We start from the raw sequence: 72089 nt of genomic DNA on the forward strand, positions 1-72089 counted from the left end.
ATTTTCTCAAAGTTGAAGGTAAAAAGAAACAAAAATTAAGCTAGGATATTCTATTTTATTAGATAATATACCTTTGGTTGGTGATTCTGTATTCCCATACCTAAAAGGGACAAATACGGTGCAAAGAGAGCAATTGCTTATAACTAACGTGATTATAATTTTTAAAGACAAAAATTGATAGACAGTGGACCATACGCATTAACCCGACATGAGTGGCGTGGGAATGTTTCTTTGTTCGGCATCTGTTCAATCATAGCTAATTACCGGTATTTAATTTTGATAGTCTGATTGGGTTCAACTTTAATATTTTTAAGACCAAAACTATAGCCGAATCGAGTTGAGTATTAAACATTCAAATTGGGCTGTATATCATTCTCAGCTCGAATTTGTCTCGAGCTCGCTTATAATGTTTAAACCATATATGGAGCTTCTTAAAGGTTCAAGTAGGCCAATAACATTTTAGTTCAATAGGTGTTTTTTTGGTGTTTCTAACATAAATGTTCAGAGTTCAATTGTAATTCAACCTCTGTGAATGTGAAGATAGGAGGAGAGTCTAGTAAGTGGACTGAAGACATCAATGGATGATATCCCTGAGTCCCCAATTATCAAATTAAAAAGAAAGAAAAAAGGTTATAATTAACTTGAACTTGACTAGTGCAGCATGTTTCATTTGTTAAGTTTTCAAACTAAGCACAAGCTCAAATAAGCTTGATCTGCTAAAAAACTTTGTTCATGTAAAAAAATTATTAAAATTAAAGTAGAGGATAAAAGTTCCCATTAAAAATTGCCTCTAAAGAACACAAAATATTAAAAGTGATTAATTTTCACATAAATCATTGCTGATTTCACTTCGAAAATGTCATAGAGATTAACATTGGGATCGGCGTTAGGTCTAGACCATTACTTAAGGCCCCTCATTAAAAAAATACTACAAAATTGTGGCCAATAATTGGTTTCATTTGGAAAAAATTGACAAATTATTAAAAAAAATATAGGTGGGATGTGCACTCTCTCCCTAAACCCAAACAAGGTTCCCTAAATTATATGACAAAAGAAATTCAACCAATTTAAACCTTAAGATGTTTCTTTAAAAAAAAAAGTTCTAAGTGTGCTAAATCATCATTGTCGATTAATTTCCTAAAGTGGCTTAATCTTGGCTTAGTTAGATTCATCAAATTTGTTGAATTCATTTTTTCTTGGATAGGTTGAGACTATTGGGTGGTTATATTATTAAATGAAATTGTAATAGTGCTTTCAATAAAATTTATAAAATCTTACTTAAAATCAATTATGTCATAAGAAGATTAAGTTAATTAACCATATTATCAGTTGAGAATGAGATGTCAATAAAACCTAAATATAAATCTTAATTATTAATTTTTCATTTCAAGAAAGTAAGAATTTTTTTAAAATAAAAAACTATGACATAGAAAGTTAAATAAATATTATTTTAATATCTGAATATAAAAATTGCTCCATTTTTTTTTCAAGAGAAATTGCTCTACTTAAAGGTATTGCCTTATGTAGGGACTCAATTTGGATTTGACCTTGAATATGGATGGGTTTTCAGCCCAACAAGCCCAAACAATAAATTTATAGAGAGTGGGTTAAAGGTTAGACACTGGCCGTCGTTCATCAAGCATCAACTCTTTTTTATAAAAGAAAATACTTAGAGTTTGTTTACAACTGGGGGGATGCTCCTCGGCCTAAAAAAAAAAAAAAAAATGCTATATATAAGCATATAAGTTATTATAACAACTTATTTGCTTATAACAAATATATAATCAATTTGAATTGTTATCTTAGAAAAAAAAAAAATTTTGAATTGACTTGTATCGATTTGTAAAAGTTGTATTGAGTTGCCCTATAACACACTCAATTTTCCAGAATCAAACCAACTTGATAAGCAAGAATTTTTAGATGACGAGTGTCCATTTTACAACCTAGCCTTTTAATTTGCTTAGTTCCACTTTGGTAGTTTGGTCTCACCTTTTACCAAATAAATAAATAAACAAACTTATTTTATTTTTGACTCAGCTTTCAACAAATACACCTCCAGAAACTGTGGGATGCCAAACTCGCTTGAGGTTGCAGTGCAATTCATCACTATTCTCTGGAGATTATATATTCATTATTAACCTAAGCATAAGGTTCTTATGAAAGATACCTTGACAAAGATTCTGGAAATAATGAAAGAGTGGCAAGTCCTTTAAATTATGGGTGTATAGCGTTGAAACTTGATAATCATAGATAAGAAAATTCCATGACTACTGGGAATCTAGGTACGTTAAGAAAAATCTAGCGTAATACCTAGGATTTATTCATGGGATATTGAAACCTAAAAACCTCCATTGAATTTGCCATTCATGGCAGCTAATTAAATTGAGATCAAGCTAACCACATTGCTTAAGAGAGTGTGTTGTGTGTAGTATAACTTACCCCACCCTCCTTTAAAAGTTACCATGGCTTTTGAGTGGAGTTGTGGTGTATAGGCCTGTCCATGGGTCGGGTTTGTGCCCAACCCGAAACCGACCCGACCAAATCGAATGGCCAGAAATTCAACCCGCCGCCGACTGACATGGTTGATCGGATCGAGCAGATTAGACCTTTAATAGACAGCAGTTGGTTCAGTCAGAGTTGGAGATTTGAAAATCAGCCAAAATCCGACGATTTTACGATGAAATCGACGAAATTTTGGTGATATTTTCGCTAAATTAGTCGAAATCTCATCAGATTCGGTGAGATCTTGCCAAATCTAGTGAGATCTTGCCAAATTCGGTGAAGATTCCATGGATCTAGCTGAGATCTCGCTAGAAATGGCTGAGATCTTGCCAGATGTAAATAACTTCGCCGAGAAATGCTGAGATCTTGGTTTGGTTGAGTTTCTTCAGGTTTTGGAGAGAAAACCCGCCAGCCAACCGCCGGTTTTAGGTTCTGGAGGCCAAGACCAGCCACCAACCGCCGGAATAGTTGGGTCGGCCGGTTTCAAATCGGTCGCCAGTCGGGTCCTCCGGGTGGGTTAGGTCTCGAATGGGTCTGGACAGGCCTAGTGGTATGCCTTTGTGTTAAAACCCCTTTCCCTCTCCCTTGTGTGTGTGTGTTTGTTTCTCAAAAAAAAAAAATAAAAAAAAAAAAAAAAAAAAAAAAAAGCTAACCACAAGCCATAAATATAAAATTGAAATAAAGGCAGAATCATTTATGGATTTTCAACATTCTATTTCTAGCATTACCACCATTGTTGAACATCCTTCATGCTGAATTGAACCCTGAAATACTTCATGATAGCCAGTGGCTACAAATTGCTTTCATTGTGGAACGAAATCATATTTTTACTTATAGATACAATATGATTTAAAATTTATATTATTTGCTCCATAATTATTACTTTTCACCATTATATCAAAATGATAAAATAAGTTTTATATAATGTTTGGCGAGGTACTCATGTAGTTTCCACATATTTTGGCAATGTGAGGCAATCCCAAATCTGACTAAAAATACTATTTGCATTGCTGGATCGAAAAGCTCTTTGTAGGGATAAGGGCCCAAAATTGTATATTGTGTTTTAGGCCTTAGCCGAGGACGTTGATTGGTCCGAGGTCGAATAAACAATAATGAGAATGTTAAGTTCAAAATCCCATAAGTAAGATGCAAACGGAAAGACTGGGAAAGGTGGTCTGAGGAGAATTATCTCCTCGAATGAGCAAAGCACAGATCAAATATATATCCTATCATTCAAAGTGACCTTCCAGGATGTTCTACTGATAAGGACGTGTATTATGAACGTACAAGAGGGATGGAAGCTTAGAAATATCTAAGGAAAAGCTACTGCCACCACATTGAATGTTCTGCAGCTAACTTTCTGACCGTATTTATGTGGAGAAAACTCCTGAACAATGTTGTCTTAGCTATCCCAACTCACAGAGGGCCAGAAAGGGTGTCTGATGGGACAAGCTGTCATGACCTTAACCTGTACTTCAGAATTTAGAGCATGACTGGTATGTTAATATCAAGTTTACCTTAATACTAACACAAACCAACCTAAATTGAAGGTGCTTAACAAGAATTTGTTTCTTGAATTCTTGCTTATTTTTTTGCATGAAAACCATAATATACAAAAAATGATGAAAACCTTGAAATTTCATTTCCTTTGAACTTGGAAGATTATTACTTGGCTAAAACTTAAGGTATTCGTGTAAATATTACATAGTTAAATGTTTAGCAAAACAATTATTACAAACCTAACCCCAAAGACATACAACTGGGATTCAAAACAAACTAAGGTTCCGAATTACATCTAAGCTCAAGGATCAAGTACATCTTGATTCCTCCTATACAACAAAAGAGCTAAACTACTATACAAGAAAAAAAAACTAACTATACATTCTAACAGACGAGATTCACAGAATCCTTGTCACCTTTAATACTCTCGCTGCTTCCAGGAAGAATCTGTGCACTGAAATATAGTAGGGTGAGCTGTGAAACCCAGTAAGGTTTTAAGCTCCATGGTCCTTTAATAAGAATACATGTAAATTAAATATTTTATAGATATGCCAGCTTTGATAAAATAGTCTTCTTATTGTTCTTATTGTTCTTAAAATAACTTACAAGCTTTTAAATGAAAATACTTCATTTTCCTTTCATATAATAATAAAAGGACATAATAAGGAACGTAAACATAATTCAGTAATCTTATCTTTGAATAGACTATAAATATTTTATCATAACTTCTCATCAGACTTATAATACATATTAGTTAATCTAGTTGTAAGTCTGTTACAACTTTGGGAGGCTTCTAGCACAGAGTGCCAGGCATCCAGCATTCTCCACAATGCTAGGTAATTCCAAAATCATATCATAATACATATTTTCAACCATGGGGATAGGTTGACATCCTCCACAAGTTGGTCGTTACCAACAAGGGCGAGTACAGCAAAGCCAGTCCCACTTTTAATGGCCAAATCAAAATTTCCATGAAAATACCAGTACTATAACCCCTACTGGCTGAGTTCAAATTATAACAATGAAATAACTGAAAACTATATTTTTCTAATAAATTTGCTTTTACATAAATGTTTCACAACAGTATCATATCCACTTTATTCTTAAAAATTATGTTTGTGATCTATATAATAACATCAATATACTAAAATTATCATGTATATAAGATTGAACAACTCACGAACATATAGTTTACTTAAATCATGCTTATATGTAATATCTTTAATTAAAAGATTTTAATGCATAATAGTTTTCTAAACAATTTTTTTTTTTTATACTTATCAAACGCACATATCATATATCCCTTACCTGAAAAGCAAAAGACGCGAAAGATTTTACAAGAGGAGTTCAAGTGTTCGTGTTCTCGTTCTCGCCACCTAAATGAAAAACCAAAACTTATTACTGATAAACTCTTCCTAAGTATTTAAACTTATACCTCAATCACAACCTAACTCTCGTACTCAAGAAAATCCTTACTTCCCATCACACAAGGTTCCCCAAAGCACATAATACAATCATCAAACACATTATGTACCCAAACTATAGAAAAACCAAGGCATAAAATTTCATATGATCCAAACATACCAAAGGATGAGAATATTAAATTATAGCTCAAAAAATTCACCATAGCTTCAAAATTAAATCCACGAAGTTAGAGTTATCCTACATTATTTACTACTCATTTCAATAGCAAAAGTCCCATTTGGAAAATACGAATGGGCTGTCCACCCACATCCAAATGTCAGGATATTTTACAGAGCTACTCCCTGGTATGTCTAGTATATACCATAAAAATTTCGGAGTCAAATAATAAAACCATAATTTATTAAAAATCATATAAGACAACATGTTCAAATCTATCCTGACAGAATTTCATACAATTTAGAAATTAAACCATTATTTTTATACTCATCCAAATGCTGTGAGACCACTTCCATAATAGCAATGTGTGTCTTAGAATTCATAAAAACTACTCCTAATTTCCTAATTCACAGAATATGATTTTAATAAATATTTTTCTTGTTGTAAACCCCAAATCTGTCACAGTGACAGTTTCAGCACAAGTTCTTACAAAATTATCAACTAATAGCAATTAGCCTTCATTTCATTTGGGTATTTTTATACCTATATTATACATATTGAAATACCTTAATAAGCATCCAATAGACCACAATATCATCAAATTTTCAAATTACTAAAAGAGAATCACAAGTTCAGCTTCTATAATCAGAACAGAGGATAAAGAATTGAAATTCAAGCAAATCATTACACCGTTAATATACCCATACAGAAAATAAACATATATACTTACCCACAACTGAAGCTAAACTTTAGTAAGAGTTTGATTTCCTTCTTAGAGAGAGATATCTATGATTTTCGGTGAAAGAAAATGAAGGTTGTTGTGAGATGGGCTGCCGTGTAAGAGCAAAGGAAGAAGAAAGAAACAAGAACAAAGGAAAAAGAATAGAGAAAGAAGAAAAGGAGCTGTTGGACTTTCTAGTACAGCAAAAGAAGATAAGAAGAGTAGACTTTAGGGTGGGATACATGTAATGCTAAGAGAAAAAAGATCACAACCCACTTTTTCCAACTTTTGGCATTTATACTTTTCACCCCTTATAAGCTTATATTTTCTGGAAAGGCCCAAACAATAATATAACTTTGCATATATATATATATATATCCTTACCTTTATAAATTTCTATCCATAACATTAAAAGAGCATATATGTTTTATAATACCATAATATCAAAGCTTCATACACTTAAAAGTAATTAAGATGATAACAAGCATATAAACCTATAAAATTAATTATGCAATTAGGTTGGGGTGTTACACAAGCACTCAAGTAGTGATTTGGATGATCAACAAATGGATGGCCAAGATCATTAAAAGGGAGATATATAATATAAGAGACCTCTGGAGAAAGAGGGATCGAAAAATTAAGAAGAAAAACATTGTAGCAATCAGGAATCAAACTTGTAATCGAACTTTGAAAGAGATATATAGGAACCAATCTCCTCAGACATTGTCGAGGACATTTTTCCTTAGTGTAAATTTGTTATTTTAATTCTTTTGTCATCAAGATCTATTTTACTTGTTGTTTGATTCATTAAAACCCAGTTTTCCAACCCATTCTCTACAAATTCATTATTTTGGACTTTTTGGGCCTAAGTCCATCTACCTTTTGGGTTAGGAATTCAAATCAGATTCTTATAATTGGCACTGTCTGTGGGAAGATTACTTGGGTGATAGTGAGTGCAATAGTGAAGGATGGTAAGATCAAGTCCCCATCAGGAAGAGTCCATGGGGTCTTGACGACAAGATCATTTCCTTAATCTTGAACGCAGGAGAGATCGAGAGGGTAATGTGCACACCATGCATACAAGTAGAAGCCACTCTCGAGTTGGAACTCACATCTCTCATGAGCAGAATAATAGAACCATGCAGTTGGAGATTAACCACATAAAAAGGAAGTTGCGCTATGCACGGCGAAAGCGAACCCCTTCCAACTTTGACGTTTCCTCTGATGATGAAGAGGATGCTAGTTATAGACGAAAGTCAAGAAACCCCACCCAACGAGTCTTTCTCCTATGATGAGGAGCACCATCATAAACGTAGATATAAGAGCTCGCCTCGCAAAGGCCTGGGAAATGATGTTATGAGCAAGGCGTTGAACCAGATTTCCAGGTCGCCCTTCACGCGCAGGGTTGAAGGGGTAAGACTTCCTCGACGATTCAATAAGCCAATGTTCACAATTTATAATGGTCGAATAGATCCTGTGGAGCATGTGAGCCACTTCAATCAGAGACTGGCTGTCCATTCCAAGAACGAGGCCTTGATGTGCAAAGTGTTTCCATTCAGTCTGGGGCCTGTGGCAATGAGATGGTTCGATGGCTTAGGGGCGGGTTCCATAAATTCCTTCAAGGAGCTTACCTATGCATTTGGCTCTCGTTTTATTACTTGTAGCAGGGTTCCTCGGCCCTTGGATTCCCTACTGTCCTTATCCATGCGAGAAGGGGAGACCCTAAAAACATACTCGGATAGATATTGCGAGATATTTAATTAGATAGATGGTGACTTTGATGACGTGGCCATCAGTACTTTCAAGGCCGGCCTCCCAGCCGAGCATGGTTTAAGGAAGTCTTTAATTGGAAAACATGTCATCAGTGTACGCCAACTCATGAACCGAATTGATAAGTATAAGAGGGTTGAGGAAGACTAGTAGCAAGGGAAAGGAAAGGCTAAAATTATTCCTCGGGAAATGAGGGATTTTAGGTCGGATCGGTACAACAACAACCGACCTTTGAAAGACTTTGCTGGGTAGTTAGGATCTGCCAGTACTCAGGTGGTTAACGCAGTGTTCTAAGAACCGATGCACCAGGTTCAGGAGAAAATTAATAATGAGTCATTCTTCAAATGGCCAAATAAGATGGTAGGAAACCCTATGAGGTGCAATCAGAGCCTTTATTACCAATATCACCAAAACCAAGGACATACCACAGAGGATTGTAGAAACTTATGGGATCATCTGGACCAGCTGGTTCGAGAAGGAAGGTTGAAGCAGCTTTTGCATCATTCCAGTGGTCAAGGGGGCCAGTTAGGTTTAGAATCCCAAAAAGATGCTTCTTCAAGACCTCCTCTGGGCACGATAAATGTCATCTTCGCTGTTCTAGGGGGGACCAGGTCCTATCTCTCCAGAGTAATGTCTGTCACTCGGCTGTTCACCGAGGACTCCAATTCTGAACTAAAGAGGGCTAGAGTGAAGATCCAACCAGCGTTAAGCTTTTCGAATGAGGATAAGGTTGGAATCATACAGCCCCATGATGATGCGTTGGTGGTCACGCTTAGGATTGGAGGATATGACATGAAGAAGGTAATGGTGGATCAGGGCAGTGGTGTTGAGAGCATATACCTTGATTTGTATAAGGGGTTGAATTTGAGACCCGAGGATTTGACAGCCTACGATTCTCATTTGGTGAGTTTTGATGGGAAGGTTGTCATTTCGATGTATCAAATTAGACTACCCGTGCAGGCTGGCACAGAAGTTATGGAGGTGGACTTCATTGTGGTGGACGCTTATTCCCCCTATACGGCCATTGTAGCCAGACCCTAGCTTTATGCTCTAGGAGCCGTCTCTTCTACTCTGCACCAGAAGGTGAAATATCCATCACGGGGTCAGATTGAAGAGATTGTTGGGAGTCAATCTACAGCTAGGCAATGCTTGGTGGCTGCCATCTTACATCAACTCGAAGTTGAGTCTTCAGCCTCTACTGGGAAAGGCTTATAACAATCAAAAACTCTGGTGTTGCCTGTCAACAGACCAACCGAGGAGGCAAAATGTAAAGATTTGGAAAAAATTGTGGTAGGTGACGATCCGGAGATGTTTTTTCATGTTAGGGTTCTACTGCCTCCTTAAAAGAATGAGGAGCTGATAGAGTTTCTCAAAGGAAACGTTGATGTGTTCGCATGGAATGCTTACGAGGCTCTGGGGGTGGATTTGAGCTTCATCTGTCATCATCTGAATGTTAATCTATTTGTCACCCCCAAAGAGCAATTACCTCGACGCTCATCCAAGGAGCATTCTGATGCTATCAAAGATGAGGTGACAAAGCTTAAACAGGCTAAGGCCATTAAGGAGGTGTTTTACCCTGAGTGGCTAGCCAATACTATTGTGGTAAAGAAGAAAAATGGGAAGTGGCGAGTGTGCATAGACTTTACAGACTTGAATAAAGCCTGTCCAAAAGACCCTTCCCCATGCCTTGGATAGATTAATTGATAGATGCAACAGTGGGCTATCCTCAGATGAGTTTCTTAGATGTCTTTCAGGGATACCATCAGATACCACTGGCTTCGGATGATCAAGAGAAGATAGCTTTTGTCAACCCCACTAGAAACTACGACTACAAGGTGATGTCTTTCGGTCTAAAAAATGCGGGATCTATCTAATAGAGGATGATGACTAAGATGTTTGAGCCACAATTAGGAAAAAATACTGAGGTCTACATTGGTGTTGCATGTAGGAGACCTTGGGAGCATTTTTGAAGTTCTGAGGAAATAGAAGTTGCACCTTAACGCTTCTTAGTGCTTTTTCGGTGTAGGATCAGATACGTTTTTGCGCTATATGATCACTCATCATGGAATTGAAGTCAATCCCGACCAGATTAAAGCAATTAATAACCTACAACCACCTCAAAATCTCAAGGAAGTTTAGAAACTAACAGGAATGACTGCTGCCTTGAACCGATTCATTTCTCGGTCAGCTAATAGGTGCCGACCCTTCTTCCTGTTAATGAATAAATGGAAAGGATTTAAGTGGACTGAGGAGTATGCCTTGGCTTTTCAACAACTCAAGGAATACCTCTTTCGGCCACCTATCATGTCCAGTCCTGAGATGGACGAGGTCCTGTTTGCTTACATTGTCATGGCCCCTCATGCGATAAACTTGGTGTTGGCGCGAGTTGATAGTGGTGTACAAAGGCTAGTTTATTATGTGAGCAAGTTATTACATGAGGTCGAGGTCCGTTATCTGCCACTGGAGAAGGCAATTTTAGTGGTAGTACACGCTACACATAAGCTATCCCATTACTTCTAATCACACATAGTTGTTGTCTTAACCCAACTTCCGCTAAGATCTCTACTTTGGAGTGTTGATTACATGGGGAGGATTGCCAAGTAGGGCACGATCCTAGGAGCTTTTGATATCAAGTACATGCCTCGTACCTCTGTTAAGGGTTAGGTCCTTGTTGATTTGGTGGCCGAGTTTGCTGAACCCCCGTTGGAGAAAGAGGTAGAAACCCAGGGCATGGATGGGAAATTTGTTGGCGCAATCTCTCTGTAAGAACCTTCATTCTGGAAGGTATATGTTGATGGTGCAGCGAATCAAAGGGGATCCGGAGTGGGGCAAGTCTTAGTATCTCCTAAAAAAATCACCATTGAGAAATCATTAAGATTAGGCTTCTTGGCCACAAATAACGAAGCTGAATATGAGGTTCTACTGATGGGAATGGCCATGGTTCAAAGAATGGGCAAAATGGCAGTAGAGATGTTCTCAAACTCAAGATTAGTTGTTGGCCAAGTGAAAGGAGAGTTAGAAGCGAGAGATGAGAGAATGCAAGGGTACTTGAGTTAAGTTAGGAATTTCCAATCAGGGTTTGAATCTTTCAACCTATTGCATATCCTTAAAAGTGGAAACACGCATGTTGATTCCCTAGCCACACTTGCAACCTTCTCGGCATAGAACTTGCCTCAGGTCATTCTTGTTGAAGACTTGTACAAGCCTACAGAGGTGAAGAGAGAGGTGGTCCATGTTCACCAAGTTAGAGTAGGGCCTAGCTGGATGGACCCCATGGTACTATTCTTGAAGAAGGATATCCTACCCGATGAAAAATTAGAAGCTGACAAGGTACGTAGGAAGGCTCTTCGGTTCTAGCTATCCGAGGACTAAAAATTATACAAACGCTCATTTTCTTGGCCATACCTGCTATGCATACACCATGAGGTAACAGAATTACTCCTTGAGGAGTTACATGAAGGGATTTGTGGAAGTCACACCGGAGGTAGATCTTTGTCGCACAGAGCCATCATTCGGGGCTATTAATGGGCAAACATGCAAAAGGAAGCACAAGAATATGTAAAGAAGTGTGACCAATGCCAAAGATTTGCACCAAACATACACTAATCGAGAGGAGTCCTTAATCCTCTGTCCAGCCTTTGGCCATTCGCTCAATGGGGTTTGGAAATTATAGGCCCTTTCCCCAAGGCAGTAGGAAATAAGAGATACTTACTAGTCAGTACGGACTATTTCACTAAGTGGGTCGAGGCTAAACCCTTGATGAATATCAAGGATCTAGATGCCAAGAAATTTTTTTGGAAAAATATTGTCACTCGGTTTGGGGTCCCTCGTACCTTTATCTCAGATAATGGCTTTCAGTTTGATGGCAAAGCTTTCAGGAGATATTGTTGTGATCTTGGAATTATGAATAGATATTCCACCCCAGCTTATCCCCAAGGGAATGGACAAGCTGAAACTGTTAACTAGGTCATAGTAAACGGACTCAAGAAAAGGTTGAATGATGCAAAGGGAAAGTCGGTGGATGAACTATCACATGTCCTGTGGACTTATTGAACCACACCTCGCAAGTCAACAGGGGAGACCCCCTTTTCGATAACTTATGTAGCTGAGACTGTTATTCCTTTAGAGACTGGCTTCCCAATACTGAGAACAAGTTCTTTCAATCTGAGTGATAACAACAAATTACTAGAAAATGAGCTTACACTTGATTGAAGAAAGAAGAAAGAACGCCATGGTCCAATTAGCATATTACCAACATAAGCTCAAGTAAGGGTATGATGCCAATGTGAAGCAGAGACCATTAGTGACTGGTGACTTGCTGTTGAGAAAGGTTTTAGGTACTGCAAAGAACTCGGCATGGGGAAAACTAGGCCCCAACTGGGATGGGCCATATTGCATCATCTCGATGGCTGGTATAGGAGCATATTTTCTTGAAGACCTAGATGAACATGTGATACTACACCCTTGGAATGTAAACAACCTGAAAATGTACTATTATTAATAAAAGTTACCTTCGTCATATTCTCATTTGTTATGTAATACATTATCTTTTTAAGTATTAAACAGAACCTTAGACTTGCTTGGCTTTTCAGGCTACATGTTTTGGAAAAATTAATATTTAATGACATCTTTCTAAGTATTAAACAGAATCTTAATCATGTTTGGCTCATCGAACCACATTCTTTGAGAAAATTAATACTTAATGACATCTTTCTAAGTATTAAATAGAACCTTAGTTATGTTTGGCTCATTGGACCACATGCTTTGGGAAAATTAATACTTAATGACATCTTTCTAAGTATTAAACAAAACCTTAGTCATGTTTGGCTCCTCGGACCACATGCTTTGGGGAAATTAACACTCTGTGACCTCTTTCTAAGTATTAAACAGAACCTTAGATATGCTTGGCTCCTCAGACCACATGCTTTAGGGAAATTTATACTTAATGACATCTTTTTTCAGTGGTTAAACAAAATCTTAGTCATGTTTAGCTTCTCGGACTGCATGTTTTGGGAAAATTAACACTCTGTGACATATTTCTAAGTATTAAACATTAGACATGTCTAGCTCCTTAGAGCACGTGCTTTGGGAAAATTAGTACTTAGTGACATCTTTTTTTCAGTGATTAAACAGAATCCTAGTCATACTTGGCTCCTCGGACCATATGCTTTGGGTAAATTGACTTAACTTATTTATTTTCCTAAGTACCAGAATAGATCCCAAGTTACACGTGACTCCTCGTATCTATAGCTTTAAGTAAGTTAATGTTCTTAGATATTTATATAAGTGTTGAGCAGAATAAGGGTTGTCTGCTCTGTTTATTCTTTACAAGATATGTTATTCATCCCCATAAGATTCAATCTTCCTTGAAGAATGCCCAACTCTCAGTACAAGTATGTGATAATTCTCTTTATTGCTAGCACTTGTTCAATTTATTTGAATTAGCAATAATACAATACTATTAGCTTTTGTTAAAGTATGAGTAATAACAATTCACTATTGTTCGCAATCTTGGTTAATATTGATAAGAGAATAAAAGCTACAAGGAAAAAGAAAGATTCATGAAACAAAAGGTGAAGTCTTTTCATTGATCAAAAGGAGAGTCTATTACAAATAGTGGTGAAACACCACAACAAGAAGAAAAAAAAAAAACAAAAAACAAAAAATATACATGCAGAAAGATAAAAATAATAAAATAATAAAAAAAATCCTATAACTAGGTCTTTGCTTAGTGAGAGTCCTTCTTGGGATCAGCTGCCTTGGATTAGGAATCCCCAGCCTTGAACTTAGACTCTGCATCCTTAGCCTTGGAGACCACATCCCTAATCGTGAGATCGTCCTCGGAGTGTTTGGCCTTCATCAGTGGCTGAACGTCCTTATCCTTTCCAGCCCCTGTTGAGACTTCAACATCAGGAGAGGGCTTAGGTGATGGGGAGCTGCTCAGGAGGAGGGATAGGGTCAGCAACAAGAGGAGGGAGCATTGCTAAAACTTCTCGGATATCCTCCAGGAAGAAGATGTTCTCAGCCCTCCTCAGCTCGGAGTCAGCAGGGACTCCCGCCCAATTAAGCGCTTCTACCTACGTCTCGGCGCAGTAGTCCCTACACACTCCTGCCACCTCATCTGCCAACCGTGCCTCCATTTCTAGCACCCCACACTCATAAGATGCAGTCTCTGCGGCTTTAGAAGCTTTCCTAACCACCCGAGCTGCGTCCTTAGCTTTTTGCAACTCAACTTTGAGGTCCAAGACCAGCTGTCTCTGCGTGGCCAGTTCAATCTCAGTCATATGAAGCTGCTTGCGCTGGTCCTCGGCCTGGGTCTCTGTGCTCTTCAAAAAAGCTTCAGCACTCAGACGTGCCCTCTTCGAAGTGATCAGCTTGTTGGTCAGCTCGTTTGCTCTTACTTGAGGGCTCCTAGGGACTTCTCAACCTCAGCATGGGAGTGGGCCTCAGCCCTAGCCTCATTGTGAGCATCCCGGACCCACTCTTTGACCACAAAAACTTGCTGGGTGACCTGCATAAAAATCACGAAGGAATCCCATTTAAAAAAAAAAAAAAAGTGAAAGCCTATTCGCTTGAGGTTGCAGTGCAATTCATCACTATTCTCTGGAGATTATATATTCATTATTAACCTAAGCATAAGGTTCTTATGAAAGATACCTTGACAAAGATTCTGGAAATAATGAAAGAGTGGCAAGTCCTTTAAATTATGGGTGTATAGCGTTGAAACTTGATAATCATAGATAAGAAAATTCCATGACTACTGGGAATCTAGGTACGTTAAGAAAAATCTAGCGTAATACCTAGGATTTATTCATGGGATATTGAAACCTAAAAACCTCCATTGAATTTTCCATTCATGGCAGCTAATTAAATTGAGATCAAGCTAACCACATTGCTTAAGAGAGTGTGTTGTGTGTAGTATAACTTACCCCACCCTCCCTTAAAAGTTATCGTGGCTTTTGAGTGGAGTTGTGGTGTATAGGCCTGTCCATGGGTCGGGTTTGTGCCCAACCCAAAACCGACCCGACCAGATCGGATGGCCAGAAATTCAACCCGCCGCCGACTGACATGGTTGATCGGATCATGCAGATTAGACCTTTAATAAACAGCAGTCGGTTCAGTCGGAGTTGGAGATTTGAAAATCGGCCAAAATCCGACAATTTTACGATGAAATCGACGAAATTTTGGTGATATTTTCGCTGAATTAGTCGAAATCTCATCAGATTCGGTGAGATCTTGCCAAATCTAGTGAGATCTCGCCAAATTCGGTGAAGATTCCATGGATCTAGCTGAGATCTCGCTAGAAATGGCTGAGATCTTGTCGGATGTAAATAACTTCACCGAGAAATGCTGAGATCTTGGTTTGGTTGAGTTTCTTCAGGTTTTGGAGAGAAAACCCGCCAGCCAACTGCCGATTTCGGGTTCTGGAGGCCAAGAACAGCCGCCGACCGCCGGAATAGTTGGGTCGGCCGGTTTCGAATCGGTCGCCAGTCGGGTCCTCTAGGTGGGTTAGGTCTCGAATGGGTCTGGACAGGCCTAGTGGTATGCCTTTGTATTAGAACCCCTTTCCCTCTCCCTTGTGTGTGTGTGTTTGTTTCTCCAAAAAAAAAAAAAAAAAAAACTAACCACAAGCCATAAATATAAAATTGAAATAAAGGCAGAATCATTTATGGATTTTCAACATTCTATTTCTGGCATTACCACCATTGTTGAACATCCTTCATGCTAAATTGAACCCTGAAATACTTCATGATATCCAGTGGCTACAAATTGCTTTCATTGTGGAACGAAATCATATTTTTACTTATAGATACAATATGATTTAAAATTTATATTATTTGCTCCATAATTATTACTTTTCACCATCATATCAAAATGATAAAATAAGTTTTATATAATGTTTGGCGAGGTACTCATGTAGTTTCCACATATTTTGGCAATGTGAGGCAATCCCAAATCTGACTAAAAATACTATTTGCATTGCTGGATTGAAAAGCTCTTTGTAGGGATAAAGGCCCAAAATTGTATATTGTGTTTTAGGCCTTAGCCGAGAACGTTGATTGGTCCGAGGACGAATAAACAATAATGAGAATGTTAAGTTCAGAATCCCATAAGTAAGATGCAAACGAAAAGACTGGGAAAGTTGGTCTGAGGATAATTGAGCAAAGCACAGATCAAATATATATCCTATCATTCAAAGTGACCTTCCAGGATGTTCTACTGATAGGGACGTGTATTATGAACGTACAAGAGGGATGGAAGCTTAGAAATATCTAAGGAAAAGTTACTGCCACCACATTAAATGTTCTGCAGCTAACTTTCTGGCCGTATTTATGTGGAGAAAACTCCTAAACAATGTTGTCTTAGCTATCCCAACTCACAAAGGGCCAGAAAGGGTGTCCGATGGAACAAGCTGTCATGACCTAAACCTGTACTTCAGAATTTAGAGCATGACTGGTATGTTAATATCAAGTTTACCTTAATACTAANAAAAAAAATCCATTATCATTTTAGCCTTTAGAAGGATTTTAATTTAAGAAAAAAAAAAAAAAAAAAAAAAAAAAAAAAAAAAAAAAAAAAAAAAAAAAAAAAAAAAAAAAAAAAAAAAAAAAAAAAAAAAAAAAAAAAAAAAAAAAAAAAAAAAAAAAAAAAAAAAACTAACTATACATTCTAACAAACGAGATTCACAGAATCCTTGTCACCTTTAATACTCTCGCTGCTTCCAGGAAGAACCTGTACACTGAAATATAGTAGGGTGAGCTGCGAAGCCCAGTAAGGTTTTAAGCTCCATGGGCCTTTAATAAGAATACATGTAAATCAAATATTTTATAAATATGCCAGCTTTGATAAAATAGTCTTCCTATTATTCTTATTGTTCTTAAAATAAATTACAAGCTTTTAAATGAAAATACTTCATTTTCCTTTCATATAATAATAAAAAGATATAATAAGGAACGTAAACATAATTCAGTAATCTTATCTTTGAATAGACTGTAAATATTTTATCATAACTTCTCATCAGACTTATAATACATATTAGTTAATCCAGTTGTAAGTCTGTTACAACTTTGGGAGGCTTCTAGCACAGAGTGCCAGGCATTCAGCATTCCCCACAATGCTAGGTAATTCCAAAATCATATCATAATACATATTTTCAACCATGGGAGTAGGTTGACATCCTCCACAAGTTTGTCGTTACCAACAAGGGCGAGTACAGCAAAACCAGTCCCACTTTTAATGGCCAAATCAAAATTTCCATGAAAATACCAGTACTATAACCCCTATTGGCTGAGTTCAAATTATAACAATGGAATAACTGAAAACTATATTTTTCTGACAAATTTACTTTTACATAAATGTTTCACAACAGTATCATATCCACTTTATTCTTAAAAATTATGTTCGTGATCTATATAATAACATCAATATACTAAAATTATCATGTATATAAGATTGAACAACTCACGAACATATAGTTGACTTAAACCATGCTTATATGTAATATCTTTAATTAAAAGATTTTAATGCATAATAGTTTTCTAAACAATTTTTTTTTTTTTTTTTTTTATACTTATCAAACGCACATATCATATATCCCTTACCTGAAAACAAAAGACGCGAAAGATTGTACAAGAGGAGTTCAAGTGTTCGTGTTCTCGTTCTCGCCACCTAAATGAAAAACCAAAACTTATTACTGATAAACTCTTCCTAAGTATTTAAACTTATACCTCAATCACAACCTAACTCTCGAACTCAAGAAAATCCTTACTTCCCATCACACAAGGTTCCCCAAAGCACATAATACAATCATCAAACACATTATGTACCCAAACTATAGAAAAATCAAGGCATAATTTCATATGATCCAAACATACCAAAGGATGAGAATATCAAATTATAGCTCAAAAAATTCACCATAGCTTCAAAATTAAATCCACAAAGTTAGAGCTATCCTACATTATTTACTACTCATTTCAATAGCAAAAGTCCCATTTGTAAAATACGAATGGGCTGTCCGCCCACATCCAAATGTCAGGATATTTTACAGAGCTACTCCCTGGTATGTCTAGTATATACCATTAAAATTTCGGAGTCAAATAATAAAACTATAATTTATTAAAAATCATACAAGACAACGTATTCAAATCTATCCTGACAGAATTTCATACAATTTAGAAATTAAACCATTATTTTTATACTCATCCAAATGCTGTGAGACCACTTCCATAATAGCAATGTGTGTCTTAGAATTCATAAAAACTACTCCTAATATCCTAATTCACAGAATATGATTTTAATAAATATTTTTCTTGTTGTAAACCCCAAATCTGTCACAGTGACAGTTTCAGCACAAGTTCTTACAAAATTATCAACTAATAGCAATTAGCCTTCATTTCATTTGGGTATTTTTATACCTATACTATACATATTGAAATACCTTAATAAGCATCCAATAGACCACAATATCATCAAATTTTCAAATTACTAAAAGAGAATCACAAGTTCAGCTTCTACAATCAGAACAGAGGATAAAGAATTGAAATTCAAGCAAATCATTACACCGTTAATATACCCATACAGAAAATAAACATATATACTTACCCACAACTGAAGCTAAACTTTAGTAAGAGTTTGATTTCCTTCTTAGAGAGAGATATCTATGATTTTCGGTGAAAGAAAATGAAGGTTGTAGTGAGATGGGCTGCCGTGTAAGAGCAAAGGAAGAAGAAAGAAACAAGAACAAAGGAAAAAGAATAGAGAAAGAAGAAAAGGAGCTGCTGGACTTTCTAGTACGGCAAAAGAAGATAAGAAGAGTGGACTTTGGGGTGGGATACATGTAATGCTAAGAGAAAAAAGATCACAACCCACTTTTTCCAACTTTTGGCATTTATACTTTTCACCCTTTATAAGCTTATATTTTCTAGAAAGGCCCAAACAATAATATAACTTTGCATATATATATATATATACTTACCTTTATAAATTTCTATCCATAACATTAAAAGAGCATATATGTTTTATAATACCATAATATCAAAGCTTCATACACTTAAAAGTAATTAAGATGATAACAAGCATATAAACCCATAAAATTAATTATGCAATTAGGTTGGGGTGTTACACAAGCACTCAAGTAGTGATTTGAATGATCAACAAATGGAGGGCCAAGATCATTAAAAGGGAGATATATAATATAAGAGACCTCTAGAGAAAGAGGGATCGGAAAATTAAGAAGAAAAACATTGTAGCAATCAGGAATCAAACTTGTAATCGAACTTTGAAAGAGATATATAGGAACCAATCTCCTCAGACATTGTCGATGACATTTTTCCTTAGTGTAAATTTGTTATTTTAATTTTTTTGTCATCAAGATCTATTTTACTTGTTGTTTGATTCATTAAAACCAAGTTTTCCAACCCATTCTCTACAAATTCATTATTTTGCGCTTTTTGAGCCTAATTCCATCTACCTTTTGGGTTAGGAATTCAAATCAGATCCTTATAATTGGCACTATCTGTGGGAAGATTACTTGGGTGATAGTGAGTGCAATGGTGAAGGATGGTAAGATCAAGTCCCCATTGGGAAGAGTCCATGGGGTCTTGACGACAAGATCATTTCCTTAATCTTGAACGCAGGAGAGATCGAGAGGGTAATGTGCACACCATGCATACAAGTAGAAGCCACTCTTGAGTTGGAACTCACATCTCTCATGAGCAGAATAATAGAACCATGCAGTTGGAGATTGACCACATAAAAAGGAAGTTGCGCTATGCACGGCGAAAGCGAACCCCTTCCAACTTTGACGTTTCCTCCGATGATGAAGAGGATGCTAGTTATAGACGAAAGTCAAGAACCCCACCCAGCGAGTCTTTCTCCTATGATGAGGAGCACCATCATAAACGTAGGTATAAGAGCTCGCCTTGCAAAGGCCTGGGAAATGACGTTATGAGCAAGGCGTTGAACCAGATTTCCAGGTCGCCCTTTATGCGCAAGGTTGAAGGGGTAAGACTTCCTCGACGATTCAATAAGCCAACGTTCACAATCTATAATGGTCGAATAGATCCTGTGGAGCATGTGAGCCACTTCAATCAGAGATTGGCTGTCCATTCCAAGAAAGAGGCCTTGATGTGCAAAGTGTTTCCATCCAGTCTGGGGCCTGTGGCAATGAGATGGTTCGATGGCTTAGGGGTGGGTTCCATAAATTCCTTCAAGGAGCTTACCCATGCATTTGACTCTCGTTTTATTACTTGTAGCAGGGTTCCTCGGCCCTTGGATTCCCTACTGTCCTTATCCATGCGAGAAGGGGAGACCCTGAAAACATACTCGGATAGATATTGTGAGATATTCAATTAGATAGATGGTGACTTTGATGACGTGGCCATCAGTACTTTCAAGGCCGGCCTCCCAGCCGAGCACGGTTTAAGGAAGTCTTTAATTGGAAAACCTGTCATCAGTGTATGCCAACTTATAAACCGAATTGATAAGTATAAGAGGGTTGAGGAAGACTAGTAGCAAGGGAAAGGAAAGGCTAAAGTTATTCCTCAGGAAATGAGGGATTTTAGGTCGGATCGGTACAACAACAACCGACCTTTGAGGGACTTTGCTGGGCAGTTAGGATTTGCCAGTACTCAGGTGGTTAACGCAGTGTTCTAAGAACCGGTGCACCAGGTTCAGGAGAAAATTAATAATGAGTCATTCTTCAAATGGCCAAATAAGATGGTAGGAAACCCTATGAGGTGCAATCAGAGCCTTTATTACCAATATCACCAAGACCAAGGACATACCACAGAGGATTGTAGAAACTTATGGGATCATCTGGACTAGCTGGTTCGAGAGGGAAGGTTGAAGCAGCTTTTGCATCATTCCAGTGGTCAAGGGGGCCAGTTAGGTTTAGAATCCCGGAAAGATGCTTCTTCAAGACCTCCTCTGGGCACGATAAATGTCATCTTCGCTGTTCTAGGGGGGACCGGGTCCTATCTCTCCAGAGTAATGTCTGTCGCTCAGCTGTTCGCCGAGGACTCCAATTCTGAATCGAAGAGGGCTAGAGTGAAGATCCAACCAGCGTTAAGCTTTTTGAATGAGGATAAGGTTGGAATCATACAGCCCCACGATGATGCGTTGGTGGTCATGCTTAGGATTGGAGGATATGACATGAATAAGGTAATGGTGGATCAGGGCAGTGCTGTTGAGAGCATATACCTTGATTTGTATAAGGGGTTGAATTTGAGACCCGAGGATTTGACAGCCTACGATTCTCATTTGGTGAGTTTTGATGGAAAGGTTGTCATTTCGATGGGTCAAATTAGACTACCCGTGCAGGCTGGCACAGAAGTTATGGAGGTGGATTTCATTGTGGTGGACGCTTATTCCCCCTATACGGCCATTATAGCTAGACCCTAGCTTCATGCTCTAGGAGCCGTCTCTTCTACTCTGCACCAGAAGGTGAAATATCTGTCACGAGGTCAGATTGAAGAGATTGTTGGGAGTCAATCTACAGCTAGGCAATGCTTGGTGGTTGCCATCTTACATCAGCTCGAAGCTGAGTCTTCAGCCTCTACTGGGAAAGGCTTATAGCAATCAAAAACTCTGGTGTTGCCTGTCAACAGACCAACCAAGGAGGCAAAATGTAAAGATTTGGAAAAAATTGTGGTGGGTGACGATCCGGAGATGTTTTTTCATGTTGGGGTTCAACTGCCTCCTTAAAAGAATGAGGAGCGGATAGAGTTTCTCAAAGGAAACGTTGATGTGTTCGCATGGAATGCTTACAAGGCTCTGGGGGTGGATTTGAGCTTCATCTGTCATCATCTAAATGTTAATCTATCTGTCACCCCCAAAAAGCAATTACCTCGGCGCTCATCTAAGGAGCATTCTGATGCTATCAAAGATGAGGTGACAAAACTTAAACAGGCTAAGGCCATTAAGGAGGTGTTTTACCCTAAGTGGCTAGCCAATACTATTGTGGTAAAGAAGAAAAATGGGAAGTGGCGAGTGTGCATAGACTTTACAGACTTGAATAAAGCCTGTCCAAAAGACCCTTCCCCATGCCTCGAATAGACTAATTGATAGATGCAACAGTGGGCCATCCTCAGATGAGTTTCTTAGATGTCTTTCAGGGATACCATCAGATACCACTGGCCTCAAATGATCAAGAGAAGATAGCTTTTGTCAACCCCACTAGAAACTACGACTACAAGGTGATGCCTTTCGGTCTAAAAAATGCTGGATCTATCTAATAGAGGATGATGACTAAGATGTTTGAGCCACAATTAGGCAAAAATATTGAGGTCTACATTGGTGTTGCATGTAAGAGACCTTGAGAGCATTTTTGAAGTTCTAAGGAAATAGAAGTTGCACCTTAACGCTTCTAAGTGCTTTTTCGGTGTGGGATCAGATAAGTTTTTGGGCTATATGATCACTCATCATAGAATTGAAGTCAATCCCGACCAGATTAAAGCAATTAATAAGCTACAACCACCTCAAAATCTCAAGGAAGTTCAGAAACTAACAGGAATGACTGCTGCCTTGAACCAATTCATTTCTCAGTCAGCTAATAGGTGCCGACCCTTCTTCCTGTTGATGAATAAATGGAAATGATTTAAGTGGACTGAGGAGTGTGCCTTGGCTTTTCAACAACTCAAGGAATACCTCTTTCGGCCACCTATCATGTCCAGTCCTGAGATGGACGAGGTCCTGTTTACTTACATTATTATGGCCCCTCATGCGATAAACTTGGTGTTGGCGTGAGTTGATAGTGGTGTACAAAGGCTAGTTTATTATGTGAGCAAGTTATTACATGAGGTCGAGGTCCGTTATCTGCCACTGGAGAAGGCAATTTAAGTGGTAGTACACGCTACACATAAGCTATCCCATTACTTCTAATCACACACAGTTGTTGTCTTAACCCAACTTCCGCTAAGATCTCTACTTTGGAATGTTGATTAAACGGGGAGGATTACCAAGTAGGGCACGATCCTAGGAGCTTTTGATATCAAGTACATGCCTCGTACCTCTGTTAAGGGTTAGGTCCTTGTTGATTTGGTGGTCGAGTTTGTTGAACCCCCATTGGAGAAAGAGGTAGAAACCCAAGGCATGGATGGGAAATTTGTTGGCGCAATCTCTCTGTAAGAACCTTCATTCTGGAAGGTATATGTTGATGGTGCAGCGAATCAAAAGGGATCCGGAGTGGGGCAAGTCTTAGTATCTTCTAAAAAAATCACCATTGAGAAATCATTAAGATTGGGCTTCTTAGCCACAAATAACGAAGCTGAATATGAGGTTTTACTGATGGGAATGGCCATGGTTCAAAGAATGGGCAAAATGGCAGTAGAGATATTCTCGGACTCAAGATTAGTCATTGGCCAAGTGAAAGGAGAGTTAGAAGCGAGAGATGAGAGAATGCAAGGGTACTTGAGTTAAGTTAGGAATTTCCAATCAGGGTTTGAATCTTTCAACCTATTGCATATCCCTAAAATTTGAAACACACATGTTGATTCCCTAGCCATACTTGCAACCTTCTCGGTATAGAACTTGCCTCAGGTCATCCTTGTTGAGGACTTGTACAAGCCCACAGAGGTGAAGAGAGAGGTGGTCCATGTTCACAAGTTAGAGTAGGGCCTAGCTGGATGGACCCCATGGTACTATTCTTGAAGAAGGATATCCTACCCGATGAAAAATTAGAAGCTGACAAGGTACGTAGGAAGGCTCTTCGGTTCTAGCTATCCTAGGACTAAAAATTATACAAACGCTCATTTTCTTGGCCATACCTACTATGCATACACCCTGAGGTAACAGAATTACTCCTTGAGGAGTTACATGAAGGGATTTGTGGAAGTCACACCGGAGGCAGATCTTTGTCACACAGAGCCATCATTCGGGGCTATTAATGGGCAAACATACAAAAGGAAGCATAAAAATATGTAAAGAAGTGTGACCAATGCCAAAAATTTGCACCAAACATACACTAACCGGGAGGAGCCCTTAATCCTCTGTCCAGCCTTTGGCCATTCGCTCAGTGGGGTTTGGAAATTATAGGCCCTTTCCCCAAGGTAGTAGGAAATAAAAGATACTTGCTAGTCAGTACGGACTATTTCACTAAGTGGGTCGAGGCTAAACCCTTGGCGAATATCAGGGATCTAGATGCCAAGAAATTTGTTTGGAAAAATATTGTCACTCGGTTTGGGGTCCCTTGTACCTTTATTTCAGATAATGGCTTTCAGTTTGATGGCAAAGCTTTCAGGAGATATTGTTGTGATCTTGGAATTACGAATAGATATTCCACCCCAGCTTATCTCCAAGGGAATGGACAAGCTAAAACTGTTAACTAGGTCATAGTGAACGAACTCAAGAAGAGGTTGAATGATGCGAAGGGAAAGTCGGTGGATGAACTATCACATGTCCTGTGGACGTATTGAACCACACCTCGCAAGTCAACAGGGGAGACCCCCTTTTTGATAACTTATGTAGCTGAGACTGTTATTCCTTTAGAGACTGGCTTCCCAATACTGAGAACAAGTTCTTTCAATCCGAGTGATAACAACAAATTACTAGAAAATGAGCTTACACTTGATTGAAGAAAGAAGAAAGAATGCCATAGTCCAATTAGCATATTACCAACATAAGCTCAAGTAAGGGTATGATGTCAATGTGAAGCTAAGACCATTAGTGACTGATGACTTGCTGTTGAGAAAGGTTTTAGGTACTGCAAAGAACTTGGCATTGGGAAAACTAGGCCCCAACTGGGATGGGCCATATCGCATCACCTCGATGGCTGGTATAGGAGCATATTTTCTTGAAGACCTAGATGAACATGTGATACCACACCCTTGGAATGTAAACAACCTGAAAATGTACTATTATTAATAAAAGTTTCCTTCGTCATATTCTCATTTGTTATGTAATACATTATCTTTCTAAGTATTAAACAGAACCTTAGACATGCTTGGCTCTTCAAGCTACATGTTTTGGAAAGATTAATATTTAATGACATCTTTCTAAGTATTAAATAGAACCTTAGTTATGTTTGGCTCATTGGACCACATGCTTTGGGAAAATTAATACTTAATGACATCTTTCTAAGTATTAAACAAAATCTTAGTCATGTTTGGCTCCTCGGACCACATGCTTTGGGGAAATTAACATTCTGTAACCTCTTTCTAAGTATTAAACAGAACCTTAGACATGCTTTGGCTCCTCAAACCACATGCTTTAGGGAAATTAATACTTAATGACATCTCTTTTCAGTGGTTAAACAGAATCTTAGTCATGTTTGGCTTCTCGGACTGCATGTTTTGGGAAAATTAACACTCTGTGACATATTTCTAAGTATTAAACATTAGACATGTCTAGCTCCTTAGACCACGTGCTTTGGAAAAATTAATACTTAGTGACATCTTTTTTTCAGTGATTAAACAGAATCCTAGTCATACTTGGCTCCTCGGACCATATGCTTTGGGTAAATTAACTTAACTTATTTATTTTCCTAAGTACCAGAATAGATCCCAAGTTACACATGACTCCTCGTATCTATAGCTTTAAGTAAGTTAATGTTCTTAGATATTTATATAAGTGTTGAGCAGAATAAGGGTTGTCTGCTCTGTTTATTCTTTACAAGATATGTTATCCATCCCCATAAGATTCAATCTTCCTTGAAGAATGCCCAACTCTCAGTACAAGTATGTGATATGTAAGGTTGAATCTAATCAACCATTTAATTGGCTTTATTCCGTGACCAATTTGCTTGTAATTTAGCACTTAGCAACCCTGTATTTAGGTGGAAAAATTGTAAGGGTAGTGTGTGAGAAGATGTGAAGAAAAGCTCAAGAGTGTGCAAGAAAAATAGAGTCTCGCGGCTAGGGCTCGCGGGTGGATCGCGATTGGCAAGCCGCGAAAGGCAAGCACGTGAGAGGCACACTGGGAAGCTGAAGGGTCGCGCCAGCTGTCACGCTACAAGATAAAAGTTACAGTCTGGCCAGGCCGTTACATTGCGACTTGAATTTGTGACTTGGTCAAGCCGCGAGATCAAGCCGCCAACTTGCCCTGTTTGGCAAAAACTGACGTTTTGCATTCCCTTCTCACCCTACTATATATACACCCTTATACCAATCATATTGAGAGAGCTTACAGAGAGAATTTTGTAAGAGAAAACCCTAGAGAAAAACAAGATTGATTCATCTCCAATCTTCATCTAAAGAGACTCTACAAATTCCTCTACTCTCTTCCTCTCCATTGTCATACCCTTGAGAGGTCATTTACCAAACCCTTATCTCACCACACCCACGTCTGTGAGAAGGTCCATTTGGTGCTTTGGGAAGCAGTTTGGAAAGGAACCAATATACATTGGTTGATGCTATGGTCAAGTAGCGGAATCCGAGAAGCTAAAGAAGAAATAGGTTCGGCGTAACTTCGTTGGAGCAAGAAGCTTGGAGGGCTTAGGTACTTGGGTAGATTAGGCTTGGAAGGTCTTCTACTGTTCATGTATCCCAACTATATTCTTTAGTGGATTTTATTACCGCTTGGAGGGCGGCGGAGAGGTTTTACGCCGAAGACTTCGGTTTCCTCTTCGATAACACATCGTGTGTTGTCTGTGTGTTTGCATCTCTCTTTCCTTTATCTTTGCCTTATATTTACTGTTGTGGATGTGTTTATATTTGGCGTAGAATGCTTTATCAATTCCATTAAGCTTGTTATCATATTCCGCACATTAATTGTTTGATAGAAAGTTTGAATTGGTATTTTTGTTTCTGGGGGTCTAAACGTTCAAGGGTGTTTCATACCCATATTGAACTTTCAATTGGTATCAGAGCGGGTACACTTGTTGTGGTGTTAATACCTAAGTGTGATCCTTGACCCCTTGTTGAGATGGATAGGTCTCAATCTCTCACTGTTCCACCATTTTTCGATGGTAATAATTATGCTTTTTGAAAAGTCCGAATGAGAGCATTTTTATGCTCTATAGAAGATACCGTTTGGGATTCGGTTGAGATAGGTTGGACTAAACCAGAGGCTCCTAAGGCCATTTGGGATAAGGCTGCTCTTGCAGCAGCCAATGCTAATAGTAAAGCTTTAAATGCTATTTTCTGTGCTATGTCTCCTGATGAATTCCACAGGATATCTCACATGACTGTGGCCAAGGAAGCTTGGGAAATTTTAGAGACAACTTATGAGGGGACTAAGAAGGTGAAGGACACAAAGCTTCAAATGCTTACCACCAAATTTGAAGAATTTAAGATGGGTGAAGATGAATCATTTGATTCATTCAATGGGAAGCTCAACGAAATTGTCATTGCTAAACTCAATCTTGGTGAGAAGATTGAAGACACCAAGGTGGTGAGAAAAATCTTGAGGTCCTTGCCTGAATGTTTTAGAGCAAAAGTCACAGCCATAGAGGAGAGTAAAGACTTGGATGAGATCAAAATTCAAGAGCTGATTGGGTCTCTCCAAACATATGAACTGGGACTGCCTTCACACAAGACGAGTAAATCATTTGCTCTCAAAACCATCACCGAAAGAATGGATGATCCCTCCGAAGAAGATGGAGTGGAAAAGGAAGTGGTATATCTTGTAAAGAACTTCCGAAAATTTCTGAAGATGAAGGGCAGTGGGAAACCATTTAATAGAGGGAAATTCACATCTTCAAGAGGTGATAAGAAAGAGTTTACGAGGAAAGAAGGGAAGGAGTCTCAATCTCCTTCGGACATTGTGTGCTTTGAGTGCAACGGACATGGACACTTCAAAAAGGAATGTCCAAATTATTTGAAGACAAAAGGAAAGGTCTATGCCACTACTTTGAGTGACTTATACTCATCAAAATCTAACTCTAAAGAAAGCTGTGACGGAGAGGGAAATTACTCAGCATTCATAACCATTACACATGTGGGATCTTCAGATGATTTGAGTACTCTTGTGAATGAGCTGGGTGAATGTTCTGATAAGGAGTCCATTGGAATTGTTGAAGAATCAGAAGTGAAGAAGAAGAAGACGCATCCAGCCTTAAAAAGAATTACGCAATACTCCTTGAGAAATCAGGAGAGTATACAAAGGTGGCAAAGGCAGCCGTGAAGAAAATGAAGAGAGCTGAGAAAGATTTCAAAAGCCTGTTGGTTAGATATAAGGAGGCAAAGTGTGAGATTGAAGCACTTAATGGTGAGCTATCAGAAGTATACACGAAGGTGAGGTTTCTCGAGCAAGAGGTAGTACAAGTTCATGCCAAGGTAGATAGGGTCTCCTCCAGGAAGCTAGATGATGTTATTTCATCTCAAAGACATGCCTCAGATAAGTCCAGGTTGGGATATACCGGAGGGAGCAGCTCATCAGCCAAAGTCACCAAGGAAGTAAAGTTTGTGAAAAACAAAGAGACTGCTGTTGATAAGTCTACTCCAGAGATAGTTGAGGCTGAAAAGAAAATGAATGTGGCTAATCAACGGATGTTTAACAAGTCCCGAAACCAATCTGAAGTCAGATTTGGAGCTAGAGGAAGATCTCTCCCAAGACAGCAGCAGGGTCCTAGAACAAACTATATTTGTCACTATTGCGGATTGCAAGGACACACTAGACCAAACTGTCAAAAGCTAAGAGCAGACAACAATGCAAGTGTACCTCGGTCCCGAGGAAGAAGAAATGACTTGAGGGCCTGGGGTGGTGAGCAATCAAGAAGTCAAAACCGGGATTCCGGAATGACGGACGTGATGAAAATGATTGGCACCTTCACCACTTGCTTGGAGAGCTTCAACAAAAGGTTTGAAAGTCCTAACTCCAGCACCCGATCCATCAAGGATATCACCCCCAACGCACGTGACGTGTGGGTGACAAAGGGTACTCATGCATAAGCATTATAACATGTCCATGCATCAATTCTTCCTATGCTTTGTGGATATGTTTGATTTTTTGCGTTGTGTTTTTGAGTATTTGTTTACTTTGTGGTTTGATTGTGTTCAAAATATTTTTTTTCTCTTGTTTATGATCATTCTTCTATTGCTTTCGTGTCAAAAATCCAAAAACACATAAAAAGTTGAAAATCCAAAAAGTTTGATCACTTTGTTGAGTTTTGTCTCAAAGCTAGTTTAGCCGTGTACCTTTGTACCAATGGCTTTGTGCATTTAACGAGCTTAGCTTGTCTCTCATGCACTCATATCATTGTGGAAGAAATTCTAAAATCTATGTGATTGTTGTAAATAGATCTTCAACCTTGTCATGAATGACTAGTGAATGGTTTTGTTGATCTTGAGACATGCATAGACTCATGCCTATATATCTTCCCACTCTTTATTTTTATGCTTTTAAAGAGCCCTCTAAATGTAAATCTCAAAATGAAAAGAGATATAGAGCTGCAAAAGTCTGTCACACATACTAGTATTTGACTAGGAAAAAGGGAAAGCGACCAAAATAAAATGTATGAAAGATGCCCAAAAAGCCAAAGGCTAACTCATTAATTGAAATATCAAAAATTTCAGGCATCTATCTCTCAATGAAAGTTTCTTTGCTCAAAATTAGCAAATGATATGTGTATATGGAGCCAAATGAAAAGCTTCAAAGAGTTGTTATCAAGTTCTTGTGGGAGGTCATATATGCATGCTTCTATAATTGAGATAGGTCACATAATCTAGTGCTAGTTGTGTATGCCTTGATTGAATTGATCTTGAAGCTTCACATTGGACTAAGAACTATCTCACTTGTGATATCCACACACATCACACAAGCCTATGTTCAATGAATGCCATATTCATTTGTGTGATTGTACTTGATTAAATGTGTTTTCACATGCTCAATCTTTGTGGGTCAAACACAAAAAGATTTTTGAGTTTTTGTTTTGTTTTTGGAAAGTACTTTGCTTTTACAAAATTGTGAAATTTTTTTTAAAAACAGTGTTGCCCTGTTTTGGTGACTAAGTCGCGAGTCAGCACAGTCGCTAGCCCCAGTCGCGAGCTTAGTCAGAGATTTTCGCGACTTACTAGCGAGTCAATACTCTAGTCACGAAAAAGACTTAGAAAATTTTTGAAAAATTTGAGTATTGCTCTTTTCGCGGCTCATTTTGGCGGCTTGTTCTCGGGTGGAAGGTACAGAGATTTGTGGATTTGCATGACTTGAGGGATACATTCATTCCACAATGCTTTGAAGGAAGAGACTGGGAGAAACTTCTGGGTGACTTACCTTTAGTGTGTGAACCTCTTATCAGAGAATTCTATGCCAATGCTGTGATAAGGGAGGAAGAGTTGAGTTGTTGGGTGAGGAAAAAGGAGTTTACCTTAGATACTCATGACATTGATAAGGTTTTGGGACTGGAGGGCTTAGAAGATTATGAATTTACAAACTACAAGGACAGAATGGTCTCTCTAGAAACTGTCCAGAAAAAAATTTGTGGAGTTTTAGAAAGGAGATGTCTTAACACTTCTGACTTTCCCAAAGACATGAGGTGTTTAACAACAATTATGATGTACAATTTGTACCCTATAAGGAAGATGACTACATTAACAAATGCCAGAGCCATCTTTCTTATGGATCTTAAGGAAAACACTTTTATTGACATCAGTTTCCACATTTTTGACACTATAGTGGATAAAACCAAAACCACCTTGGGGCCCAAGCTGGTGTTTCCAAGCCTTCTCATGAGAATTTTCAAAGAAAAGGGGGTGGTAATCCCACAAGATATTAGTCCCATGCCTCCTCTATCTGCCATCAACAAATTTACTCTAGTACGGATCCAGAGTCGTCTTCCAGGTGAAAAAGAAGAGGGTGTCCATGAAGAAGGTGATCCTATAGAGACTGAAGCAGAAGGGGCAGGACCAGTTTCCACACCTAGAGTAAGAGTCAAAAGGAGCAGACCTTCTACCTCATCACTTGTTCCTCCTGATACCCTTCAGATCATTCTGGAGAGACTTGATACAATCCGCGATGTTCAGAATCAACAGACAGAGAGGATGACAGCAATGCAGGACCAGCTAGATGTACTCTCTGCCAAGTTTGACAGCATTCATACCAGCCAGGATCACTGACCCTTTGGCCATTCCGGTCAAAAAGAGGGAGAACTTTTGGGGCTGCTCTTGAAGGGGAGTGCTCTGTTTGAGGGGAAGTTCAATTATGTGTCTTCTTTAAGTGTGATACATTTTTTATGGTCTGTGGTTTTTAGTTTGTTTTAAATATGTGTGCTTTAAGTTTGATACACTTGTGAATCTTTGGTGTTTACTTATATAGTATGATGTTATTCAGCCTTTAGCATTGTTTGTTTGTGATTTGTACCCATTGATGCTTTTGTAAGCTTTGAGGGTTGATTTCTTGTTCTTATGCATTGATTTTAGGCTTGTATGGTTTGTGCCGTGTATTTGCAAAAACTTTGCATATGTAGCCTTTGTGCTTTGTGTTTTGGTACTTGTTAATGCTTTGCATTACCTTAAGTACAACACTCTTGTGCCCTTGTAGGATTGTTCCTAGATGCATATATGTTTGTATGCATTGGTTGAGTGTTGGACTTGCAAATGATATTCTTCAATTGAGTTTATCATTTTTGCATGTCCGGATGTTCATTCCTTGTGTGAATGAACATAGTAATCACTTTTGCTTAGTGATTACTGGTATTGATCTTGCCATGAATTATTGCTTTTATGCCTATGTTCATTTTTGCTTGATCATGCTTATTTTACTCCATATGCATATTAAGTTTTCTGCATACAATGATATTGCTATGTTATTGTGTTTTAGGAGTTACTTATTCATATGTTCAAGAGCTTTACAGAATCTAGAGTTAGGTGTAAGTGAGTTTTCCAACTGTTCCCAACTCACGTTTAAGTCTAGAGTCTGTTGTAGGGTTTTGTCACGGAATAGCCAAAGGGGGAGATTGTAAGGTTAAATCTAATCAACCATTTAATTGGCTTTATTCCGTGACCAATTTGCTTGTAATTTAGTACTTAGCAACCATGTATTTAGGTGGAAAAATTGTAAGGGTAGTGTGTGAGAAGATGTGAAGAAAAGCTCAAGAGTGTGCAAGAAAAACAGAGTCTTGCGGCTAGGGCTCGCGGGTGGATCGCGATTGGTAAGCCGCAAAAGGCAGGCACGTGAGAGGCACACTGGGAAGCTGAAGGGTCGCGCCAGCTGTCACGTTACAGGACAAAAGTTCCAGTCTGGCCAGGCCGTTACCTCACGACTTGAATTCGCGACTTGGTCAAGTCTCGAGATCAAGTCACCAACTTGCCCTATTTGGCAAAAACTGACGTTTTGCATTCCCTTCTCACCCTACTATATATACACCCTTATACCCATCATATTAAGAAAGCTTACAGAGAGAATTTTGTGAGAGAAAACCCTAGAGAAAAACAAGATTGATTCATCCCCAATCTTCATCTAAAGAGACTCTACAAATTCCTCTACTCTCTTCCTCTCCATTGTCATACCCTTGAAAGGTCATTTACCAAACCCTTATCTCACCACACCCACGTCTGTGAGAAGGTCCATTTGGTGCTTTGGGAAGCAGTTTGGAAAGGAACCAATATACATTGGTTGATGCTATGGTCAAGTAGCAGAATCCGAGAAGCTAAAGAAGAAATAGGTTCGGCGTAACTTCGTTGGAGCAAGAAGCTTGGAGGGCTTAGGTACTTGGGTAGATTAGGCTTGGAGGGTCTTCTGCTGTTCATGTATCCCAACTATATTCTTTAGTGGATTTTATTACCGCTTGGAGGGCGGCGGAGAGGTTTTACGCCGAGGACTTCGGTTTCCTCTTCGATAACACATCGTGTGTTGTCCGTGTGTTTGCATCTCTCTTTCCTTTATCTTTGCCTTATATTTACTGTTGTGGATGTGTTTATATTTGGCATAGATTGCTTTATCAATTCCATTAAGCTTGTTATTATATTCCGCACATTAATTGTTTAATAGAAAGCTTGAATTGGTATTTTTGTTTCTGGGGGTCTAAACGTTCAAGGGTGTTTCATACCCATATTGAACTTTCATGATAATTCTCTTTATTGCTAGCACTTGTTCAATTTATTTGAATTAGCAATAATACAATACTATTAGCCTTTGTTAAAGTATGAGTAATAACAATTCACTATTGTTTGCAATCTTGGTTAATATCAATAAGAGAATAAAAGCTACAAGGAAAAAGAAAGATTCATCAAACAAAAGGTGAAGTGTTTTCATTGATCAAAAGGAGAGTCTATTACAAATAGTGGTGAAACACCACAACAAGAAAAAAAAAACAAAAAAAAATATATATATATACATGCAGAAAGATAAAAATAATAAAATAATAAAAAAAAAATCCTATAACTAGGTCTTTGCTTAGTAAGAGTCCTTCTTGGGATCAGATGCCTTGGATTAGGAATCCCCAGCCTTGGACTTTGACTCTACATCCTTAGCCTTGGAGACCACATCCCTGATCGTGAGATCGTCCTCGGAGTGTTTGGCCTTCATCAGTGGCTGAACCTCCTTACCCTTTCCAGCCCCTATTGAGACTTCAACATCAAAAGAGGGGCTTAGGTGATGGGGAGCTGCTCAGGAGGAGGGATAGGGTCAGCAACAAGAGGAGGGAGCATTGCTAAAACTTCTCAGATATCCTCCAGGAAGAAGATGTTCTCAGCCCTCCTCAGCTCGGAGTCAGCAGGGACTCCCGCCCAATTGAGCGCTTCTGCCCACGTCTCAGCGTAGTAGTCCCTACACACTCCTGCCACCTCCTCTGCCAACCGTGCCTCCATTTCTAGCACCCCACACTCATAAGATGCAGTCTCTGCGGCTTCATAAGCTTTCCTAACCACCCGAGCTGCGTCCTTAGCTTTCTGCAACTCAACTTTGAGGTCCAAGACTAGCTGTCTCTGGGTGGCCAGTTCAATCTCAGTCATATGAAGCTGCTTGCGCTGGTCCTCGGCCTGGGTCTCTGTGCTCTTCAAAAAAGCTTCAGCACTCAGACGTGCCCTCTTCGAAGTGATCAGCTTGTTGGTCAGCTCGTTTGCTCTTGCTTGAGGGCTCCTAAGGACTTCTCAACCTCAGCATGGGAGTGGGCCTCAGCCCTAGCCTCATTATGAGCGTCCCAGACCCACTCTTTGACCACAAAAACTTGTTAGGTGACCTGCATAAAAATCACGAAGGAATCCCATTTTAAAAAAAAAAAAAAGTGAAAGCCTAACTCAGCATTTAAATTCGGAGATGTGTTGAATAACTACCGTGGCAAGGCCCCTCTTCAGGGATAAAAAGAGGTCAGGTTGCTTGAAGCGCCTAAGAGCCTCCATATCTTTGAGGAAGAGAAGAGCCTGCTCTTGGACTTCAGCAACATAGCCTGAATGCCCCCTCTAAAAGTCCCGAACTGAAGCGTCTCAGGGGATGACAGTGCCGTCCAGCTCTAGCCGGGGAGCCCAAGTGCTTTACGGTTGGTGCATCTCGGCCCCAAGAAAGTCCTCATTGCTTTTTGCAGAGGAGCCCCTTTTATCTCTGGCAATTTTTACTGCTTTGGGTCCTTCGGAGGGATAATCTCCCCCTCCTTAATGTCCTTCCCCTTCCTCTTCTTCCTTTGCAAGTTGGGATCAAAGTGCAAGTTGAGAGGAGAAAGAAGAGGGGGAAGGGGGGATTGGGAGGAAGCTAAGTTTGTGGGGCATCTTTGGATGATGACCCCTTTCTCCCAGCCACTAAATCTTTAAGGTTCCTCCTCAAATTTAAGGCCATCTCTTCTTCCTCGAAGTTGGTATCAACCCGAGGAACCACGAATCTGGGAGAATGAGCCGTAGAGAATCTATCAAATTCTGCCTTTGAATCCGAGAGCTCCACAGGCCTTTCTATTGCCTCTCCTTCTTCTTCAAAGCGAAATTGGTCAATCTCGGCCTCAAGAGGTAAACGTGAGGAAGTTATTTCCTCCCTCAGAGCAGCTACTTCTCAGGGGGAGTGTTGAAGAGGCAATTCAACTGGTGGAAGATCTCTCCGAGCCAAAAAGACAAACATAGAAATGTTTATGCGGGCTAATTTGGGGTCACCAGCTGTTATCGCTTGGCCCGCGTCTTGGTATATTCTTGACAGAGACTCATGGTCAAGTATTAAATGGACAGCTCGCAGCTACCTATCTTCACTTATAAATACCTCCGACCTCAGCAACTTGTTGAGACCTGGAACGTTAACCAAGCTGAGTCTCAGAGCAACGTGCTGTTTATCTATAAAAACATCCGAGGAGGAAATCATGGTTAGATCAATGAAAATTATCGTCAGAGGAAGGCGAAGTGTTGAAACTAAAAGGAAGTAAAGCAAAAAGGGTTAAATCCCTTGCCGAGGGACCTAATCCTGGGTATCCCTCCTGGCTTTCCCTCTCGAGTTGAGCAGTGAAGACTGTCGTGCCAATCCTCAAAGACGATCAGGTAATCATCCTTCAAGCCCTTGTTGAACTTAGGAAGACATGATACCATTCTAACAGTGTCAGACCGGGATTTGAGATAAAATCCCATGCTGGAAAGGGAATGTCACTCGTACATGTGAACGACGTCATGCCATGTGAGCCCTAAATTCATCTACTCGTTTAGAGCATCTACACTCCCTGAAACTCTAAATAGGTTGGGAGCGTGCTGATGAGGACACAATCTGTGGTTGATTAGGTAATCTCTAGTTACCCTACCCTTAGGAAGTGTCATTCCTCCCTCTATGAAGGTGATCATAGGGATGACAAATGTTAGAACTTATATGGTTCACTTGTTAAGAACATATGTCATTCTTTTATGTAATTGGCTAATCCTTTGACAAAATGCACTTTACTTGTAATTGAGTAGTTCTAGGTGTGTTTAATACTTCAAGAAACATGTTGTTCAAGTCTGGCATTAAAGCCATGAAGATTGGACCAAGAAACAACTAAAGAAAAGCTATTCAATAAAGTTGGACAAATAGCTTGACACATGTGGACGGATAGCTCGATAGCTTCTCGACACCTCTCGACAGCTTGGCTATCTATCGAGCTCTTCAGTTGATTGTTATCGCAATCTTGACACCTTCTCTACAGCTGGTGGATCGATTGAGAAAGCTTCTATCTCCTCGATAGCTCCTCGATAGCTGTATCTGTCGAAATTTAAAGCTTGACACCTCCCGATTGATTGAGGTTACGGGAATTCAGATTTCCAGATCTGATTTTTGGCCCATGATGACATGTATGTGTAAGGTTTCTTTTCTCACAACCCTAGACCTATATAAAGCTTATTTTAGAGGCCGTCACATAAGAAAATATAAGGAGAACATATGAAAAAAGTGACAGATGCCTTATTCTCTCTGAAAGAAACTACTGCGTCTTTGCGCCTTAGGGTTTTGTAACCAAGTGCTTCTTGATCTTCATTGTTGATAAAATGAAGAACTTTGTAGCCAACAACCTTCTCTAGTTGGTGATTGAAGTCGCGTACTAGGATCCGCGCAATTGGTTAGTCACGTACTGGAATTCATGCATCAAAGGGTGTCATTCATATATTGAAAAGTTCAGAGGTTCTGAAGCTGTAAAAGGTTTCTGCTGTGAGTTCATCTACGGGGATTGTAGAGTCTAGAGACAAATGTTTTGTACTAGATTTGAAACTTTTCTTTACTATAGTGGATTGCTTTTCGGGAAGGTTTCCCCCCAGGTTTTTTACTATGAAACTAGTTTGTTTCATTGGTTTTCCTGAGTCATCATATCTTGTCTTATTTATTTTTCCTATACATGATTTTGACATGATTTTGATGTTTATTTTGTTTTAACAAGTTTTATTCATAATAAATCTAATTAACAACTTGGGTTTAAAAATTATTAATTCTATCAATCGGGATCTAAATTTCTCAACAACAACTTCATCTTCTCTTCTATCTGTAAGAATTTGGTCTGGGGCACAATATTGCAGGGCTACTCCCTGCTGGATGTGGTACCTAGCCCTAAACCCTCCATGGTGGCAGGAGAATTTACTAGGTGCTTAAACCTACCTATTTAGTCAAACTAAGGGGAAATGGATGAAGTTTTTAAGAAAAGGAAGTAAACAATGGAAGGCTGAAGAGATTGGCCAAGGAGAAAAGATCGTAGGAAGGAAGAAACTTACGAGAATATGTACGAGTAGTGCTTCTGGTACTTCTTAAAAGTTTGAATTTCTTAAAGAAAAAGGCTTGGAAACTTTAGAAAGTTAGGAAGTCTTGAAGGTTTGAGAACTAGGAATCTCTAAAGAGCTTGAAGACTTAAGAAATGAGGGAAAATGATTTTCCCGGGTCCTTTATATAGGGGATGGAATTGAGTGGGAGTTATCCCACTCAAAATTCAAGGAGAAATGTCAACCGTAGGATCTGCATCTCACCGTTGGATGTGGGGAACAAAGCGTCGCCTAGAGTAATTAATGACGCATTGCGGGTTCCGAAGCATCAGTAACGGTTATGGGGCGCGCAAAACGGTACTCCCACACATGTAAACCAAAGAAATGAATGACCTTAACTCTTAACAAATCAAAACCTCATTTTTTCTCCTCGGATAAGAAGGAAAAACCGGAGTTTTAAAAGGCTATTGTAGGGATAAGGGCCCAAAATTGTATATTGGGCTTTAGGCCTTACCTGAGGATGTTGATTTGTCTGAGGACGGATAAACAGTAGTGAGGATATTAAGTTTAGAATCCTATGAGTAAGATGCAAACGGAAAGACTGAGAAATGTGGTCCAAGGAGCGTTATCTCCTCGGATGAGCAAAGTATAGATCAAATTTATATCCTAAAATTCAAAGTGACCTTTCAAGATGTTCCACTAATAAGGATGTGTATTATAAATGTACAAGAGGGATGGAAGCTCAGAAATATCTAAGGAAAAACTACTACCACCGCATTGAATGTTCTGCAGCTAACTTTTTAGCCACATTTATATGGAGAAGACCCCTGAACAGTGCTACCTTGACTATCCCAACTCACAGAGGGCCAGAGAGGGTATCCGATGGGACAAGCACTCAAGTAGTGGCTTGGATGATCAACAAATGGAGGGCCAAGATCATTAAAAGGGAGATATATTATGTAAGAGACTCCTGGAGAAAGAGGGATTGGAAAATTAAGAAGAAAAACATTGTAGCAATCAAGAATCAAACTTGTAATCGAACTTTGAAAGAAAGGGTATCCGATGGGACAAGCACTCAAGTAGTGGCTTAAATGATCAACAAATGGAGGGCCAAAATCATTAAAATGGAGATATATAATGTAAGAGATTCCTAGAGAAAGAGGGATCAGAAAATTAAGAAGAAAAACATTGTAGCAATCAAGAATCAAACTTGTAATCGAACTTTAAAAGCGATATATAGGAACCATTCTCCTCGGACATTGCCGAGGACATTTTTCCTTAGTGTATATTTTTTATCTTTATTCATTTGTCATCAAGATCTATTTTACTTGTTATTTGATTCATTAAAACCCAGTTTTCCACCCATTCTCTACAAATTCATTGTTTTGGGTTTTTTTTTTTTTTTTTTTTCTTGCTAAATCCATCTACCTTTTGGGCTAGGAATTCAAATCAAGTCCTTACACTTTGTTTTGGGTTTTTTTTTTTTTTTTTTTTCTTGCTAAATCCATCTACCTTTTGGGCTAGGAATTCAAATCAAGTCCTTACACTCTTATATTTATAAATTAGGCTATGAGAGAGGTAGATCTCTCTTAAAAGCATAAATGTTCACAACAATTAATAATTTAATTAATATACCCATATTCTCACTATACGTCTAGCTAGAATCTAATAAAATGAATTATCCCTTTGTTTATTTTTATTCATATTTTTATTTATATACCCATATTCTCACAAATAGATAAACAAGTGTAAATATAAAGATGGTGGAATAAGTAAGGGCATGTTTGGATGGAGAAGGGAAGGAGGGGAGTATAATAGAATTGACTGAAAATAGGCAAATTTTGAGTCAAATTTACTTTACTCTACTCTACTCCTCTTCCCTTTCCCTCAATCCAAACAAACTATAAGTTTTAAGGAATTAATAATTAGTCAAACAATATAAACACAACAGGTAATAACCAGTTACACTTCCTTTTCCAATTAAATGTCATGAGATGGTGGTACATATGGTCATTCTTTGGATGGTATATTTTACGAGAAATGATATGTCTGCCATATTTTCATAATACTTTTACAATAAATTTTAAATGGTAGATTGATATTAGTGGTTACTAGTGGTAAAAAAGTAATTTTAGTGGTGTGTTCAAATTAAAAACAGTAACAAGTTACCACTTAAGATTTATTATGAAAATATTGTAAATGTGTCACTCCTCTTGCACAACGTATCTTTTTATAAACTGAAATAGTGATGACTTTAAATCAAATTATCAGTTATAAAAATTCAAGCGTGTGTAATACATTGGGTACAAGAGTTTTTACTTTCTACCCTCCCAATTTTCCATCCTTTCAAATTCCAACCAGCTTGTTCGCACTTCACCTTTCTCATCGCCCTGTCTCTCTCTCTCTCTCTCTCTCTCTCTCACAGTCTCACGTACATGCATTAATTTAATTGTAAAAATTGTTATTTAAAAAAAAAAAATTTAACAGCAAAAAATTAAGCCACCAAAGATGAAACCAAACCCATCACCACCCCAAATACAACACCAGAAGCCACAGTGGTGCGTGAAGAAGCTGATGCGGTTGCGCTTGCTTCTGGAGCTGGAGCTTCAGCAGAATCAGATCCTGGAGAGTCTGCAGTTGCAGGAGCATTAGCTTCTGCTGGTGAATCAGCTCCTGCTGGTGTATCAGCCTCTGCTGGTGTATCTACATGCATTAATTTAATTGTAAAAATTGTTATTTAAAAAAAAAAAAATTAACAGCAAAAAATTAAGCCACCAAAGATGAAACCAAACCCATCACCACCCCAAATACAACACCAGAAGCCACAGTGGTGCGTGAAGAAGCTGATGCGGTTGCGCTTGCTTCTGGAGCTGGAGCTTCAGCAGAATCAGATCCTGGAGAGTCTGCAGTTGCAGGAGCATTAGCTTCTGCTGGTGAATCAGCTCCTGCTGGTGTATCAGCCTCTGCTGGTGTATCAGCCACTGGTGCATCAGCCACGGGTGCAGGTGACTCTTCAGGAGTACCTGCTCCAGTGGGTGAAGGAGCCTCTGGCACTGGGTTATTTGATGGAGACTGAGCAGGAGCATTACCAGCTGGTGCAGGAGCTTTACCAGGTGTTGGAGCCTTACCAGGTGTGGAAGCATTTGTTGGTGGCGGTGAAGCACCTGGTGGGTTAGCTACAGTAATACCAGGAGGTACAATAGCAGATGAAATTTGAAGCACAGAGATGTTAAAAGGCTGAGCCGCCACAGATTTAACGAGCTTAGAGTCAAGTTTAGAGCCCTTTACACCTGACCCAAATGCAATCTCACCCTCATTGATGATTGAAACATTCACAAACCCTTGTTGGTTCATGGCAGTACCGCTGGCTTGGAACAAGGTGGTGAGGAGGGTGGATTTCTTTGTTAGAGTGCTGAGTTTCTGAACATCATAGTAGTCGAGCACCACGTGGACGCTCAGGATCTTCCTGACCTCATCCAAGTTCAGTCCAGAGAGACCAGCAATGGCTTTGTTGTCTACTGCAAGGACAGTTATGGTGTTGCGGCTGTTGATTTGTTTGTCCAGTTGGGTCTTTGATAAATAGTCATTCATGGAACTGAAATCTGGGTGGCGATCGAGAAGCATGGTGATGTTGAAGGCCGAGGCGGCGGAGGAGAAGGCGAGGAAGAGAGCAAAGAAGAGGAGGGAAGAGGCTTTGGAATCCATGTTTGATAATTGTGAGTGTATATCAAATATGAAACCCAAGCCCTTACTGTTTTCAAGGATTTTTGAGGCTTGACTTTATGCATATGGATTTATAGGTATAGGGAGAGGGAGAGTTCCAATTTACTAATCCTAAAAATGGAAATGAAACAGATTGTGTTAAAGCTGGTTGGTTATGAGTGAATTTCTCTCTGCCTCAAAGCTTAAAGGAGGTTTTGCTAGGGTGGACATTGTGGAGAAAATTATGGGGTTTCAGTAATATGTAGCCTATTTCTGGGGAATGGATCGGTCTTTGAAAATTAGAGAAATACTACGCCTACAACAAATTTACAATAATTTTATAACAAATTATAAATGGTTAGTTGTTATTGGTTCAAATTTGAACCTAACACTAAGATTACTTTTTTACCCTAATAATAACAATCAGTAACAACCTGCCACTTAAAATTTGTTGTAATGAAACAGTTTTAACTAAAGTTAGAAAGCCTTAATTTGACAGCAAACACATATAGATATTCTAACCGGTGGCGGGTGTATAAGAGAATGACCATATGTTCAATGATTTCAGTTACATGATGCTGCCATATATGGTAATAATAGTGGAAAAAAAAAGGGCATTGAATTTAATGATAATTGTTGTTTGAAACTATATATAGTGAAATATTTGACACAAATCATAAATAGATGAATAATACTAGAGATATAAATTATTTTACAAAAAAATTTACAAATTGTTATATAGTGAGTAATTATTGGTAAATGAAAAAGTGAAATTAATGGTGAGCCTAAATGAAAACCAATAAAAGGTTGGCCACATCAACATTTTATAAAAAAAAATTGTAAAATAGTTTGTGACAATAGCATTACTCTAAATAGATTAGTCAAATTTTCATCACTAGGCTTTCGCCTTTTTTTTTTTTTTTTGACTGAAGAAGGTAGACCTTGGGCTTTCTCTTTAACTGTTCTTCTAACTGTAATTCATCCAATTATTGCATCATTCCTAATTAAGCCTACAAATCAATTATTATACACATATATAGAAGGACAAAATTCAACCGTGTTCTTCAATAAGTAAAAGAAGTTTAACTGTGTAGAATGTATGCTTGATAAGTAAATTAGTCCATTTGTAATGTATGCTTGATGAATCAGTTTTTTTTTTCTTTTTTCTTTTAACTGTGTTTAACGTACGCCTAGAACATACAAGGAAAATTAACGTAAATAAGATACCCTTGTAAGTTTTATATTTCATATACCTTCAAGGAAGTCCAAAACTTTATATAGACAATTGTTATATACCTAAAAAAGAGAAGCAATTACTCGGTACAATAAAAACATAATTTTTTTTTCTTTTCTAACATAATAGTAAGTCTTACTAATTAAATTTTTGATGTAATTCACCATTCATGAGAGAGAGAGAGAGAATAAGTATAACTATGAGACAGAGAGATAATTCTTAGTCTCATTTCCTAACAACCATTGAATTTTAATTTTGCCTTAGGACATGTTTCATATAATGTAATAGAGACTGTAATGTAATAATTATCCGGATCCTATGGTTTAGTACTATTTTTCTCTAAAAGGACAGTAATAGCTATTTTTTAGTAATGCAATAATTTCTAAAATTAATATATTTCCAAATAAACAAACCTTCTATATAAACATAACAACTATAAAAATTAAAAATCATAAAAAATAACCCATCTCTCTCTCAAATTAAAAAAAAATATATATATATATATATATATATAATTGTATGAGTAAAATATTTTTTAAATAAAATAAATCTTAAGTTTTACTCATAATTACAACTTACAACCAAATTTATGAATAAGTTTAGTTATTTCATTACAACAAATTTTATTCCCAATAATAATTATTACAATTCCCGTCATAATCCTCATTCAGTGTACTAAATGTGTCTTTAGTTTCCTAATAAAGCATAATTTTGTCACTACTACTTGAGTATTAAAAAAAAAAAACTAGAGAACCTAAAGAAAGAGAGGGTAAATTATACAAATCTCTTGTAATTTACAGGAATGACACTCTACCACAAACATGAAGGAAACTAACACTTTTCTCCTTTGAGCTTTAAGTAAATCAACACATTAGTCATTCTATTAATAATGGTAACACAATATTCTAAATTTTGAAAAAATTCCATTGTCCAAACCCAACGGTGGTTAGTGAAAGTTTCTTGGTTAAACATGTCATTGCCACCAAATATTAGAGTTTGGTAAAGGAATCTTTTTAAATTTTAGAATATTCTATTATTATTATTGATGGAAATAATTGAAAGACTAATATATTGATTTCTCCAAACCTTAAGGGAGGAGATTGCCATTTTCCTTAAGATTTGGGGAAGAGTGTTTCTTCACCAAACCTGAAGGGAGGTTTATATGATTTTAATTGCATGCATGGCCAATCGAAAGCATTGGCCTGGTGGATTGCTCGAATTCTATATCGAAATTTAAATTTTATATATGACCTAATGTATGCCCAACTCTTTTCAAAAAGTAAAATTTTAACAGGAAATTTACAACCTTTCAGATTGACACTAATACCTTTCATCGGCCATTAAAACTTTCTTTTTAAAATTTTTATTTTGCGTCTTTGATAATTCCATAGTTATAAAAATGAGGGAAAAATAATGGGAAAAATTGGATTCAATTGTCAACTGTTCCTATTAGAAATAGGATTGACAATAAAGTTGTACGATTTTTTCAATATAAATAAAGTAAGTTTTACATAAAGAAAATTTGACTCAACTGTTCTATTCGATACGAGTAGGAGAAGAATCCAACTTGATGTACTTAAATAAATAGAGAACGCTATGATTTCCTTATAAATTGGAGCACTTGATGGCATTAAAATTACAAAACTTTTAACAGAAGTATAACAATTTATTTTTACTAGGTAAATAGAGGGAAGAGGGCTTTGAAATCTTAAAGCAATGCCATGATGTATGACAAATTATGGTCAACACACTTTTCCTTTTTTTTTTTTTTAGAAACATGGTCAACAAACTTGATAATTAAGATCGCTCTCAAATTGTCTAAATTTAATCCAACAAACCGTATTAGTGAAGGAAAATTATTTGTCTCACTCTAGATGCTCCATTAATTATAAAAAATAAATAAAAATAAAAATATCTAGCTACTTCATGGGGCAAAAATAATTAAATGTGTGATAGGAATTGGTAAAGTATAAAGTGAATCAGTCAAAACAACAAATTTTTTTTTGGCAAGAAATTAGCTTTTTAGTTGAATCTGATGGTCCAAATTTAGAGAAATGCTCTTAATATTATGTAGGCCCCATCAAACCTAACTCCTCTAAACAAGAATTTGGTTGCATGTAAAGCAAAAATGAGGAATTCCAGAACCACTTCCCTCCTCATTTTTGCTTTCTTCTTCCTCATCTCCTCCTCAGTTACCACAGCCTTCCACATTACCAGAATCCTACGAAAATACCCTGAGTTCAGCACATACAATCACTACCTCATTAAGACCAATCTCCAAAGCCAAATCGACCGACAACCGAACATCACAATCCTCGCAGTTGACAACAAGGCCATTTCCTCTATATCTAAAAAACCAATTAACGTGATCAAAAATATATTGAGCTTGCATGTGTTGCATGACTACTATGACGTTGAAAAGCTGGTGAGGGTATTGACATCCAAGACTGCTATCTTCACCACACTGTATCAGACCAATAATGGTGGAACTGTCAGCCTAAAAGGGTTCTTGGAGGCAAGCATGGTGAATGAGGGAGAGATTGCCTTTGGCTCCGCCGCACCGGGTTCTGGTCTAAATGTTAAACTCGTTAAGCCAGTTTTGTCTCATCCCGACACTATTTCAGTGCTTCAAATCACTGCTCCTATTATAGCCCCAGGCATTGGTGCAAGCTCGCCTGTTAAGGTTCCAGCCTCAGATAATTAAGATGAAATGCATGAGGAAACAGGGAAAGCTTTATGTATGTGATGGGCAATAAATAAATTAATGGAAAATTTATTTATGATCTCTGGTCACATTGAAGTCTGATTCCTGTAAACCTTGTATGAAATTGATCTTACCAGCCAATTAATTAGACAGTTGTAATTTTGCGTCCTTTTTTACTGTTTTACATGACAGTAAGCAATGGCTCCTATGACAGAAACCGTAGGCAGGGAGCAAATGGTAATTGGCTAACTTATACGGAAGTATTTAATATCATTAGCAAAACAAGATACAATTTTGTTTCCTTTTGTTTTCCTTCGTGAGGTGGCATACTGTGATTGATCTATGATGGAAATAGTGGACATATATGAAAACGATATTCTAAATTTCTAATGACAATTTGTCACAGTTACAAGTTGTGAAAAATAAACGATATAAAAAGATTATATCTCTACCAAATCTAATCCTCTTGAATAAAAATAATGTGCATTTTATTTTATATTCCATCACTTATAATGCCGTGTCTATAAAATGAAACACAAAGTCAGACAATATTTTTATTCCTTTGCTCTTAACAGAAATATTTTTTCTTATTACGCTACTACATAGAAGAAACATGTTTATCTTTCTTTCTTTTTTCTCCAATCCTAGAACATTGTAGAATTTCAAAAAATAATTAGGTTTTTAAACTTCATGATAGAGTTACCTTGAATTGAAAACTCTAGAAAATCTTGTATGTCTATGTGATAATTTTGTTGATTCAGTTCAAAAGCAAGAGAATTATTAAAAATTTAAAACCCTAAAGGATTGGTCTAGTGATTCTCAAAATCTCATGAGATCCGTAAATCGTAGATTCAAAATGCCTAACCACCATCTTGAGACCACATCCAATGAATTCTTCCCGGTAATTACTTGCTTGTTTGCGTAGAAAATGAGTGCTATAGATCCAAGGAATAATCAGGTGCTGCAGCTGCGTATGCATAAACATTTCCTTTTCCAATTTGGGCCAAGCCCAATATTATCAGTGATGACAACAGTCATAACCCATACCCAGCGATTTTAACATGCATTTTGAGCTTTTGGTGTAGTCCAAATGTCCAATGCCCAGAACCTAGCCTTTTATTCTACTAATATTTATTCTGGCTCCAGATGTGACACTTGAAACGGAAATCGTTTCTTTTTTTCTTTTTTGATGAGAAAGAGAGGGGGGACCAATCCATTTAATATTTGTGTTAAATAGGTAAAGACCCATTAGGTTATTTAATTATATAGGTCTTAATGGATAAACTCACTAATACCCACTAAAACCAATCTAAAATTTAAATAAACAACAAAAATTCTAAATTTCTAGAAAAGCTAAACTAAAGATTACAAAATTACTTTCACCAACAACAAAAAAGTCCAAATCTCTCCCTATTTGTTTACTAAGAAAGTAGCAAAAAACGACAGGAATAAGAATTCTGAACCTAATAAGATTGTTCAAACAAAATCGGAAACTTTACCACTCAACTAAGCCCTAAAATAGCCGATTTTTCATTTTTCTGATAATATAAGCAAAGAAAAAAAAGATCCTAGAAAAGCATCACTTTATTTTCTTTTCCTCCATTTTCCGAGCAACCAAACAAAAATATCACTTCTTATTTTCCCTTAAATTGAAATTGAAAAAGTAGAACAAGAATGCAAGAAAGTACCTCAGAGAGAGTGCTAGAGAGATAGAGAGTTCAAATTTTGAGAGCAATCGGTTTTTAGTGAAGCTTTCTTTCTCTCTCCACTTGATCTCCAAAAAATTTGAGCTAAGCTAGAGAGAGAAAGAGAGAAAGAAAGAGAGGCTAAGGTTGTGTTTGTTTTGACTTCAAAGTACTTCCGGAAAACCATTTCCGTAAAATACACCTTCCCAGGCGGAAATCCATTTCAGCTCTTATTTTCCCTTCAACCAATTTCCGGAAAAGAGAGCTCTCTCACACGCACTCAGCAGCAACTCCAAGCTCTCTCACACGCACTCAGCAGCAAGTCTCCAAGCTCCAAGCTCCAAGCTCTGATCCACACACCGACGAGCAAGCTCCAATCCACACACCGAGCTCCACCATCTCCCTCACGCAGCCGATCCTCTCCACGCACAGTGAGTTTCCCTTTTCCATTTCTTAGTTCGATCCCCTAATTTCTCAGTCCGATCCCCAAAATTTCTCAGTCCAATCCACCCTCTCATCACTTCATTTCTCAGCCCAATCCACACAGCTCCGATCCACACACCAAAAATACAAAAAACTGAAAGGGCCGACCCACCCTCAAACCCATAAACAATCCAACTGAAAATCATTAGTCCCTCATAAACAACCAAACCTTTATTATTATTATTATTATTATATATTTTTTTTTTTAGGTTATGACTGAAATTTCCTCAGTTTTATTTGGTTGATAATGAGTATTGGGTGTAGCTGATGTTGAATGGGTTGCATAAATTTGATGTGGGTACCGTGGATTTGGGTATAAATTTGATGTAAAAATAGTTGTTGTGGTGAGAGTTGGTTATTGGGCACAAATTTGATGTGGCTATTGTTGTTCTGTGAGTTGTGAAATTTGATGCGGCTATTGTTGTTCTGTGTTTTTTCTTTTTTTGGGAAACCCTTGTTCAGTGTTTTCTATAATAACAATGCAATGTGATTTGTTCATAGGTGTAAATATTGATTGTGATAGTATTATATTGTGTACGTTGTTGATGTTACAATTATACAGAAATATATGTGCATAAAAATTTTGGTACTCGTTATCAATGTGGTTTGGATGTTTTTTGTTTGTGACTATTTTTATTTACTGTGTAATCAATAGCATGCTTGTTTACATACCTCTTAGACCACAGTGTTTGTGATTTTTTAGATGAAAAAAAAAAAAACCAAAGCCGCAATTCTTGCCTTAGTTGCATCTGTCCTCCTTATGGGGGTTGCATTGTTAAGGAAATTGCAGCGTAGACATAAACGACTGCCTAGGGTGCCTTTTGTTAATCATGCAACCGAGAGAGAGGAATACATAAATAGTGTTCTGCATGGAAGTGAGAGATATTGTGTGAATCAAATTAGGATGAAGCTATAGCTTTCCACCGCTTATGTCACATCCTCACTGAGGGGGAGCATATACGTCCGACTATTCACATGCCTGTTACAGAGCAAGTGTTTATTTTCTTACACATTATTGGTCATAATGTGAGGTCTCGTGTAATGGGTAGTCGGATTTATAGATCAACTGAGACTGTTCATAGATACTTTAAGGTCGTCCTTAGGGGGGTCCTGAAATTATATAGAGCTCTAATAAGACTGCGTAGCGAAGATACACCCTAAGAGATAAGGAATAGCAGAAGGTTCTACCCATATTTTAAGGTAAATATTGCGACTTGTGTATTTTTGTAAATTATGAAGATTTGTGTAATTTTAAACCAATATGTCTGTCAAAAATTAGGATTGTGTTGGAGTAATAGATGGTACACATGTTCGTGCATCTGTGCCACTTGAAATACAAGGAAGATTACGTGGTCGCAAAGATGGAACCACGCAAAATGTGTTAGCTGCCATTAGTTTTGACTTAAAGTTTACTTATGTATTGGCTGGATGGGAAGGCAGTGCACATGATTCACGTGTGTTAAATGATGCATTTGCTAGGCCAGGGGGATTTTCAATTCCCAACAGTATTATATGTTTACTTCACCTTTTTGGTTTATTAGTTTAATAAATATTGTGCGTTTTCTTAAGCATAGTAGTGATTTGGTTTTATTTTTGAATATATGTAGGTAAATATTATCTTGGTGATGCTGGGTATGGTATTAAAAATGGAATATTGTCACCTTATCGAAGTGTGCGATATCACTTAAAAGAGTTTAGTGATCATCCTCCTTAGAATGAGAAAGAATTGTTCAACCTGCGACACTCTTCATTGAGAACTACCATTGAGCGAGGGTTTAGAGTGTTGAAGAAACGTTTTCGAGTGTTGGATGCAGAACCATTTTGGTCTTTTGAAACCCAAGTGAAAGTAGTGTTAGCATGTTGTGTGGTTCATAATCACATTATGGGGGTTGAACCACATGACCATATTATGGAAGCTGCAATGAACGAAGTAGAGTCTAGTGACCCCCAACAAGAAACACAATCACGTCGAGAGTCCATTGAAGACAGTAGATTGTGGAATACTAAGAGAGATGAGATATGTCAAGCTATGTGGTCTGATTATATCAAGAGTGGAGAGTAGTACTTTATTTAGATTTCTATGATTGTAATATGTGGTTTTTTTTTTTTTATAAAGACAATGTATTTACTATAGACTTCTGGTGGTGTAATGGAAAAGTATTTTCAGCATTACATTGTTATTTGATGGTATTACATTGTCATTTCGAGTGTTAGCATGTTTCATTCTGTTGTGCAAATTTATAAGCATGGTTGTATGTGTGTTTGATTTGTTGTTCATATTTCGAGCGTAATTACTAAATGCTACTCTCATTTTTAAATGCTACTCTGACTATACAATTTTCATATGTAGTAATGTCAAAGGGCAAAGAGAAGGTAACCAGCAACAAGCAATTCAGGTGGCTGCCCCCTAATTTGACAAGGATGGACACCCACAGTATTTTTCATATAATAACAGATTTGTTTGTTTATCATTGACCTAAAACATTTATTGGCATGAATATTGCATTGAATATTGAATTTATGAGTGAAATGATTATTGCATTGTTATTATACGTTCCTTTCTCCCTTACAGGCACATCGAAAGCATGCAGAGTTTCTAAACAAGAAAATAGAGATGTATGATGAGTTAGCTATTGTCGTGGGGAAGGACACAGCCACGAGTGGCTTTTCAAAGTCCTATGTAGATATTGAAAATGAGCCAGATAATGGCGACAGTGCTGAATTTGTTGCAGATAATGTGGAGGAAGATGTGGTCGAAAAATGTAAGAATGCAGTCGAGTCATCCACCACTGGGTCGGGAATTTCCAAGTCCGGCAAAAGAGGGCGTGCACCTTCTACTGCTGATGATAGCGTGTTGACTGATCTGTCTGATCAGTTGAAGGAAATAGCTATGGCTCTTAAAGAAATTAATCGGGACCCGATGGATTACACATCTCTTTATAATGAGGTTATGGCTATGATGGTGGATGGGTATAGCGAAGAAATGCTCGCAACTGCGTTTGACCATCTGTGTAAAAATGAGAAGGTAGCACGGGGATTTCTAGCCAAGAATGCTAGGCTGCGAAAGATGTGGTTGGATAGTTTTTTTTTCTCACAACTTTGACTTGCCTGTTTCATGTAGACTGTGATGGTAGCTTTAGGAATTCACTTTTGTTGTAGTACTAGTATTGATCTACCATTGTATTATATATGTAGTATTTTGTATTATTGGGACAATACAATTGCCCAAATTATATATTTGTACTGTTCAGATACCACGAGTAAGTATCATTTTTGTACACCATGGAGGTGTAATGACAATGGTGAACGATGAATGTGGCTATTTTTATATTAATATTATCGGTATATTTAAATGATTATTTTTTATGTTGAAGTGGATGATTATTTTTGTACTGTTACAGATATGTATACACAATGCAAGTGTATGTTGAAGTGGATGATTAGTTTTGTATTGTTACAGGTTTGTCTAGATACTACAGGAGTAGAAATTTGTAAGGCATTTCATATTTTCCGTAAAATAATTCACAAACCAAACATGGAAATTGATTTTCCGGAAAAAATGAATTTCATTTTTCGTAAAATGTTTACCTGACCAAACATGAGAATTGATTTTCCGTAAAACAAAAAACATTTTTCGTAAAATGTTTGAACGAACCAAACACCAGAATTGATTTTCCATAAAACGAATTCCGAAACAACCAAACGCCCTAAATACATTTTCCTTTTCTGGAAAATAGCATTTCCGAAAAATATGTATTTTCCAGAAAACGTTTTATGTGAAACAAACACAGCCTAAATCAGATAGTTGGTGTTCAGTATCAAAGATTGGGATCTAATCCAATGATTAGGATCTTCTCTCTATCACTCTGTCTCTTCGTGTCCTTTTTGTGTTGTACTATACAACCTTTCTTCAACAACAGCGAACCATTAATTTTTGACACAACACAGAGCTCTCTCTCTCTCTTAAGTCGGTCTCTCCAACTCAATCTCTCTTCTAACTCGATCTCGGCCAACTCATATCTCTCTCTCTCTCTCGTAATTTTTCTTCCGCCCATTGGGTTAAATAAATAAGTTACTAATTAAATAAATTAAGTTAGTAACATATAATTTATTTATATATAAACGGGTCATAAATAGATAAATGAGTAATTACACACCCAACTCATTTATGACTCAACTGCCCATTTGCCACCCCTAGCCATAACTACTGTGACTGAGTGCCACAGACCTCACCCTAACATCCCAAAAGAGCCAACAAAAGAGCTAGGAGTAAAGCGCAACACATGAATGCTCTCACCTCCCATCCCCAATATTCACCAAGGTTCGAATGAGGGATCATTATGCATGCGCGCGGGATCCTTACCGCTAAGCCACCCTTCCTAGGGCAAAATCATTTCATGGTAACACCTATCAATCAGAGACGGATTCATTTTAATTAGAAATTATTTAAAAAAAACATATCAAAGGTTGAGTAACAAACATACAATTTAACCGAATCAAAATTATGTGATTATTCATTGTTGCCTGCCATATCATCTTTATTTGAGTGAGAGGGAGTGTACACAACTGAAAGACAAAGCAGCAAGAAAAAAATCATCCATAGAACAAAATTGTAGACAATGACTATCAGAACAATCAGGAGAGAATACACAAAAGTTATGGAAGATTTCAATTTTTTTTTTTTTAAAAACTAACAATGCAACCTTGCCTCTTTAAGCACGGGGAAAAGGCTGCTACAACAGTAACCTAAATGCATCTGTATTCATCAACTCGTCCTATCAACAATATCTAGAATGACTGTTCAATGTCAAGTACCCAATCTTAAACAGTATTAGTACTGACAATTCAAAAGCAACAGATACCAGAGCAGAATATCCAGACATTAGAAGTTTCTACCATGAAAGAAAGTTAGCAAGGCCAACTTCATGCACTACAACAAAATGACTTTCACGGTATATCCAAAATCCACTTGCAAGCAGTTGGTCTTCATTTGATCTTGTCAATAATGCCAGAGATAACTTCACCCATGTCCAGATTCTTCATTGGTGTAAATGGTCTCTTCATATCCTGCAATAACCCAAAAAGAAAAAAGTAACTGGCAACTGAGAGAATGGCCAAAGGTTTTCCACAACGCTTTTCCCCTTAAGTTCACTAAAAAATTTGATAGATGTTGGAATTAAGTTAACTGCTAAATAGACCTGCACCTGCCTCTGGTAAAAGAATGATCAGGCCACAAAATTTGTCATAGCCAAACAACTTTATTATCATTATCAAGTAATCTTTGTGAAAAGAGATTGATTCTGGTAGGAGAGGTTGTGTAATCCGTGGTTTAGTCCCTAGGGTTGGGTCCAATGGGGCCTGCCTTGGTGTTTCATGTCATCAAGAAAAAAAAAACATCTAAAATCTAACACCAATTGCAATTAGTTTTCAAATACTTCATCTGAATGTTTTGTGATAACCAGACTGCCATTTATTTTGCCAATAACTCCATATTTCAAATCAGGATCCTCACCATTTCAAGGTCAAGATTTAGTTTCCAAGGATCTGAGGGTATATATGGTGCCACATCATTTAAAATTTATCAATAACACATTTTAAACAACATGACACCATGTACACCCATAGATTCTTGAAAACTAATCTTCATCATGACACGGACTCATTTCAGAAAAAGTATATAAAACTTCATAATCAGAATTCCATTTATATTGCCAGTACCTCCACATGCCATCAAAGACAAAACACGGTGAAGCTAATCCCTATACTCATGATCACCTAATATTCTCATGAGAACAATCCCTAGCAGCCTTTTCAACAACAGAACTGTAATTCATTATCGCAATCGAAGGTATGTAGACTACAAAAAACCCATTCAATTTCCAAGGGGCAGAAAATTCAAGTTTTTTACATCAACAGCCATCATAAGAACAACATACTGGGGAAAACCAGATTTGACAAATCTAAAGGTCAACACAATGGAAAAGAAAAAAACACAAATAAATTTGTATTGTTTACCAGAAGACTGATGAACGTCTTGCCGCCTTTTTCTCGTATTTCAAAGCACCCCCTTCTTGGCTGTTGAAAAGAGGAAAAATAAAAATGTACCAAATCACTAAGCCTATAATGAAATGGCAATTAACCTTTAAAAAGTAAGTCAAAAGGGACACTTTTGACGTACAAGATGACCCTTTTGTTTCTATTGCATTTAAGTGGAGTGTATTTTTAAGACATCTGATTAGGGAAAAGTCAATCTGACCAAAGAGTATACTCATACTTCACTACATAATTCACTTACTCGTACATCATCAAAAAATTTCCTGTTCCATTATTACAATCAAAAATAAAAATGAAATATCAATAAAAATTTCAAAACTTAATTGCAGCATAATACAACAAAGTATAAAAATGGAGCAAATAAATGAAAATTTAAAAAATAAAAAATAAAATTTTTAGAAAGATGAAGAATCAACCTATACGCTGAAGTAATGAACCCTCCTGCTACACGACTTAATAGGTTTCAGTGAATCACATCAAATAAATAAACCTTTAAATGAAAATTAAGAAGTTGTAATATAACATCACACTTTACTAAACAATTTTGGATATTTCAAGAAACAGATTTGAAAAACTAAATTCATTGGTAAGGAAGGTATGAGCAACAAAAGGTAGAATAATTCAAACATCAAAATAGAATATTGATGATAAACAAAATAAAATTTTGCTTTTTCATTCAAAAGAACAAGATTTCAGCTTAAGCAGCACAGAACAATAAACTTGTCTAATAATTTATACTCCAATGCCATTAAGGTATGCCATAACTAGCATGTTATTAAAGAAGAAATTTTATGATAAAATTCAATCCTAAATGTTTGTTAGTTACCCACGCATATTCAAGAAAAGGCATTTTATGAATAGAATATCCTTGAGAATTGCAGATGGCGTATTTATTATTGTTGTTATGATTAGTTTTCTACATCTATTTTGCATGGGTTAAAAGCGTTATAATAGATTCATTGCTTAAAACAGTTTTTGACACTTTTTCCCCTGCATCAAATAAACCATAAATTGAATCCACCAGATCAACATCAGTATGGATAACTTGTGCAATGGCTTTGCAAAGGTGCTCTCATAGTTTGAACCAATACTTAGTATTCTCAAAAAAACCTTCTCCCCTCCCCCGTGTGTGTGTTAAAAATACTTAGTATTCTCAAAAAAAAAAAAAGTTTGAACCAATACTCATTTTTTTCTGACAGGAGAATGGAAGACAAAGAAACTATTTTTCATAATTATCACATTTGTACTAGTCAATCTCATGTTATCTAGTGGCTTTGCTGTTAAGAGATGTCGAGTTCAATGCAACTACTGAAATCATCAACAAAGTTAATAACATTCACCAAGCATACCTTATCAGGATTGACCAGCACTGTGATACCAGTAACACCTTCCTCCAAACCTTCTTTCACCTGAATAGCCCTTGTCTTGAATGAATTGCATTGCTTGCTAGAGTAAAGCAACAAATAAATTAAAAAGAACACCATAATATGGGAAGCTTATTTCTCCTAAAAAATACAGGCTGTTGTCAGGGACAAAAGACATCAAGGAACAACATCTGAGGAAATATTCCCCATAAGCATCAAAGAAAATGAATATATTGCATATAACAAGACTTCAACTGACAATGGCAAAAGAAGGGGACAATCCCAAACATAATATCTCCCATGTATGCTAAAAGCTGCTAATGAGAACAGATTCATTGAAGATATTCTACAAAGCCGAAAAAAGGCAATATTGTATTTCCTAATTTTATACATGCTATCCAAATATGAACTGAATCCATTAATTACTTTCTTCCAGCAAATAAATATAGCAAAATTTGACTAAAAAATGTCACACCCTAAGTAGTCAGACTCAATCATCAACTTTCTTAATATCCAGTCCCCTGAGAGTCACACCAAACACCAAATTGAAAAACAGGGGAACCATTCAAAACCTATATGCATACAACAAGTCAAACTTGAGTTGATCTACTCTTTCTTATTTTGGATCCCCATGACAGTAATTCAACACTTAACATCATTTTCGCTACCTTTCTACCAATTCTGTAGCAAACAAACTGACAGATTTACCATAAATGTTTGTGTGTCTGTATGCTAATCAAAAGATAACAAAATCTTATGAAATGAACAAAACCACAGAAAACCAAAAGAACAACCAGCCAACTACTAAATTAACAGTCTTCAAGCAGCAAACTGTGTGGGTCTTGGGGAAGTGACAGGCAGAGTACTACTTATCAAAAAATAAAAGTGACAGGCAGTGTACCTTTCAAAACTCAATATGCTACCCACCCATTTTCAGAAAAAGGAATTTTATCAATGTTGTGTTTTCCTCTGCTACCAATAATGAATCTTCACAACCTGTAAATCTCCATAATATATTGTCTCTAATCTTTCATCATGTAAACCCAAATTAACCTAGAACCCAAGAACCAAGCATATTATAATAGAAAACCCTAATCAACTTACTAATAACAAGAAAAGGAAAACAATATCTAACCCAGCTTATACAAAAGTTTTGCTCACGTGAACAAAAAACCAAAATTCAAAACACCTCAAATCTTATTAAATTTCTCTTCTTTTTGTAGAGAGAGCGCCTCAAAATTTCAGTTTGCTTTGATTTCCTCCATTTTCAACGCAACCAAACAATAAATAAGGCTTCTTTTCCAAACTAAAAAACCAAACAACAAATAATAAACGACTAAATTTTTATCACTTTCTTGGTAACCAAACAACAAATATAAGGTAAGGTATAAGCAAGCACTTGATGTACCTTCTATTCCAAACCAAAAGAACAACAAAACCATAATACAAACAAGACTAATTTTCTTTCACCTTCTCTGAAACCAAACAAGAAACATTAGATATAATAAGCAAAGCACTAAAAACCTAACCTTTCAAACGAAAACAGCAACTAAACCACAGCAAGAGACTAATTTTCTTCTTGCACTTTTCTCGGCAACCAAACAAGAAACATTAGACATAATAAGCCAAGCACTAAAAACCTAACCTTTCAAACGAAAACAGCAAGAAAACCATATCAAGACACTAATTTTCTGTTTCACTTTTCTCTGCAACCAAACAGAGACAAAGTACCCAAAAAAAAAACCAGAAAACCTAAAGAAAAACTCACCAGTGCTCAATCACAATGGTTTTCGTCCCTTCCTCGACTTCTTCCTCCACCACCTTCAGCTCTACGTCCTTCTCAGCCTTCTTGGGCTTCTTCGCCTTCGGTAACTTGGTCTTCTGCAACTCAGCCACCGAGTTATCTGAATTAGTACTGGCATCCCTCCGAGTCGCGCTCCGAGTCACCCGCGTTGCCAACTCAGGCTTCGATTTCTCTTTCTCTTCTTCCTCAACAACGCGTCGTTTCCTGGGCGCCATTGAAGAAAAGCTTTTTGCTTTCTCTCTTTCTCAGACTCTCTATCTCTCTCTCTCTCTCTCTAAAAACTTGTATACAACGCGCACTCTGCTTCAGTGAGTGTGTGCGTGACAGTTAGACGCTGTGTGAGTATTTATTTTCATTTTCCCGCTCCAAATTTATGTACTACTACTACTATTTGGTGATTTTGAACGGACGGTATTGATTAATCTTTATCCCTTTTTTTTTTTTTTTTTTTTACATGGATATAGACGACTGATATGATCTGCAAATTAGAATCCGTTCGGCAATGTTAATATAAGAATGTTATTTATATTTTTTGAAATTATGTGTAAGTGAAAAAATATATATATAAAAATATGCGTAATATTATTTAAATATTAAAATTTGTTATTCAAAGTATATTATCAAATAGCCCTTTAATCATATGTGCCTTTCTAATATGAGGGTAAAATCAATATCAAAATAAAAAGAAATTTGAGACCACACATTTTATGCCATTAGCCTCTAAGAACATGCTCATGCATGTGTTTATAAACTCTTTTATTTTTCTAAAGGTTCATAATTATAAAGTTAGAAAATGCTAATAAGTGCCTTTAGAGTATTGATTAACAATTTATTTTAGAAAAGTTTTGACATCACTTTTGTGGAAAATGAAAAAAATAACTGTTAAAACATTAATTTTTTTTTCTTCTCATACAAATTTTCTTAAACTAAATTGTTAACCAATATCTTAAAGATTCTCGTTAGCATAACCCTTATAAGTTATAACAAATGAAAGATTTATTCAATAACGCACGTGTTTAAAAGTTCTTCTATTTTTTTTTAGAGGTTCATAATTATAGAAAATGAGAGATTTATTCAATAACTCGTAATTTTTTTTTTTTTTTTTGAGAAACCAATGACTCGTAAATTTTAAATTTGAGTACTACCTTCAAATGTATGTATGTCATACACGTAAGTATGATTTTACTCGTTGGAGAATTAATGATTTTACAATGTGAAAGCCTTGCAATTAATGTTTTCAACAATACTACACATATATTAACAACATCAACCCATCGAGGAAGAAGGATGACGTGTCATTGATAATCCATTGGAGCACAACCAAAATTACTTTTCTTAGCCTGCGTTTGGCATTACTTAAAAAGTTAGTTTTTTTTTTATTATTCAAATTTTGTTTTCTATTATTCATAGGTCTTACTGTACATTTTTGGTATTATTTATGAGTCTCACTATATTATTTTAGCTATCTTTTTGCTTTATTTACAGTACTTTCAGTAAAAAATTTTCAATTTCAGCTAAATAAGCTATTTCCAGACAGACACTTAATCCACTTGGTCAACCTGCAAATACATCAAACAATGGGTCACTAATGGTAATCTCAGTTGCTGATGGAAAAATAAAAACAAACAAAAAAACAATTTACATAAGATAAAAGATTTAAAATCGAATTATGGAAAGATAAAACTAACCCACAGTTGGTACAAAATTAATTTCACACAAGTTAATTCAAAAAAATGACATAAAATGAAAATTATTCTCGCACTTCACCTAAAATGTGACCAACACCACCCAATGCAATGGACTCAAGCATCAATTAGAACCAATAGGTCGTTCCTCCTAGAGAGAGAAATAGATGCCCATAAAAATAAAAATAAAAAACAAGAGAGAGAGAGAGAGAGAGAGAGAGAGAGAGAAATAGATGAATGTGTGCGGCTGGTGACTTTTTAATGGGACAAGTCTTCAATTTGTGGAAGTTATCTTTGAGTAGTTGTAGTTAGGTCAAAATGGTCAAATACCATTATTTTTGAAAAAAAATTTGTAATCTACCACCGTTTCTACAATATGTAGGGATCTACCACTAATTAGGAACTTGAGTTTTTCATGGTACTCGAGTTCCATAAAGAATTTTTGAAAATTTTTTATGTAACTCGAGTTCCATAAAAAATAGCATGGTAATTTGAAGGCTATTTTTTCAAAGTACTCAAGTTTATTAATCTCAAGTTTCACAAACTTGAGTTTCAAAAAAGTGGCAGATTACTAAATATTTCGCAAACAGTGATAGATTTATACCTATTTTCCAAACAGTGGTATATGATCATTTTGGCCATTGTGTTTAACTTTAAATTTTAAATAAGAGTGGTAAGACATGTGATGATAGAGGAAAATTAATAAGTAGATTAGTGGGAAGGGAAGAGAGGGAACTAGAAGGAGTTAGTTTTTTATTTTTGTTGTAAACTGTAACTGCACCGGATGTTTTGTCAAAAAAAAAAAAAAAAAGCTCCAAATTAGAATTTATTTTTTAATCAACCTGACAAAGTGGGGACAAACTTTCTAACCTTTTTTTTTTAAGGAAAGAATAAAAAATAAAAACTACAAGGGATGATGTGAGAAGGATGAAGGGTTTTTAATTTTAAAAACTAACTTAACGTGGTCTAATTTTTTTTTTTTAAACTATAAAATAACATTATTTGTATTTTTTTTTTTTTTGAAGGTGGGGGACCAAAAAAAAAAAAACAAAACAAAACAAAGAGAAGGGAGTAACCGTGTTTTGATTGGAATTAAGAGTAATGTTAGCAAATCTGAATTTTTGTAATTGGTTGGAGTGGGAAGTTATTTAGCCAAAAAAAAAAAAAAAAAGGGAGTGGGAAGTTATTATATAGGGGCATTTTTGAACCATGAAAATAAAGAACCTAAAAAAGAGAAGGCTCTTGAATAATAGTATAGATATCAAACTACAAGTGGTGGATAAAAAAAAATGTGATGGATTATTTGAAAGTGTCTGATAGCCTGTTATAGTTTGTGCCATATAGAATAGTTATTATGAACGGTGGAGAAAAAGTAAATAATTTATATAAAAGTGACCGGTAGCCTTTCATAGTATGTGTTATATAGAATAGTTGTGAAAAATGATGTGGTAATGAATGTAAACGTGTAATCATAGAATTACTATAAATAAAAAAAAAAAAAAAAAAAAAAAAAAGGCCAGTCTTATCAAAGAAGGTGAAAAATCATATAAATACTATGTTTACAATATTTCACAACAAATTTTAAGTGATATGTTGTTATTCATATCTATACTACTATTTAAAGGGTTTTCCCTTTTTGGAATCTGATGAGTCTAAAAATTACTAAGGTCATCTATTAATATGGACAACCTTGCATCATTAGTAGACCAAAAGATGTAACCATTCAAGCACATTCAACACATTAATGGTGGCCATTACTCATCGGTCTTAAACGTCCATCAATACGATGACTGTTACACATGGGTAATAATCACCTCCAATTATATACAACAGCTATTCAAATCACCTATAAAAGGGATAGTCTGTCTCACTTGTGGAGGTAAGTCAGAAACTATTACAAAACACCATTTATATACGAAAGATATGGGTCGATACTAACTTAAGCATCGAAGGCTCCCCCACTGGGCACAACTCAGTGGTCTTTTCGATGAACTCTCTTTATCTTGCAGGTCCTACAAGATTGTCAAGAGCTCTAGATTGGATGAATGACCCAACTGACGATTTTGGCATCATCAGTTTGGCGCCGTCTGTGGGGAAGTGATTAGTCATCTAGCTCTTCCTGTAACAAAGGGTTCACTCGGTTCAATCTAGAGTACCTCATGAGTTTCGTGGAGATTCAATTTTGTAGACTTCGAGTTCGATGGTGAAAATCTCAACAAACCCTCAAATGAAAGGCAATCAAAGAGGCAAGAAATTATGAGTTTGCGGTAAAGTATCTCTTATTTTATTCGATATATTAATACCATATATGAATAAAATTTAATAAACAAACACCTAGACCTTTTGCTATGGCCTAAATATGTGTATATATATATAATAATAATAATATAATTTAGGTCATATGTCAGAATTTTATGCATGACATATAATTTCTTTTGATACATATTTGTATGTATCATAACGAATTTTTTGGGTTGTTATAAAGCCGTATGGATGATCTATCGTTAGTCAAAAAGGTTGCATGAATGATATATGCCATGCTATATTGCTATCTTATATAAGATGTTGCTTAAAGAGTTTATGTTGGACATAAAGTTCAAGAGTAAATTAGACTCTTTATTTAATTATAATATTTTAATTGATTAAATGGTCAATGGTCACTCAAATGGGAAATTTTGAAATTAATTTAATTTTCATTTGTGGCATAAACCGTTTCGCTTTTTAAATTGATTGCAACGTGTTCATTGAGCCTTTATTTGTTAAACATTTTTGAATGTGTATATGCTAGAGTAATTAGTGTTGAATGCCATAATAAATTCTTTAATTGCATGTAAACATTATTTTTACTCTACACCATATGCTAGATGGTCCGGTGATAATTGAAATGTGAATTTTTAATGATAAGGCTCCATCTAACACCTATATATAAAAATATATATGATATGCTCAGCATTATTAAAGAATGAATGACTTAAGTCATTCCCATAAAAATAAAAAATAAAAAAAATAAAAAAAAGTGGGTTAAGTCATTTCTCTAAAAACAGTCTTTTCTTTGTACTCCTTAGTGATTATTTATAAACACTATTGTACTTTTAAAATTTATATATAAAAAAAAAGTGTTTATGTGAAAATTTTAAATCTCATGAATTTTTATGAACCCCACCAACTATGGTGTTTCTATATTGAAGAACCTTATATTGAGAAGAGTTCATGTGCCTTTAAATATTTGAGAATTTTATGTGGCATGTTTTTCATTTTAAATTTTCTCAAATAGGGGGGTATTGAAATTGAGGAATATGAAGAAAAATAAATGGTACCCTGATAATATCTTGGTTGATATTCACGGGTAATAAAGCCACAACATAAGGCCATCCCCCAAATTTATGTGTATTTATTGGTGGCGAAAGTATAGTAGAAAATGCATAACATGGTTAGAATGCTCTACAGTCAGTTATGCATGAGTTATTAGTCCGTCAGTTGGTTAATGAAACTATGTTTTTCAAGGAACAATTCTGAAAAGATTTAAAAGAAACCTTTAGGAATAAAATGTATGAATGGCATATTCGGCCTTGCACCCATAATAATTTTCAAAGTGAATGCAAGGTGGGACTGAGGTTGAAAGAGCCAGAGAATTATAAAATTTAGTCCTTACAAAATTACCGCAGTAGTTAAGCATAAATCATTTTCAAAATATTATGAAATTTTGAATCTTAAAATGTTCCACAATAGAACGAATAAAATTTACTATTCAAACTTTTCCATGTATAAATATATGTTGCTTTGGTGTTGAGAATGGAGAATTTAAATGGTTCCATCTATACCTAATCACGCCTTCAAGAATTCAAAGGGAAAAATGTGGGACTCTCACGGTGTCACAATCCACATATATGATTCAATAAAAGCAGCTATATAGGTACAATGTTTTTATTTTATGCTCGCACTAGTGACATCACTAGAGTAAGTACTTACTCACATATATGATATACAAGCAGAGCTTACTGTCTCTAAATACTAAATAGTATCAAATTATTTCCACGTGATTCTATTAAATGGAATGACATGTACTCTATATTAAGCTCATCATTTGAGAACAATCGAGATTATTAATTTGTTAGTATTTTTTGGAGCAAAATGAGCCTAGTAAAGTTTGACAAAATGGATCAACAAAAGGCTCGACATAAGAAAAATCATCCGGCAAAAAAAGGTCATGGCGTAGGCACAACTGTTGAGAATGTCGTAGAGGTTCATTTATATTATAGCATTACTTGCTTAGAATAGAGCAAATTCTGATTAAAAAAATATATACATATATAGAGCAAAATCTAAAATTATTTCAAACCACACTATGGGGAAAGATATCATATATCTCACCCTCCTTTTAGCGCCATATTTACGGGTCAGTTATGCGACACTTATTATTGCCCAACCACAGTTGCTATCGTTTAAATAATTTCTATGTTAAGGGCCAAGAGTTAGACAACCGTATGCTACGTGGTTAAACATTTGTTGATAGATTGCATAGTCAACCAATGAAGGAAACATTTTTCATAAAAAGAAAGCAAATGAGATGATAGGCTATTTCTACTATATCGCTACTATATCGCTACAAAATGGACTTGGCAACTGATGTGCATGTGTGTGTCATATGGGGTGGAATATATACAAGAATTTATTCCCTTATTTGTTTCCAATGATTTCCTTTCATGAATTATATGCAGCCATACCACGACCTTCTCTTATCATTTCATAAGGTTGCCATCCTTGTAAGTATAAAATCGACGAAGGTAAAATGAGACACAAGTTTCTCATAAATGGCCTATATGTCATTCACTAGTAGCCACCTTGGCTCGAGGTGCCAATATAATTGATTATGGAATTTCATATCTTGAAAATATCATACCTAAAATGATGGTATTTTCCATATTTATTCCCCCAAAATTGAATTGCTATCACCTTGCACTATGGAATAATTTATCCAGTTAATTATCTCTTCATTCTATTCATTTATTTTAAAGAATAGTAGTGTCTTTTTGGGATCACTCTATAATTTTCTATCATGAACATATTACCTCATCTCTATCCATACATATTCATAGGCATTGGTCTATAAGTTTCTAAGTTTTGTTCTAATACATTAGACATGAAATTTTATGAAGATTTCCCTTTGGGACTAAGATTAAGTCCAAAGGAAGAAAAATACAGGTACAAACCATGATAGGCCCTTCTGTTGGTCATCATCCAACAGCGAATGTACCTTTCATGTTTGAATGGGGGCAAACCCTTTGGATATATCTACATCTTCAAATAGTTGGAACAAAATATAGCAACAATGGTGCCTAGTTTTTGGGCCTTAAGGTTAGATTTACAATTTTCTTTTCCTTTTAGCTCTCTAAGTATTTGCAACAACGTTTGAAGTCCAGTTTTAGGCATAATGACAAATATCATTATTGCCAAATAAAAACCTAGCTATAAATTTAAAATAATATCACAACTGTTTACTATGATAAATATGATGATTGTTTATCATAATGGCAAATGTTATTAAACACATCGAATTCCAACACTCTTTAAAAAGTTTAAATACTTTGCGAAGTGTTATTTAGTTGCACGAGAATAGGGTAATAGTTATGAATACGATTGTTGGAAAGGCAAATTGCTAAATTACAAGATTAGTACAAACATGCACAATTGACACAAAAGGCTAGATAATTTCTTGCTAAAGTTAAAAGGCTTGACTAGTAATATTTGCTCTAGCTAGTGTGACCTATTTTATACTTTTGATCTCTGGCCGATCAAATGATCTTAAGTCCATTCATTTCTTTTATTATTCTACTATTGCCAAAACCAAGAAAAAAGTGGAAATGGCTGAATTGCCTATAGAGCATGTGTTTCATACATAAAATAAAACAATTTTATTCAATTGCATGGCATTAAGAGTGACTTTAATTCTCACTAAGTTTCTATACTCTTACATGAAATGATATTGTTTAGACGTAAGCTATATCAATTCACCCAAAATTTTGTATAATATGTAAACCTATAAGAGGTTTGCTAGATTACTAGCTTCAGATATGCAAAAAACAGATGTTCCAAATTTTCTATGGGGATGTCATAATTTGACGAAGAGAAACCCTTAAAAAGAAAATAGAGATATAGCTAAAAGTTGTGAAAATTTTATCTACACCACAAATGCCAACTTTAACTCCTGTAAATTATGGGTTGTATAAATCCGACAAAGAAGAGCTCTATAAATAAGAGTTCAATGACGAAGAGTTCGTCAAGAAGACTACAACAATGAAAAGATCGAGGTATGTACAAAATAGTATTGAGATTTAAGGTCTTCTATTGAGGTAAATTATTTCTTTCTTTCTTTTTTATCCATGAGATCATTTTATTGAAACTAAATAAATATCTAGCTTGCATGATTATTACAAATGTATATGTAGAACATATTGAAAATATTGCTATAAAATTGTTACAATTATCTCAATCAATATGACTATATTATTAGTAGCACATGTTTCATCATCATGAATCGGAGAAATTCTATTAAGTCTCCTAAACTTAAAATGTTAGATGATCATGTTCACAATATGGTCATGAGTTTAAGTCTAAATAAATTCCTGCTGTCTCCGTCAACTCACCTAAATCTTTTTAAATTGCTTTAAAAATTATATACGGTGCAAGCACCTATCAAAGCTCAGTTTAAAACAAGCATATGTTAAATAGCTTCAACTTTTATATCATAGATTCATATGGAATGCACTTCGTCAACTGACATCTATAATTGTATAGCAAGCAATTGCATATTTGTACATTGTCATTCCTAACAAAATGCAGTTAGCATTAGTGAAGTGACTTAAGCATACAATTAAAGAAGAAGGAAGAGGAAATTGCTGTTACAAACAGCAATGACCATAGTCGTCAAAACACGCCCAAAAAAAAAAAAAAAAAAAAGTTCCAATCATGATAGACCACTCCTATAGTCGTCAACAAACGAGAATTGCCCTTTTCATATTTGAACGAGGGCAACAACGTGGCCCAATTTATACACATTCAAAAAAGCTGAAGCAAAAGAAATCTAGGCCTTAGACATGAAGTATCATGTTGAGCTCAAAGAACCTTGAAAAGAGAAGAGCTTATCATCTTAAAAAGAGAAGAGCTTGTCAAGAAGATCCCAGTAATAAAAAGATCGAGGTATGTGACAAAATAATATCGTCATTTAAAGTAACACATTTATCTGTCTCTTTTATATTCGTCTATAAAAATCTACACCTAGTAAGGTTTCATGCAAAAATGTATGCATTACCAGACAGATCACAAAAGAGGTAAAACTCTTGAATTACAAGAAAATAAGAAAAAGGTCAACCTCGGCTATTGGTAGCTTATTATGAATTGTTCTAAAATTCTTGTTTAACCAAGTCTTGGCAAATGCATGTGCTACTTAATGCAGATATCAACATGGCTTCAAGAAGGTCCAAAATGACATAGCGTCAAGGAATCTTTCCAGCAACAAGTGACAAGATTCCTTAAATGGATGTAAGCCACCAAAAAAATAGCTAAGTGATAAGATTCCGCCAAGACGGATGTAAATCACTGATGAAGCTTAAGTGACAAGATTCCTTAAATGGATGTAAGTCACCAAAAAAATGGCTAAGTGATAAGATTCCGCCAAAACGGATGTAAATCACTGACGAAGCCTAAGTGACAAGATTCCTTAAATGGATGTAAGTCACCAAAAAATGGCTAAGTGATAAGATTCCACCAAGACGGATGTAAATCACTGACGAAGCCTAAGTGACAAGATTCCTTAAATGGATGTAAGTCACCAAAAAAATGGTCAAGTGATAAGATTCTGCCAAGACGGTTGTAAATCACTAACGAATCTCCGTAACTGGATGTAAGTCGCTCAAAAAATGGCTAAGTGATAAAATTTCGCCAAGACGGATGTAAATCACTGATGAAGCCTAAATGACGAAACTTTATAACTAGATGTAAGTCACCCAAAAGTGGCTAAGTGACTAAATACCCATAGACGAGTGTAAGCAAACAAGGATTCTCACACAAACGCAAGTCACATGCAAATCAAGAATATCAAACGTGACAACCAGAAAATGAATAAAAGAAGAAGCATCGAAGTGATCAAAAATGGTCGTCCAAAGAAATCACCTTACACTTCAGCAGTGATAAAAAATGGTCGTCCAAAGAAATTAGCTTGTTCTTCAGCAGTGATAAAAAATGACCATCCAAAGAAATTTGCTCACTTTCAAGACCAAGCTATGATCCCTCGAACGTCCAAAAAGACCTTCAAAAGGTAGATACTAAGAAGTCTTCACAATAATACTACCGTTCCTAAAGAAGAAAGTAGTTGAAGATAAAGAAGCCTGAATCTAAACAAGTCAAGAACATTCCCTAAGCCTGATCAGCATAAAGCAAAATTAGACTTGGGAATGGGGGGGCAACTGATGAGTCCTAAAAATTACTAAGGTCATCCATTAATATGGACAACCTTGCATCATTAGTAGACCAAAAGATGTAACCATTCAAGCACATTCAACACATTAATGGTGGCCGTTACTCATCGGTCTTAAACGTCCATCAATACGATGACTGTTACACATGGGTAATAATTACCTCCAATTATATACAACAGCTATTCAAATCACCTATAAAAGGGATAGTCTGTCTCACTTGTGGAGGTAAGTCAGAAACTATTACAAAACACCATTTATATACGAAAGATATGGGTCGATACTAACTTAAGCATCGAAGGCTCCCCCACTGGGCACAACTCAGTGGTCTTTTCGATGAACTCTCTTTATCTCGCAGGTCCTACAAGATTATCAAGAGCTCTGGATTGGATGAATGACCCAACTGACGATTTTGGCATCATCAGAATCCTCAGTGTAGATGCCAAAACACCATCAAATTCATCCGTTAATAAGAGTTAAATCATAGGGTTAAACATGTAAAATTAGTCATTTAAAAACTCCTAATTTTTAGCTAATTTTTTTTTTTTAAATTTCTCCCACCTCCACATTTCTCTCTCATTTTAGTTGTCAAATACTAATACAACTTATTATTTAAAAAAAAAAAACTGTGTTTTTTTTTTTTCCACAAACGTACCATTTTTTTTTATCACTAAACTGTTTTTGTCCCATCTCCACATTTATCTCTCACATTAGTAGTCAAGTAATAATACAACTTTTTCTTAAAATAAAAAATTAAATAAAACTATCATGAGTAAAACATGTAAACCCAAAAAAAAAAAAAAACCCTTATCGCATGCTCAAAATGCGTGTGATGAGGTTAGTTGGTTGTTACTGATGTATAAAAAAGTAATTTTAGTTATAGATTTAAACTATAACCAATAATGCCTTCAAAAAAACTATAACCAATAATAATATATTGTTTATAATTTGTTGTAAAAATATTACTTGGCATTTGTTGAAAAGTTATGAACTTAAAAGTTACTCTCTTTATTGTATCCGCAAGTGTTGCATCCCAGGCAAGCTAAACAGCCATAATTTGTTTGCTTTGGAATAATTTATCATTAATTATTCAAATGAATGTATTTATTTCACATTAAATTATAATTTTGATAATTTAATTTTTTACTTATTACTTTCAATCATTTACGAGACTACAAACCACCCAATTTCTCACTCTTCATTGAATTGTCAATTTATAATAGAAATAAGAAATAACATTGCTTTTGTATGGTTTCATCATTGACACTCAACTAATTATGTACTCATCACAACTTAACTCATTTGTTGAGAGTAAAATTAGGTTTTGTCTCTAAACTTTATTTTTATTTTTATTTTTTAAGGGAGAACTTAATAAATAACACATTCATCCCAACCTATTTTTCTTTAAATCTATACAAATTTTGGATAGAATTTTCATCCTAATCTGTCTTAAATAAAACATGGTGGTTCAAACAAGTTTTATACATATTTTTAATTATATGATTTATTTAATGAGAAAAATTAATAAATATTCTAAAATCATTAGTTTATAAATATTTTATAAAAAATGATAAAAAAATTAATTTTATTAACAATTTACTATATCTTTTTATAAAAATTATTTCTGCCAGTCTGAAATTGTTGAGTGAAATGGTTTTGGAATTGTTCTTTCATTTATTGTTCTTTCATTTGGAATTGTTCTTTCATTTAGAATTGTTATTTCATTTATTGTTCTTTGGTTTTGGAATTTGTATAGATATAGACAATGAAGTGATTGAGGATGAAGATGACATCAATTTGGAATCATTTGATGATGAAGATGATGCTCCTCCCGGATTTAGAGATAAAAATCATCCTATTCATGTTGAAGATGAAGAAGATGAGGATGAGGATGATGATAATGATGCTAGTGGTGGAGCATTTGGTTTACATGATGATATTTGCTTCATAACAAATGAAGCTTGGGTCTTAAAACTTAGTAGTTGTTTGTTTGAAACTTTAAAACTTATTTGCTATTTGGATGTAATGAACTTATTTGTTATTTGCCATTTGGATGTAAATGTAATGGCTAATGAACTTATTTATTTGGTTTTGTTGAAACTTGAAAGTTTATTATGTTAAGGATGATTGTTTTGTAATGTTATTATATTAAGGATGATTGTTTTGTATTGTTATTATGTTAAATTCTTTAAAAAGAATGTTATAATTTATATACTTATATACTTGTATTTTTTTTTTAAAGGAAACATATTTATTACTATTGGTTTGTTAGTTTTANGCAGCCACGCACCTCGGTTGGGGGTCTTTTTTTTTGTTCTTTTTTCCTTCGGCCCTCGCCCTTGGAGCTCTGCTATCTGCTAATCAGGTAATGTTCTTTTCTTTTCTTTTTTTCTTTTCATTTTCTCGGTTTTTTTTTTTTTTTTCCATTTCTCTCGGCTTCATCAGGTAATAAATTAATAATTACTAATTAGTATTCTTTTCTTTTTTATGATTTTGATTTTGATCATTTTCTCGGTTCTGTTTTGTTTTGTTTTTTTGTTTTTTTTTTTTTTTCATTTCTCTCGGCTTCAGCTCAAATTCTTAGTTCATGTTCGGCTTCATCTCAGGTTCTTCTTTTGGTAACTGATAACTGATAACTTTAACTTCAATTATTCGTTTACAATAGCATTTTAGTTTATTTGTGATTTTGTGTATGTTGTGGATTTGATTTAGAGAGCATTATTGTTTGTGAAATTTGTGAAATATAGTTTATAGAGTAAATGAGTAATATACTATTGACTGTGTATGTTGTGTTGATGAATTTATTTGTTGATAAAATTATTTCTGCCAGTCTGAAATTGTTGAGTGAAATGGTTTTGGAATTGTTATTTCATTTATTGTTCTTTCATTTATTGTTATTTCATTTGGAATTGTTCTTTCATTTAGAATTGTTATTTCATTTATTGTTCTTTGGTTTTGGAATTTGTATAGATATAGACAATGAAGTGATTGAGGATGAAGATGACATCAATTTGGAATCATTTGATGATGAAGATGATGCTCCTCCCGGATTTAGAGATAAAAATCATCCTATTCATGTTGAAGATGAAGAAGATGAGGATGAGGATGATGATAATGATGCTAGTGGTGGAGCATTTGGTTTACATGATGATATTTTCTTCATAACAAATGAAGCTTGGGTCTTAAAACTTAGTAGTTGTTTGTTTGAAACTTTAAAACTTATTTGCTATTTGGATGTAATGAACTTATTTGTTATTTGCCATTTGGATGTAAATGTAATGGCTAATGAACTTATTTATTTGGTTTTGTTGAAACTTGAAAGTTTATTATGTTAAGGATGATTGTTTTGTAATGTTATTATATTAAGGATGATTGTTTTGTATTGTTATTATGTTAAATTCTTTAAAAAGAATGTTATAATTTATATACTTATATACTTGTATTTTTTTTTTAAAGGAAACATATTTATTACTATTGGTTTGTTAGTTTTAGTATATTAAAAAATTATTAATTATTTATATAATTTAAATAAATAATAATTAAATTATTTATGACGTCACCGGTTCGACCATCGGTCGGACCTCGGTCCGACCATAAAACCGGTAATTAGCAACTTTTCCGGTTCTCTCACCGTACCGGTTTTTAAAACCATGGCTCTTATATCTGTTTAATATTTGATAAAATTTAGCATCAAACATGTTTGAATTTATCTTTTTTAACCCGTTATGTGGCAATTAACAAGTCATTAACTCATTAAAAAAAAATCTTACCATTAAAACTATACATAAAATGTGTCTTTAGTTGCCACATAATAGATCAGAGCAAGATAGTTTCATATATATTTGGAAACTAATTTATTTATAGTTTCAAATATGTTTGGAGACTAATTTATTCCTTCAAGTTTTGGATCATTCATATTTTTGAAATTTTCATTAATTCAATTGAAAGATTTTTTACTTACTTTAGTATAAAATTTGATAATTTGTATTTAAAATGAAATTTTCTAAGAATTTAACTATGAAAATGGAAAAAACGAATTTTATTTTATGAAAGATCACCATCAAACATAGTTTTGATTGAAAACACTAAGCTCTTCCTTTTTTTTTTTTTTTGCTAGGTGTATGTATATATATAACTTATCAAATAAAAAAGTGTGTATATAAATGTGTGTATATATAATAAAAATAAAAATAAAACGTGTGCCGCAACTTGGCCCCTCCAAACAAAAATTCCTAGCTCTGCCCCTGGTTTGAAGTGAAAATGAGAGTGTAAAACTATTTTCGAGTCAAAGAGTAAATTTCAATCAATTAAAGCATATTTTCTGAAAATTTTTATTTTCCTTGGCTTCCAAACTGAAATAGTGGGGTCAGGTGGTAAATGATTTTCTAAAATCATTTACCACCAAAACAAACGGAGCCTAAATAGTAAATAGACAACTTAGGGTCAGCTCTAGACCTAGGCTTAGGTCTCCCATTATAAAAAATTCTCCTTATTGCAATTTTTATTTTGTAATTAGAATTAATAAATATTATTAAAATTGACTATGTCATGAGAAAAGTAAATAGATCAACTGCTATCAATTAAATTAATTACCTTACATAAAAAAAAAATTTAAATAAATATTATTTAATCAATATTTAAATATTGAAATTTTTTTTACTTAAACTTACCGTCATATACCTCAAACTGTATTGAGCTAACACTTAGAAGATTCTGCCCTATCACACCAAGAGACCAAGAATTCTTTTTGCCTAACATAAGTATTCTTTCATCCGCCAAGGAATCTAGGGGGAGAAAAGTTTAAATTACGAGATTAATAGCATATTATAATTATTTCTCAAGAAAAAGAATTCTTTCATTCGATATCAAAAGCCTTTATTCTTATTCTATTTTTGCTGAAAAATTAAGGGCTTAAATAAAACCCAGGGCTTTGATCCCGACATATAGATATTATTTGGTATGGCAGTAGTACTGTATTACAATGTGCATGGCTGCTGATCATCCATTAATTAAATTAAAAATAAAAATTTTATGTTCAGAATATATATAACCCCAAAAAAATAGGCAGAAAACAGTGAATCGGCGACAAATGGAAAAATCAATGACAAGCTGGCAGCCTCCTCAAAATCTTGACCGTTCAGCTTCTTGCCTCCTTTCAGCTAAAACTTTTTATATAGTGAAGCACCCAGATTATCTGGAAAGTGAACCTCACAATCTTTATCCAAACATTATCTGGGGTAATAAAGTTGAGGGCTAGAATCAAATGATGTGATTGTTGATTCCAGCAAAGAATAATACTGATAGAGAAAAGGCTTAAACTGTTGTATAATTGGAGAAAAAGTGCAGCAATTTATCCAGAGTTTCAGGATAGAACTTTCTGCCAAATAAAAAACATGGCCTTTTCATCCCATTCCACAAACAAGGTGTGACCAATACAGTTTTCTGCAAACAGAAATCAAAACAAACATTTTTTTAGATCTTCATTCTCTCAAATGGAAAAAAATTATTAGGGACGCCAAGAGTACAACAGCTTTGTACTCTCTCTTAGTAGATTTTATTATGAATTTAATTAGTGGAATCTACGTAAAAGGAGGGAATACATTGCCGTAATTTCAGAGTACTGAATAATTACTTTTCACAAGAACACAGGAAAACAAAAGGCAAAACAAAAAACTAAGCAACACCTTTAAACCAACATTCAAGTAATAAACTCAATACCTTTCCATCACTAGTGACATGTATGCTCTCGTCAATGGACTGAAATGGTTAACACGGTGTCATTAATGTTGCATGTAATACCAAGGAAATCAACTAAAAGCAAAAGACTAAGATTTTTCTCAC

General features: G+C 35.9%; 5 protein-coding genes and 3 long non-coding RNA genes across 9 annotated transcripts in view; 3 read left to right on the top strand and 5 right to left on the bottom strand.

Annotated features, from left to right (window-relative positions):
• Positions 1-4122: 4122 nt before the first annotated feature.
• LOC112017398 (uncharacterized) lies at positions 4123-6518 on the bottom strand. 2 transcript variants are annotated; one of them, XR_002883473.1, is made up of 3 exons: positions 6314-6518; positions 5311-5378; positions 4123-4456 (listed from the first exon to the last, which is right to left on the bottom strand). It is a non-coding gene; the product is annotated as an uncharacterized LOC112017398 (long non-coding RNA). The 2 variants fall into 2 exon arrangements; XR_010631646.1 differs by having other exon boundaries at positions 4123-4511.
• Positions 6519-8374: 1856 nt separating this feature from the next.
• LOC112017401 (uncharacterized) lies at positions 8375-9115 on the top strand. The gene has a single exon (XM_024049850.1). The coding sequence runs from the start codon at positions 8375-8377 to the stop codon at positions 9113-9115; it is 741 nt and encodes a 246-aa protein (XP_023905618.1).
• A 7494-nt stretch (positions 9116-16609) lies between these two features.
• On the bottom strand, positions 16610-18892 carry LOC112017394 (uncharacterized). The gene is made up of 3 exons (XR_002883472.2): positions 18677-18892; positions 17677-17743; positions 16610-16814 (listed from the first exon to the last, which is right to left on the bottom strand). It is a non-coding gene; the product is annotated as an uncharacterized LOC112017394 (long non-coding RNA).
• Positions 18893-39798: 20906 nt separating this feature from the next.
• LOC112017418 (fasciclin-like arabinogalactan protein 14) lies at positions 39799-40836 on the bottom strand. Its single transcript, XM_024049870.2, has one exon. It carries the CDS (start codon positions 40765-40767, stop codon positions 39829-39831), a length of 939 nt encoding a protein of 312 aa, XP_023905638.1. The 5' UTR covers positions 40768-40836; the 3' UTR covers positions 39799-39828.
• Positions 40837-44073: 3237 nt separating this feature from the next.
• Positions 44074-45067, top strand: LOC112017397 (fasciclin-like arabinogalactan protein 14). Its single transcript, XM_024049848.2, has one exon. It carries the CDS (start codon positions 44127-44129, stop codon positions 44700-44702), a length of 576 nt encoding a protein of 191 aa, XP_023905616.1. The 5' UTR covers positions 44074-44126; the 3' UTR covers positions 44703-45067.
• Positions 45068-51470: 6403 nt separating this feature from the next.
• LOC112017425 (uncharacterized) lies at positions 51471-56432 on the bottom strand. Its single transcript, XM_024049875.2, has 4 exons — positions 56057-56432; positions 54274-54370; positions 52886-52945; positions 51471-51937 (listed from the first exon to the last, which is right to left on the bottom strand). Exons 1-4 carry the CDS (start codon positions 56305-56307, stop codon positions 51857-51859), a joined length of 489 nt encoding a protein of 162 aa, XP_023905643.1. The 5' UTR covers positions 56308-56432; the 3' UTR covers positions 51471-51856.
• A 12374-nt stretch (positions 56433-68806) lies between these two features.
• Positions 68807-69639, top strand: LOC136070405 (uncharacterized). The gene is made up of 2 exons (XR_010631647.1): positions 68807-68866; positions 69219-69639. It is a non-coding gene; the product is annotated as an uncharacterized LOC136070405 (long non-coding RNA).
• Positions 69640-71159: 1520 nt separating this feature from the next.
• The window catches only part of LOC112017420 (glycosyltransferase BC10), a 9313-nt gene continuing 8383 nt past the window's right edge, over positions 71160-72089 (bottom strand). The window contains exons 11-12 of the mRNA XM_065780311.1: positions 71967-72005; positions 71160-71690 (exon numbers count right to left, since the gene is read on the bottom strand). Coding sequence (XP_065636383.1) covers positions 71562-71690; positions 71967-72005 — 168 coding nt within the window. The 3' untranslated portion in view covers positions 71160-71561. The remainder of the gene's footprint in view (positions 71691-71966; positions 72006-72089) is intronic.

The sequence above is a fragment of the Quercus suber genome, unplaced genomic scaffold (genome assembly GCF_002906115.3).
Source record: "Quercus suber isolate HL8 unplaced genomic scaffold, Cork oak 2.0 scaffold_232, whole genome shotgun sequence".
Lineage (NCBI taxonomy): Eukaryota > Viridiplantae > Streptophyta > Magnoliopsida > Fagales > Fagaceae > Quercus > Quercus suber.

Coding starts and splice junctions, on each gene's coding strand:
- LOC112017401 (XM_024049850.1), top strand. CDS start 8,375: ATGCACCAGGTTCAGGAGAAAATTAATAATGAGTCATTCTTCAAATGG.
- LOC112017418 (XM_024049870.2), bottom strand. CDS start 40,767: ATGGATTCCAAAGCCTCTTCCCTCCTCTTCTTTGCTCTCTTCCTCGCC.
- LOC112017397 (XM_024049848.2), top strand. CDS start 44,127: ATGAGGAATTCCAGAACCACTTCCCTCCTCATTTTTGCTTTCTTCTTC.
- LOC112017425 (XM_024049875.2), bottom strand. CDS start 56,307: ATGGCGCCCAGGAAACGACGCGTTGTTGAGGAAGAAGAGAAAGAGAAA. Junction 54,371..56,056: donor ACCATTGTGATTGAGCACTG/GTGAGTTTTTCT, acceptor GCTTTACTCTAG/CAAGCAATGCAATTCATTCA. Junction 52,946..54,273: donor TGCTGGTCAATCCTGATAAG/GTATGCTTGGTG, acceptor TCTTTTCAACAG/CCAAGAAGGGGGTGCTTTGA.